Genomic DNA, 72,089 nt, shown 5'->3' on the forward strand with positions numbered 1-72,089 from the left:
AAACATCATCATCCCTCAATAACTTCAAGCGAAGACTGGGGGTCAGCCTGATGAAGCAAACTACTCAGTAATCTCCTCCATATAGCCTAACTCTCACATACTCACAATAACTTAAAGCGAAGACTGGGGGTCAGCCTGATGAAGCAAACTACTCAGTAATCTCCTCCATATAGCCTAACTCTCACATACTCACAATAACTTAAAGCGAAGACTGGGGGTCAGCCTGATGAAGCAAACTACTCAGTAATCTCCTCCATATAGCCTAACTCTCACATACTCACAATAACTTAAAGCGAAGACTGGGGGTCAGCCTGATGAAGCAAACTACTCAGTAATCTCCTCCATATAGCCTAACTTTCACACACTCACATGCACACTTACACACACACATTTAAACAAAACAAAAAAATGTTTGTGATTACTGATCAGTTAATTTATACATTTATAATGAATAGTTTTGTTATCTGTTTTAACTAACTGTTTTTATGTTTGTACTTATTGGGCTTCCAACCACACCTACACACCGTGTTGTTGTTGTTGTTGTTGTTTTTATCTGTATTGTTGTTAATCACTTGTTTTCTTTGGTGCAATAAATTAAACTCATTTAAACTAAACAGTCTCCTCCATCTCCATTGTTTTCACACAAACTGCTTTGATAAAAAACGTTCCAATCTTTCACGACATGTCTCATACTAAACTAAGTTATTTTTGCCTTTTTGAAAATCTTCCGACCATCATCAGTTTGTGTGCACAGCTTGATTTGATTGGCGCAATGCGTGAAATTTGATTTAATTGGTCACTGACTAGACAACGATGAGCATTTTTTTCTGGCTCAGAGTTGCAAAATTTCCATGCCGTCATGATCTTCTATTATGAACAGCCTACAAAATTGTACTCTATAACGGATGGTTTTAATAAGGTAGCGAAGTACAATACTTAATTCAGAACATACTTAAGTAAAAGTAAAATTACTGACTTTGAACAAAAAAAAAAGTACCAGTACTCCAAAAGCTACTCAATTACAGTAACAAGATTATTTGTAATTTGTTACTTCCACCCCTGCATACATGGCCTCCAATTTCTCCTAAATACAAGTAAAACTAAATGCATGCTCTTCAACCGATCGCTGCCTGCACCTGCCCGCCTGTCCAACATCACTACTCTGGACGGCTCTGACTTAGAATACGTGTACAACTACAAAATACCTAGGTGTCTGGTTAGACTGTAAACTCTCCTTCCAGACCCACATCAAACATCTCCAATCCAAAGTTAAATATAGAATTGGCTTCCTATTTCGCAACAAAGCATCCTTCACTCATGCTGCCAAACATACCCTTGTAAAACTGACCATCCTACCAATCCTCGACTTCGATGTCATTTACAAAATAGCCTCCAATACCCTACTCAACAATTTGGATGCAGTCTATCACAGTGCCACCTGTTTTGTCACCAAAGCCCCATATACTACCCACCATTGCGACCTGTACGCTCTCGTTGGCTGGCCCTCACTTCATACTTGTCGCCAAACCCACTGGCTCCATGTCATCTACAAGACCCTGCTAGGGCAAGTCCCCCCTTATCTCAGCTTGCTGGTCACCATAGCAGCACCCACCTGTAGCACAGCAGGTATATCTCTCTGGTCACCCCCAAAACCAATTATCTCTTTGGCCGCCTCTCCTTCCAGTTCTCTGCTGCCAATGACTGGAACGAACTACAAAAATCTCTGAAACTGGAAACACTTAACTCCCTCACTAGCTTTAAGCACCAGCTGTCAGAGCAGCTCACAGATTATTGCACCTGTACATAGCCCACCTATAATTTAGCCCAAACAACTACCTCTTTCCCTACTGTATTTATTTTATTTTATTTATTTATTTTGCTCCTTTGCACCCCATTATTTTTATTTCTACTTTGCACATTCTTCCACTGCAAATCTACCATTCCAGTGTTTTACTTGCTATATTGTATTTACTTTGCCACCATGGCCTTTTTTTGCCTTTACCTCCCTTATCTCACCTCATTTGCTCACATTGTATATAGACTTGTTTCTACTGTATTATTGACTGTATGTTTGTTTTACTCCATGTGTAACTCTGTGTTGTTGTATGTGTCGAACTGCTTTGCTTTATCTTGGCCAGGTCACAATTGCCTACCTGGTTAAATGAAGGTGAAATAAAAAGAAATAAAATCAAAATACAGGCCCAAATCAAGGCCTCATAGCCTCAGATGGGAATGTGGCTCTGCAGACGTGCACGGCCAGTCTAGTCAGACTCTCTCTTCACTTGACTTTAAAGTGGATACATTTTACATCATCATGATGATGTGGCTGGTGACACTTTGCTTCTTGAATGTCCAATATCTTGAAAACTTGACTGCTGACATGCAACACATTTTGGGACTCTATCAACAGTGGACTAATGAAAAAAATGCTAAAAGATAATTTTGAGTTCCCCTTTAACACATAACACCCCCCCATTGAAAGTGTTTTTTAGTCCAGGACTAGGCTTAATATCTGTCTGGGAAACTGCCCCAAAGTGATAATTACTTCTTTCTATCTAAATTCACAATTTACAGCCATAGGAATCAGGAAGGAAGCCACTGTGTCATACTTTATAATTTATTTTTGATCCAGGTTTAGTCCTATAATTTATGTGACATAACTCCGGCGGAATGTCCTCTGAGAAGTGTCTTAGGGAATATAGAAAAATAGGCTTGCTGTTGGTGGAATTTGCGATACAAAGACATTTTTACAGAAAGCAGATGTACAACACCATAACGCCTAATGGGAGGTATAGACTATGTAGAGAGAGACCCTTCTACACAACGTGTGAGTTATTAGGCCATATCCTGTCTGTCGCCTCTTTCGGGCAGACTCTTGTTTCCTGTCTATATGAAATGTCTTCAAAATAAATGCCCTTTCAAGATAAATGTGGATTACATGAGTTCTCTATAAATACTTGTTTTCTAATACTGATCAGATTTTAGGCTCATATTGGTTACAATTTTTGTTCATCTTTAGTAAAATGGTTATTTATTTAATCTCAAGCACTGCAGTTGTTCGATGTGATATAATGAGAAAACAGGAGAGGCTGTTTAGGCCTTTGAGGGAACAAATTGCTAACAAGACAATGTTACTGCACAAGACAATGTTACTGCCATTCCTGGCTCCCTGGGTCATGATAACTCTCTTTGTAGCAGGCTCAAAGAAGAAACAGGGAATGTATGATTCAGCAACATCATCTATTTGAAGTGAAATTACTTTTAAGTTCATCCAAGATACTTTCAGTCCAATATACTCACTCAGTTTTGCAGAGATAATAATCTCTGTTGATTCATGAGAAATGCATACAGTACCAGTCAAACGTTTGGACACATCTACTCATTCCAGTGTTTTTCTTTATTTTTTTGTGTTTTCTACATTGCAGAATAATAGTGAAGGCATTACATTATGAAATAACACAAATGGAATCATGTAGTAACCAGAAAAGTGTTAAACAAATCTAAATATATGTTCTATTCTTCTAAGTAGTCAACCTTTGCCTTTATGACAGCTTGGCACACTCTTGGAATTCTCTCAACCAGCTTCACCTGGAATGCTTTTCCAACCGCCTTGAAGCAGTTCCCACATATGCTGAGCACGTGTGGGCTGCTTTTCCTTCACTCTACAGTCCAACTCATCCCAAACCATCTCAATTTGGTTGAGGTCGGGTGATTGTGGAGGCCAGGTCATCTGATGCAGCACTCCATCACACTCCTTCTTGGTCAAATAGCCCTTACACTGCCTGGAGGTGTGTTGGGTCATTGTGCTGTTGAAAAATAAATAATAGTCCCACTAAGCGCAAACCAGATGGGATGGCGTATTGCTGCAGAATGCTGTGGTAGCCATGCTGGTTAAGTGTTCCATGAATTATTTGAGCTGTTCTTGCCATAATATGGACTTGGTCTATTACCAAATAGGGCTATCTTCTGTGTACCACCCCTACCTTGTCACAACACTACTGATTGGCTCAAACACATTAAGAATGAAAGAAATTCCACAAATTAACTACTAACAAGGCACACCTGTTAATTGAAATGCATTCCAAGTGACTACCCCATGAAGCTGGTTGAGAGAATGCCGAGAGTGTGCAAAGCTGTCATCAAGGAAATGGTGGCTACTTTGAAGAATATCAAATATATATTTAGATTTGTTTAACACTTTTTTTGGTTACTACATGATTCCATATGTGTTATTTCATAGTTTTGATGTCTTTACTATTATTCTACAATGTAGAAAATAGTAAAAATAAAGAAAAACCCTTCAATGATTAGGTGTGTCAACTTTTGACTTGTACTGTATATATACTGTATGTACTGTATATAAATGTTTCTTTCTTTCTTTCTACAGAAAAAACAAATTGCAACATGAAATGTTTTCATTACCATATAGGGATTGGTAAAAACCTGTCTCGGACGACTAAAAAAATAGAAGCAAGAAAGCAAAGAATTCTGGGCATTTGGCTATCCTTCAACTCAGTTTCCTCTCCCACTCGCACTGTTTTCCCTCTCTCTCTTCTCTCTTTCCTTCTTTCCTTCTTTCTCTGAACTTTCCCTCTCTCACTCCCACTCTCCTGTCACATCTGGTGGGGATCTGGATCTGAACTGACCAGGGCCGGCCCTGGGAGTGACTGTGTAGTTACTGTGGCTCCTCTCTATCCTGCTATGGGACTGTCTCTGGCTGGACTGGAAACCAGACTGCTTTGCCTCTGTATCTGTCTCTGCTAACCTCCCTCTGTCAGAGAAGGTAAAGAATGCATGTATACTGGATATCTTCTGTAATATTTGAGTATGTATTTATGCATGCACGCTTGTTACTTTATAGGTTAGGCTCTTGTTAGATAATGCTACGGTGGAATATGATTGTCAGTTCCATAGTCACTCTTTCATTGCACTTTGAACATGTGGACCAGAGCTTTAAATAGATGCTCTGTATATAATGTAAGATATTAATTTGATCACCCTGTTGCAGGAAAACTGCAATGGTGCAATTTTAAACGTATAGCATATTTGAGGTTTAAAAAGGCTTCTGAAGTTTGTTATATCTACTTTGAAATGTCAGACTTGATTTTCCCTAATGAAAAATGTGTCAACCCATACAAAAATTTCCATTAATTATAATCCACATAATAGTTCACATTTCCTGTTGCTGCAGAATGATGTTCCTGCTGTAGCAAACTGGCTCAAGTTATATGGCTCTCATGTGGACAGAGTCTAATGTTCGTAATGCATTATGGGCTGACTATGAATTGATAATGTGCCACCAATCATATAGCAATATAGTAGTGAATGACTGGACTGTTTATAGACTGAGTGGCAGAGTGCCAACCATTATCTTAGCGAATAATAGTAAGCTGTGCAAGTGCACAGCTGTCCAGATGTGTACGAGCTTTTACAGACTATCACATAAAACATATACAAATATTATATAGCTGAGATTCTGATTCAATGTTCAATGGTTTTGAGCGTGTAAACCAATAATTTAGGTTGGTGTGAGAATGTGATCAGTCGGTTTATGAGTAGCATAGTGCATGTGGGGTTTAATGGATTCCTGCTATATGCGTTGTGCATTTGTTATTGCCAGAGTGGGTGGTATGTGTGCACATATTTGTGTGGGGGATACAGCACCATACTCAGGGTCACATGTTTTTCTCATCTGATGTGAACATAGACACTTGGCTGGTGTTTAGACACACTGTGATCCCCCTGGTTCACACACACACACACACACACACACGCACACACGCACACACACACACACACACACACACACACACACACACACACACACACACACACACACACACACACACACACACACACACACACACACACACACACACACACACACACACACACACACACTATGCGCTCTCTGGTAGATGAATGTTTTTTAAAGGTTAGCCAGGAGAGCAGAGTGCCTGTTTGGAACATGTCCATCAGCACAAGAGAAGGCAACTTAACTACACTGCATACCAGCACCGCAATGTCTTTATTGTACAAAAAAACAACAACAGACTTTGTGTATATTTCACTCAACTATATGGAAAATAGTCAACCTGAATTGGACAAGACATTTTAATAAAAGAGAACATGGATGCTGGGTGCTGTAGGTCAACCCATAAAATCAACACAAGGTATGAGAGAACAGATTTGAAAAATAAGCCAAACAGGAACAGAATGTCTAACAATCCTCAGTCCTTGCAGGTGGTCAGGAATGGCCAGCCCTGCTCAGCACTCCAGGGTTGGTTGTTGGGGCATTGGAACTAAAATTTAAGATGTTTTTTATTGTCACAGATACTACACTTCGTGTCCTCCTTCGCCTAACCACCGCCGGGAGGCCTGCTGTTCTGACAATGTGAGCAACATGAGCTACCTTCTGTAGTACACATCCTTTTAAGGCAACATAAAAAAATGTGTCCCTCTTATTAATTGTGATATGTTATCTATGGGCACTGATTACACAATATCTACTTAATTTATCCATGCTTTGATGCAATACACTGTTATTATTAAACTGTTTTCCAGACCTATCTGACCATCTGTGGTACAGGGCAGCTCAGGTAGGTCAGGTAGCTGAAGAAGTGAGACGACCAGGCACCACCAGCAGACATGGCCAGGACATCTCTGCTGCAGGGCCTGACTGTGTTGCTCCTGGCCTGGGCTCTGGTGCACTGCCAAGCCCCTCTGGAGCCCCAGGAGGAAGAGGAAGAGGACGATCCCATGGAGGAGACAGAGATAGAGACCTTCCTGGTCCCGGCTGTGGCAAAGGTGGAGCCGGTGGTGTGTCCTGGCGAGTGTAGCTGTACAGAGGAGGGAGCAGTGGACTGTGCTGGGGTTGACCTCATGGACTTTCCTAGTGAGCTGTCTGAGAGCACGCGCATTCTCTCGCTGCAGGTGGGTCATACACACCCAACACCCACATTCTCTTCCTACAGGTGGGTAATCACACATCCATTAGACCTGTGGGGAGGGTTTAACATACGGCCTGCCAGTTCGATCCAGTCTGTGAGGGGGTCCAGGTCATTCCAGGTTTTTTCTTTCTGTTTACTATTTTTTACATTGTAGAATAATAGTGAAGACATCAAATCTATGAAATAACACATATAGAATCATTTAGTAACCAAAAATGTGTAAATATATTTGAGATTCTTCAAAGTAGTCACCCTTTGCCTTGATGACAGCTTTGCACACTCTTGGCAATCTCTCAACCAGCTTCATGAGGTAATCACCTGGAATGCATTTCAATTAACAGGTGTGCCTTGTTAAAAGTTATATTGTGGAATTTCTTTCCTTCTTAATGCTTTTGAGCCTATCAGTTGTGTTGTGACGAGGTAGAGGTGGTATACAGAAGAGACCCCTATGTGGTAAAAGACGTTTTACATGCCCCCAACTGATTGTGTTATTTGTTTGTTTATCTGTGTTATTTGTGACTTATTTTTTTACTCATTTTGTAAATAATGTTGCCGCTACCGTCTCTTATGACCGAAAATAACTTCTAGACATCAGGACTGCGATTACTCACCACGGACCTAGCAGAATCCTTTTTCTTCTTTCACGACTCTGACGGCTTCCTCGGGAACAGGCCCCGAGCCCGGTGATCTGCATGAAGAGGAGGCTGAGAAAAAGAGGCCAGAGAGTGTGCTGCCTGCTGAGAAGTGGAAGGCGATCGAATAAACCCCAACTTCCCTCAGTCCTGCTAGCAAATGTGCAATCTTTGGACAATAACATCGCAGAGTTACGGTTAAGATTAAACTACCAACGGGACATTAAAAACTGTAACATCTTATGCTTCACGGAGTCGTGGCTGAACGACGACAACATCAATGTACAGCTGGCTGGTTATACGATGTACCAGCAGGATAGAACAGCAGCGTCTGGTAAGACAAGGGGCGGCGGTCTATGTATTCTTGTAAACAACAGCTGATGCACAATATCTAAGGAAGTCTCGTGCTATTACTCGCCTGAGGTTGAGTTTCTTATGATAAGCTGTAGATCACACTACCTACCTAGAGTGTTTTCATCTGTATTCTTTGTAGCTATTTACATACCACCACAGTCAGAGGCTGGCACTAAGATAGCATTGAATGAGCTGTATTCCGCCATAAGCAAACAAGAAAACGCTCACCCAGATTTGGCGCTCCTCCTGTACTCCCTGTTCACCCACGACTGCGTGGCCACGCACGCCTCCAACTCAATCATCAAGTTTGCGGACGACACAACAGTGGTAGGCTTGATTACCAACAACGACGAGACGGCCTACAGGGAGGAGGTGAGGGCCCTCGGAGTGTGGTGTCAGGAAAATAACCTCACACTCAACGTCAACAAAACTAAGGAGATGATTGTGGACTTCAGGAAACAGCAGAGGGAACACCCCCCTATCCATATCGATGGAACTGTAGTGGAGAGGGTAGTAAGTTTTAAGTTCCTCGGCGTACACATCACAGACAAACTGAATTGGTCCACCCACACAGACAGCATCGTGAAGAAGGCGCAGCAGCGCCTCTTCAACCTCAGGAGGCTGAAGAAATTCGGCTTGTCACCAAAAGCACTCTCAAACTTCTACAGATGCACAATCCAGAGCATCCTGTCGGGCTGTATCACCGCCTGGTACGGCAACTGCTCCGCCCACAACCGTAAGGCTCTCCAGAGGGTAGTGAGGTCTGCACAGCGCATCAACGGGGGCAAACTACACCTACACCACCCGATGTCACAGGAAGGCCATAAAGATCATCAAGGACAACAAACACCCGAGCCACTGCCTGTTCACCCCGCTATCATCCAGAAGGCGAGGTCAGTACAGGTGCATCAAAGCTGGGACCGAGAGACTGAAAAGCAGCTTCTATCTCAAGGCCATCAGACTGTTAAACAGCCACCACTAACATTGAGTGGCTGCTGCCAACACACTGACTCAACTCCAGCCACTTTAATAATGGGAATTGATGGGAAATGATGTAAAATATATCACTAGCCACTTTAAACAATGCTACCTAATATAATGTTTACATACCCTACATTATTAATCTCATACGTATATGTATATACTGTACTCTATATCATCTACTGCATCTTTATGTAATACATGTATCACTAGCCACTTTAACTATGCCACTTTGCCATCTCATATGTATATACTGTACTCAATACCATCTACTGTATCTTGCCTATGCCGCTCTGTACCATCACTCATTCATATATCTTTATGTACATATTCTTTATCCCCTTACACTTGTGTCTATAAGGTAGTAGTTTTGGAATTGTTAGCTAGATTACTTGTTGGTTATTACTGCATTGTCGGAACTAGAAGCACAAGCATTTCGCTACACTCGCATTAACATCTGCTAACCATGTGTATGTGACAAATACAATTTGATTTGATTTGATTTATTAGCCGGGTACTTTAATGCAGGGAAACTTAAATCAGTTTGAACAAATTTTAAATGTGCTACCAGAGGGAAAATAACTCTGGACCACCTATACTCCACACACAGAGACGCATACAAAGCTCTCCCTCGCCCTCCATTTGGCAAATCTGACCATAATTCCATCCTCCTGATTCCTGCTTACAAGCAAAAATGTACAGGACTAAGATCTAGTCGTACTAAACCGGCTCTGAGGCTCGTCGGATGTGGCAGGGTCTGCAAACCGTTACAGGCTACAAAGGGAAACACAACCGAGAACTGCCCAGTGACAACAGCCTAAAAGACGAGCTGAACTACTTCTATGTTCACTTCGAGGCAAATAACACTGAAACATGCATGAGAGCACCAGCTGTACCGGAAGACTGTGTCATCACGCTCTCCATAGCCGATGTGAGTAAGACCTTTAGACAGGTCAACATTCACAAGGCCGCAGGGCCAGACGGATTACCAGGATGTGTACTGCGAGCATGCGCTGACCAACTAGCAAGTGTCTTCACTGACATTTTCAACCTCTCCCTGTCCGAGTCTGTAATACCAACATGTTTTAAGCAGACCACCATAGTGCCTGTGCCCAAGAACACTAAGGTAACCTGCCTAAATGATTACCGACCTGTAGCACTCACATCTGTAGCCATGAAGTGCTTTGAAAGACTGGTCATGGCTCATCAACACCATCATCATCAACACCATCATCCCAGAAACCCTAGACCCACTCCATTTTGCATACCACCCCAACAGATCCACAGATGATGCAGTCTCTATTGCAGACTCCTGAACATCTAGGCAAATGGCTACCCAGACTATTTGCATTGCCCCCTCCCCCCTCCCCCCTTCCACTCTCCACACCACTGCCACTCTCTGTTGTCATCTATGCATAGTGACTTTAATTAGCTCTACCTGCATGTACATACTACCTCAACTAACCTGTGCCCCTGCACATTGACTCTGTACCGGCACCCACCTACAGTTAGTCCATCATTACTTTAAAACACGAAGGTTAGTCAATCTGGAAAATGTCAAGAACTTTGAAGGTTTCAAGTGTGATCTCAAAATCCATTAAGCGCTATGATGAAAATGGCTGTCATGACCACCACAGGAAAGGAAGACCCAGAGTTACATCTGCTGCACCGTATACGTTCATTAGAGTTAATTGCACCTCAGATTGCAGCCCAAATAAATGCTTCACAGAGCTCAAGTAACAGACACATCTCAACATCAACTGTTCAGAAGAGACTGTGGGAATCAGGCCATCATGGTCGAATTGCAGCAAATAAACCACTTCTAAAGGACACCAATAAGAAGAAGAGACTTGCTTGGGCCAAGAAACAAGTGCAATGGATATTAGACCAGTGGAAATCTGTTCTTTTGTCCTTTGGTGAGACACAGAGTAGGTGAACAAATGATCTCCGCATGTGTGGTTCCCACCATGAAGCATGGAGGAGATGTGATGGTGTGGGGGTGCTTTGATGGTGACACTGTCTGTGATTTATTTAGAATTCCAGGCACACTTAATCAGCATGGCAACCACAGCATTCTGCAGTGATACGCCATCCCAGCTGGTTTGGGCTTAGTGGGACTGTCATTTGTTTTTCAACAGGACAATGACCCAAAACAAAACTCCAGGCTGTGTAAGGGCTATTTGACCAAGAAGGAGAGTGATGGAGTGCTGCATCAGATGACCTGGCCTCCACAATCACCCGACCTCAACCCAATTGAGATGAGTTGGACCGCAGAGTGAAGGAAAAGCAGCCCACAAGTGCTCAGCATATGTGGGAACTGCTTCAAGGCGGTTGGAAAAACATTCCTTATGAAGCTGTTTGAGAGAATGCCAAGAGTGTGCAAAGCTGTCATAAAGGCAAAGGATGGCTACGTTGAAGAATCTCAAATATAAAATATATTTCGATTTGTTTAACTCTTTTTTGCTTACTACATGATTCCATATGTGTTAGTTCATAGTTGTGATGTCTTCATTCGTCTACAATGTAGAAAATAGTAAGAATTAAGAAAAAACGTTGAATGAGCAGGTGTGTCCGAAATTTTGACTGATACTGTATATATACTGTATGTACTGTATATTACATTTTCTTTCTTTCTTTCTTTCTTTTTTTCTACAGAACAAAACTAAATGTAACATGAAATGTTTTCTAAAATACATTTTGGTTTGTTTAATACTTTTTTGGTTAGTACATGATTCCATATGTGTTATTTCATAGAATGATGTCTTCACCATTATTCTACAGTGTAGAAAATAGTAAAAAATAAAGACAAACCCTTGAATGAGTAGGTGTATCCAAACTTTTGACTGGTACTGTACTTGAAACTGTATAGAAATGATAATGGAGCTGTATTCATACAGTTTCTTCACTGTGTCCAGCTCGTTAATAATCACCCAAATGAAAGCTAGATAGTCAGGGAGCATCGAAAAATCCAAAAACTATGGATAGAGGACTATTTTTTGAAAATTGTGATGGCAAGGAAATACAACACATTTTCAGTGAGGCCCTCCGGACTTTGTTGAAGATTGTGACTCCCGGGGCGAAATGTGTTTGACACCCCTGCATTAGTCACATATCAGTCAGTTAGCACGAGTGAATTGGACATTGACAGACACACCCAATGTCTGATAGATCTTACCACAAGTGGGTCACACACACCTAAAACCTGATAGATCTTCCTTCATAGGACTGATGTAAGGTTTTAAAAGCATTAGTGAATGCTCTCCAAGGTGGAAGTCAAATTAGTCTATGTCAATCAATAATGAATGAATGAGGCATTGCTGTTCTGGCAAATAATATTTATGTCTCCTCTATGCCTCCGCTTTGTCTTAGAACAACCGGATAGAAATATTAACTGTTGAGGACCTGGCACGTCTGCAGCAACTGGAAACACTAAATCTGCAAAACAACCGTCTGACCACACAAGGTAAGAACTAGACAGAGAGAGAGCAAAGTAAAAACTAGACAGAGTGAGAGCAAGCTAAACACCAGACATGGAGAGAGAGAGAGAAAGCAAGGTAAAAACTAGACAGAGACGGGAGAGAGAGAGAGCAATGTAAAAACTAGACAGAGACGGGAGAGAGAGAGAGAGCAATGTAAAAACTAGACAGAGAGCAAGGTAAAAAGTAGACAGAGCCGGGAGAGAGAGAGCAAGGTAATAACTAGACAGAGACGGGAGAGAGAGAGAGCAATGTAAAAACTAGACAGAGACGGGAGAGAGAGAGCAATGTAAAAACTAGACAGAGAGCAAGGTAAAACGTAGACAGAGCCGGGAGAGAGAGAGCAAGGTAAAAACTAGACAGAGAACAAGGTAAAAAACTAGACAGAGCCGGGAGAGAGAGAGAGCAAGGTAATAACTAGACAGAGACGGGAGAGAGAGAGAGCAATGTAAAAACTAGACAGAGACGGGAGAGAGAGAGCAAGGTAAAAACTAGACAGAGAACAAGGTAAAAAACTAGACAGAGCCGGGAGAGAGAGAGCAAGGTAATAACTAGACAGAGAGCAAGGTAAAAAGTAGACAGAGCCGGGAGAGAGAGAGCAAGGTAAAAACTAGACAGAGAACAAGGTAAAAAACTAGACAGAGCCGGGAGAGAGAGAGCAAGGTAATAACTAGACAGAGAGCAAGGTAAAAACTAGACAGAGCCGGGAGAGAGAGAGCAACGTAAAAACTACACGGAGATGGGAGAGAGAGAGCAAGGTAAATACTAGACAGAGACGGGAGATAGAGAGCAAGGTAAAAACTAGACAGAGCCGGGAGAGAGAGAGCAAGGTAAAAACTAGACAGAGACGGGAGAGAGAGAGCAAGGTAATAACTAGACAGAGAGCAAGGTAAAAAGTAGACAGAGCTGGGAGAGAGAGAGCAAGGTAAAAACTAGACAGAGAACAAGGTAAAAAACTAGACAGAGCCGGGAGAGAGAGAGCAAGGTAATAACTAGACAGAGAGCAAGGTAAAAACTAGACAGAGCCGGGAGAGAGAGAGCAACGTAAAAACTACACGGAGATGGGAGAGAGAGAGCAAGGTAAATACTAGACAGAGACGGGAGATAGAGAGCAAGGTAAAAACTAGACAGAGCCGGGAGAGAGAGAGCAAGGTAAAAACTAGACTGAGACGGGAGAGAGAGAGCAAGGTAAAAACTAGACAGAGCCGGGAGAGAGAGAGCAAGGTAAAAACTAGACAGAGACGGGAGAGAGAGAGAGCAAGGTAAATACTAGACAGAGAGAAATAGAGAGCAAGGTAAAAAACTAGACAGAGACGGGAGAGAGAGAGCAAGGTAAAAACTAGACAGAGATGGGAGAGAGAGAGCAAGGTAAAAACTAGACAGAGACGGGAGAGAGAGAGAGCAAGGTAAAAACTACACGGAGACGGGAGAGAGAGAGCAAGGTAAAAACTAGACAGAGACGGGAGAGAGAGCAAGGTAAAAACTAGACAGAGACGGGAGAGAGAGAGCAAGGTAAAAACTAGACAGAGACGGGAGAGAGAGAGAGCAAGGTAAATACTAGACAGAGAGAAATAGAGAGCAATGTAAAAACTAGACAGAGACGGGAGAGAGAGAGAGAGCAAGGTAAAAACTAGACGGAGACGGGAGAGAGAGAGCAAGGTAAAAACTAGACAGAGACGGGAGAGAGAGAGCAAGGTAAAAACTAGACGGAGACGAGAGAGAGAGAGAGCAAGGTAAATACTAGACAGAGACAGGAGAGAGAGCAAGGTAAAAACTAGACATAGACGGGAGAGAGAGAGCAAGGTAAATACTAGACAGAGAGCAAGGTAAATACTAGAAAGAGACAGGAGAGAGAGAGCAAGGTAAAAACTAGAGAGAGACGTGAGAGAGAGCAAGATCCATACTAGACAGAGACGGGAGAGAGAGAGCAAGGTAAAAACTAGACAGAGCCGGGAGAGAGAGAGCAAGGTAAATACTAGACAGAGCCGGGAGAGAGAGAGTAAGGTAAAAACTAGACAGAGAGAGAAATAGAGAGCAAGGTAAAAACTAGACAGAGACGGGAGAGAGAGAGCAAGGTAAAAACTAGACAGAGAGAGAAATAGAGAGCAAGGTAAAAAACTAGACAGAGCCGGGAGAGAGAGAGTAAGGTAAAAACTAGACAGAGAGAGAAATAGAGAGCAAGGTAAAAACTAGACAGAGACGGGAGAGAGAGAGCAAGGTAAAAACTAGACAGAGACGGGAGAGAGAGAGCAAGGTAAAAACTAGACAGAGCCGGGAGAGAGAGAGAGCAAGGTAAAAACTAAACAGAGATGGGAGAGAGAGAGAGCAAGGTAAAAACTAGACAGAGATGGGAGAGAGAGAGAGCAAGGTAAAAACTAGACATAGACGGGAGAGAGAGAGAGCAAGGTAAAAACTAGACGGAGATGGGAGAGAGAGAGCAAGGTAAATACTAGACATAGACGGGAGAGAGAGAGAGCAAGGTAAAAACTAGACGGAGATGGGAGAGAGAGAGCAAGGTAAATACTAGACAGAGACGGGAGAGAGAGAGCAAGGTAAAAACTAGACAGAGACGGGAGAGAGAGCAAGGTAAATACTAGACAGAGACAGGAGAGAGAGCAAGGTAAAAACTAGACAGAGACGGGAGAGAGAGAGCAAGGTAAATACTAGACAGAGAGCAAGGTAAATACTAGACAGAGACGGGAGAGAGAGGGCAAGGTAAAAACTAGAGAGAGACGTGAGAGAGAGAGCAAGATAAATACTAGACAGAGACGGGAGAGAGAGAGCAAGGTAAAAACTAGAGAGAGATGGGAGAGAGAGAGCAAGATAAATACTAGACAGAGACGGGAGAGTGAGAGCAAGGTAAAAACTAGACGGAGACGGGAGAGAGAGAGCAAGGTAAATACTAGACAGAGACGGGAGAGAGAGAGCAAGGTAAAAACTAGCCAGAGACAGGAGAGAGAGAGCAAGGTAAAAACTAGACAGAGACGGGAGAGAGAGAGAGAGCAAGGTAAAAACTAGACAGAGCCGGGAGAGAGAGAGCAAGGTAAAAACTAGACAGAGCCGGGAGAGAGAGAGAGAGAGCAAGGTAAAAACTAGACAGAGCCGGGAGAGAGAGAGCAACGTAAAAACTACACGGAGATGGGAGAGAGAGAGCAAGGTAAATACTAGACAGAGACGGGAGATAGAGAGCAAGGTAAAAACTAGACAGAGCCGGGAGAGAGAGAGCAAGGTAAAAACTAGACAGAGACGGGAGAGAGAGAGCAAGGTAATAACTAGACAGAGAGCAAGGTAAAAAGTAGACAGAGCTGGGAGAGAGAGAGCAAGGTAAAAACTAGACAGAGAACAAGGTAAAAAACTAGACAGAGCCGGGAGAGAGAGAGCAAGGTAATAACTAGACAGAGAGCAAGGTAAAAACTAGACAGAGCCGGGAGAGAGAGAGCAACGTAAAAACTACACGGAGATGGGAGAGAGAGAGCAAGGTAAATACTAGACAGAGACGGGAGATAGAGAGCAAGGTAAAAACTAGACAGAGCCGGGAGAGAGAGAGCAAGGTAAAAACTAGACTGAGACGGGAGAGAGAGAGCAAGGTAAAAACTAGACAGAGCCGGGAGAGAGAGAGCAAGGTAAAAACTAGACAGAGACGGGAGAGAGAGAGAGCAAGGTAAATACTAGACAGAGAGAAATAGAGAGCAAGGTAAAAAACTAGACAGAGACGGGAGAGAGAGAGCAAGGTAAAAACTAGACAGAGATGGGAGAGAGAGAGCAAGGTAAAAACTAGACAGAGACGGGAGAGAGAGAGAGCAAGGTAAAAACTACACGGAGACGGGAGAGAGAGAGCAAGGTAAAAACTAGACAGAGACGGGAGAGAGAGAGCAAGGTAAAAACTAGACAGAGACGGGAGAGAGAGAGCAAGGTAAAAACTAGACAGAGACGGGAGAGAGAGAGAGCAAGGTAAATACTAGACAGAGAGAAATAGAGAGCAATGTAAAAACTAGACAGAGACGGGAGAGAGAGAGAGAGCAAGGTAAAAACTAGACGGAGACGGGAGAGAGAGAGCAAGGTAAAAACTAGACAGAGACGGGAGAGAGAGAGCAAGGTAAAAACTAGACGGAGACGAGAGAGAGAGAGAGCAAGGTAAATACTAGACAGAGACAGGAGAGAGAGCAAGGTAAAAACTAGACATAGACGGGAGAGAGAGAGCAAGGTAAATACTAGACAGAGAGCAAGGTAAATACTAGAAAGAGACGGGAGAGAGAGAGCAAGGTAAAAACTAGAGAGAGACGTGAGAGAGAGCAAGATCCATACTAGACAGAGACGGGAGAGAGAGAGCAAGGTAAAAACTAGACAGAGCCGGGAGAGAGAGAGCAAGGTAAATACTAGACAGAGCCGGGAGAGAGAGAGTAAGGTAAAAACTAGACAGAGAGAGAAATAGAGAGCAAGGTAAAAACTAGACAGAGACGGGAGAGAGAGAGCAAGGTAAAAACTAGACAGAGAGAGAAATAGAGAGCAAGGTAAAAAACTAGACAGAGCCGGGAGAGAGAGAGTAAGGTAAAAACTAGACAGAGAGAGAAATAGAGAGCAAGGTAAAAACTAGACAGAGACGGGAGAGAGAGAGCAAGGTAAAAACTAGACAGAGACGGGAGAGAGAGAGCAAGGTAAAAACTAGACAGAGCCGGGAGAGAGAGAGAGCAAGGTAAAAACTAAACAGAGATGGGAGAGAGAGAGAGCAAGGTAAAAACTAGACAGAGATGGGAGAGAGAGAGAGCAAGGTAAAAACTAGACATAGACGGGAGAGAGAGAGAGCAAGGTAAAAACTAGACGGAGATGGGAGAGAGAGAGCAAGGTAAATACTAGACATAGACGGGAGAGAGAGAGAGCAAGGTAAAAACTAGACGGAGATGGGAGAGAGAGAGCAAGGTAAAAACTAGACAGAGACGGGAGAGAGAGCAAGGTAAATACTAGACAGAGACAGGAGAGAGAGCAAGGTAAAAACTAGACAGAGACGGGAGAGAGAGAGCAAGGTAAATACTAGACAGAGAGCAAGGTAAATACTAGACAGAGACGGGAGAGAGAGGGCAAGGTAAAAACTAGAGAGAGACGTGAGAGAGAGAGCAAGATAAATACTAGACAGAGACGGGAGAGTGAGAGCAAGGTAAAAACTAGACGGAGACGGGAGAGAGAGAGCAAGGTAAATACTAGACAGAGACGGGAGAGAGAGAGCAAGGTAAAAACTAGCCAGAGACAGGAGAGAGAGAGCAAGGTAAAAACTAGACAGAGACGGGAGAGAGAGAGAGAGCAAGGTAAAAACTAGACAGAGCCGGGAGAGAGAGAGCAAGGTAAAAACTAGACAGAGCCGGGAGAGAGAGAGAGAGCAAGGTAAAAACTAGACAGAGCCGGGAGAGAGAGAGAGAGCAAGGTAAAAACTAGACAGAGACAGGAGGGAGAGAGCAAGGTAAAAACTAGACAGAGACGGGAGAGAGAGAGAGAGAGCAAGGTAAAAACTAGACGGAGACGGGAGAGAGAGAGCAAGGTAAATACTAGACAGAGACGGGAGAGAGAGAGCAAGGTAAAAACTAGAGAGAGACGTGAGAGAGAGAGCAAGATAAATACTAGACAGAGACGGGAGAGTGAGAGCAAGGTAAAAACTAGACAGAGCCGGGAGAGAGAGAGCAAGGTAAATACTAGACAGAGAGAGAAATAGAGAGCAAGGTAAAAACTAGACAGAGACGAGAGAGAGAGAGCAACGTAAAAATTAGACAGAGACGGGAGAGAGAGAGCAAGGTAAAAACTAGACAGAGACGGGAGAGAGAGCAAGGTAAAAACTAGACAGAGACTGGAGAGAGAGAGGAAGGTAAAAAACTAGACAGAGATGGGAGAGAGAGAGCAAGGTAAAAACTAGACAGAGATGGGAGAGAGAGAGAGCAACGTAAAAACTACACGGAGACGGGAGAGTGAGAGCAAGATAAATACTAGACATAGACGGGAGAGAGAGAGAGCAAGGTAAAAACTAGACGGAGACGGGAGAGAGATTGCAAGGTAAATACTAGACAGAGACGGGAGAGAGAGAGCAAGGTAAAAACTAGACAGAGACTGGAGAGAGAGAGCAAGGTAAAAACTAGACAGACGGGAGAGAGAGAGCAACGTAAAAACTAGACAGAGACGGGAGAGAGAGAGCAAGATAAATACTAGACAGAGACGGGAGAGTGAGAGCAAGGTAAAAACTAGACAGAGACGGGAGAGAGAGAGCAAGGTAAATACTAGACAGAGACGGGAGATAGAGAGCAAGGTAAATACTAGACAGAGACGGGAGATAGAGAGCAAGGTAAATACTAGACAGAGACGGGAGAGAGAGAGAGCAAGGTAAAAACTAGACGGAGACGGGAGAGAGATTGCAAGGTAAATACTAGACAGAGACGGGAGAGAGAGAGCAAGGTAAAAACTAGACAGAGACTGGAGAGAGAGAGCAAGGTAAAAACTAGACAGAGACGGGAGAGAGAGAGCAACGTAAAAACTAGACAGAGACGGGAGAGAGAGAGCAAGATAAATACTAGACAGAGACGGGAGAGTGAGAGCAAGGTAAAAACTAGACAGAGACGGGAGAGAGAGAGCAAGGTAAATACTAGACAGAGACGGGAGATAGAGAGCAAGGTAAATACTAGACAGAGACGGGAGATAGAGAGCAAGGTAAATACTAGACAGAGACGGGAGATAGAGAGCAAGGTAAATACTAGACAGAGATGGGAGAGAGAGAGCAAGGTAAATATTAGACAGAGACGGGAGATAGAGAGCAAGGTAAAAACTAGACTGAACCGGGAGAGAGAGAGCAAGGTAAAAACTAGACATAGCCGGGAGAGAGAGAGCAAGGTAAAAACTAGAGAGAGAGAGGCCCTAAACAGAAAGTACACAGTGGCAGAATACCTGTCCACTGGGACTGACCCAAACTTAAGGAAAGCTTTGACTATGAGCATAGCCTTGCTATTGAGAAAGGCCGCCGTAGACAGACCAGGCTCTCAAGAGAAGACAGGCTATGTGCACACTGCCCACAAAATGAGGTGGAAACTGAGCTGCACTTCCTAACCTCCTGTCCAACGTATGATCATATTAGAGACACATATTTCCCTCAGATTACACAGATCCACAAAGAATTCGAAAACAAATCCAATTTTGATAAACTCCCATATCTACTGGGGGAAATTCCACAGTGTGCCATCACAGATTTGTGACCTGTTGCCACAAGAAAAGGGCAACCAGTGAAGAACAAACACCATTGTAAATACAACCCATATTTATGCTTATTTATTTTCCCTTGTGTTCTTTAACCATTTGTTCATTCTTACAACACTGTATATATATATATGTATAATATGACATTTGTAATGTCTTTATTGTTTTGAAATTTCTGTATGTGTAATGTTTACTGTTAATTTTTATTGTTTATTTCACTTTTGTATATTATCTACCTCACTTGCTTTGGCAATGTTAACACATGTTTCCCTTGCCAATAAAGCCCCTTGAATTGAATTGAATTGAGAGAGCAAGGTAAAAACTAGACAGAGAGAGAGAGCAAGGTAAAAACTAGTCAGACTGGAAGAGAATCAAGAGGCAAACAGCTAATTAAGTTTACTATGGGAGCAAGAGACAGACAGACAGACAGACAGACAGACAGACAGACAGACAGACAGACAGACAGACAGACAGACAGACAGACAGACAGACAGACAGACAGACAGACAGACAGACAGACAGACAGACAGACAGACAGACAGACAGACAGACAGACAGACAGACAGACAGACAGACAGACAGACAGACAGACAGACAGACAGACAGACAGACGACAGACAGACAGACAGACAGACAGACAGACAGACAGACAGACAGACAGACAGACAGACAGACAGACAGACAGACAGACAGACAGACAGACAGACAGACAGACAGACAGACAGACAGACAGACAGACAGACAGACAGACAGACAGACAGACAGACAGACAGACAGACAGACAGACAGACAGACAGACAGACAGACAGACGACAGACAGACAGACAGACAGACAGACAGACAGACAGACAGACAGACAGACAGACAGACAGACAGACAGACAGACAGACAGACAGACAGACAGACAGACAGACAGACAGACAGACAGACAGACAGACAGACAGACAGACAGACAGACAGACAGACAGATAGATAGATAGATAGATAGTCTGAAAGTAGCCAAGGGAGAAAGAGACAGACAGACGTTAGTCTGACCATGTGTAACTGTAGACCGTCCCCTCGCCCATACCCGGGCGCGAACCAGGGACCCTCTGCATGCATCAAACAGCAGTCACCCACGAAGCATTGTTACCAGCGCTCCACAAAAGCCATGGCCCTTGCAGAGCAAGGGGAACAACTACTTCAAGGTCTCAGAGCAAAGTGATGTCACCGATTGAACCGCTATTTAGCGCGCACCACAGCTAACTAAAGCTAGCCGTTTCACATCCTTTACACATGCAAGATAACCAGACACAGAGACTAAGAGAGAAAGAATCAAATGAAAACAACAAATGAATGACATCAGGGGACGGATATCTGAAAGTAGCTAGTGGAGATACAGACATTATGTATGGTTGGACATTTCTTTATTTGTTGACAACAAACTGTGAGAACTCTGTTTGTGTCTATTATTATTGTCTTGTTCTTTCTGTCTTTCTCTGTCTGGGTCCATGTGGAATCGCAGCCTCTGGCAGACTGTCGGGTTTACAGACTGGGCTCCAGTTCTTCTAGATCCACCCCATTTATAATATATGCTTAGCTGGAATTATGATTAACATATGTGTGTTATTTTCTCTTATTTGCTGTCCAGCTTTTTTCACTTAAGCAAAGCAGTCCGATCTTTATCTTCTGTGTTGTATATGCTTTTAAGCTTGGGTTGAAGGCTGAATAACATGTTCTATATTCATGTTCCATTTAGTTTGCGTGTGTGTTTATGTGTGTGTGTGTGCATGTGTGTGTGTTTTCAGGCCTTGAAGATGAAGGGTTTACAGTGCTGGAACAGCTGACCTACTTGTACTTGGCCAATAACAAGGTGCGTCATTATAAACACAGTCGTAAACACAGACCTTCGCCTTCAGAAAAAACAAGTCACTATTCTTCTCTCACTGTTACAGAACTTGAATCTGGTTCATTTGGGCCGATGTAAACATTCTTCAGTTCGTTTTCACGGTCACACTTTATTTGAATAGTCCGGATTTCCCATCTGTAGATGCTCTACAGATGGTCATACTATCAACAAACTATCTGCTGATAAGTAACTGCTTGCTAAGGTTAGGGTTAGGATTAGGATAAGGGTTAGGGTAAAGGTAAAGACTGGGGCTAGGGTTAGGATTAGAATAAGGGTTAGGGTAAAGGTAAAGACTGGGGCTAGGGTTAGGTTTAGAATAAGGGTTAGGGTAAAGGTAAAGACTGGGGTTAGGGTTAGGATTAGGATAAGGGTTAGGGTAAAGGTAAAGACTGGGGCTAGGGTTAGGATTAGAATAAGGGTTAGGGTAAAGGTAAAGACTGGGGCTAGGGTTAGGATTAGGATAAGGGTTAGGGTAAAGGTAAAGACTGGGGCTAGGGTTAGGTTTAGAATAAGGGTTAGGGTAAAGGTAAAGACTGGGGTTAGGATTAGGATAAGGGTTAGGGTAAAGGTAAAGACTGGGGTTAGGGTTAGGATTAGGATAAGGGTTAGGGTAAAGGTAAAGACTGGGGGCTAGGGTTAGGATTAGGATAAGGGTTAGGGTAAAGGTAAAGACTGGGGCTAGGGTTAGGTTTAGGATAAGGGTTAGGGTAAAGGTAAAGACTGGGGCTAGGGTTAGGATTAGAATAAGGGTTAGGGTAAAGGTAAAGACTGGGGCTAGGGTTAGGATTAGAATAAGGGTTAGGGTAAAGGTAAAGACTGGGGCTAGGGTTAGGATTAGAATAAGGGTTAGGGTAAAGGTAAAGACTGGGGCTAGGGTTAGGGTTAGGATTAGAATAAGGGTTAGGGTAAAGGTAAAGACTGGGGCTAGGGTTAGGTTTAGGATAAGGGTTAGGGTAAAGGTAAAGACTGGGGCTAGGGTTAGGATTAGAATAAGGGTTAGGGTAAAGGTAAAGACTGGGGCTAGGGTTAGGATTAGAATAAGGGTTAGGGTAAAGGTAAAGACTGGGGCTAGGGTTAGGATTAGAATAAGGGTTAGGGTAAAGGTAAAGACTGGGGCTAGGGTTAGGATTAGGATAAGGGTTAGGGTAAAGGTAAAGACTGGGGCTAGGGTTAGGATTAGGATAAGGGTTAGGGTAAGGGTAAAGACTGGGGTTAGGTTTAGAATAAGGGTTAGGGTAAAGGTAAAGACTGGGGCTAGGGTTAGGATTAGGATAAGGGTTAGGGTAAAGGTAAAGACTGGGGTTAGGGTTAGGATTAGGATAAGGGTTAGGGTAAAGGTAAAGACTGGGGCTAGGGTTAGGTTTAGGATAAGGGTTAGGGTAAAGGTAAAGACTGGGGCTAGGGTTAGGATTAGAATAAGGGTTAGGGTAAAGGTAAAGACTGGGGCTAGGGTTAGGTTTAGGATAAGGGTTAGGGTAAAGGTAAAGACTGGGGCTAGGGTTAGGATTAGAATAAGGGTTAGGGTAAAGGTAAAGACTGGGGCTAGGGTTAGGATTAGAATAAGGGTTAGGGTAAAGGTAAAGACTGGGGCTAGGGTTAGGATTAGAATAAGGGTTAGGGTAAAGGTAAAGACTGGGGCTAGGGTTAGGATTAGGATAAGGGTTAGGGTAAAGGTAAAGACTGGGGTTAGGGTTAGGATTAGGATAAGGGTTAGGGTAAGGGTAAAGACTGGGGTTAGGTTTAGAATAAGGGTTAGGGTGAAGGTAAAGACTGGGGCTAGGGTTAGGATTAGGATAAGGGTTAGGGTAAAGGTAAAGACTGGGGTTAGGGTTAGGATTAGGATAAGGGTTAGGGTAAAGGTAAAGACTGGGGCTAGGGTTAGGATTAGAATAAGGGTTAGGGTAAAGGTAAAGACTGGGGCTAGGGTTAGGTTTAGAATAAGGGTTAGGGTAAAGGTAAAGACTGGGGTTAGGGTTAGGATTAGGATAAGGGTTAGGGTAAAGGTAAAGACTGGGGCTAGGGTTAGGATTAGAATAAGGGTTAGGGTAAAGACTGGGGCTAGGGTTAGGGTTAGGTTTAGGATAAGGGTTAGGGTAAAGGTAAAGACTGGGGCTAGGGTTAGGTTTAGAATAAGGGTTAGGGTAAAGGCAAAGACTGGGGCTAGGGTTAGGATTAGAATAAGGGTTAGGGTAAAGGTAAAGACTGGGGCTAGGGTTAGGATTAGGATAAGGGTTAGGGTAAAGGTAAAGACTGGGGCTAGGGTTAGGATTAGGATAAGGGTTAGGGTAAAGGTAAAGACTGGGGCTAGGGTTAGGATTAGGATAAGGGTTAGGGTTAGTAGATAGTCTGTAGAGCATCTACAGATGGATTAGGATAAGGTTTAGAGTTAGGATTAGGATAAGGGTTAGGATTAGTAGATAGTCTTTAGAGCCTCTACATATGAACTATCCAATTAAAGTTTTACCGTTTTCACTTGTGGTAATCATACATAATCAGAACTCCCAGGAGAGAGTAGCACACAGTATAGTGTGCTGTGCTCATTAAAAGTGCTGCTAGGGTCACCATGGAGCTCTCTGAAACCATCTTCACACCTCCACTTGGTTCTACTCCTATAGGAATCATAATAAGAAAAAAAACAGTTTTAAAGTTTTATTTTGAGCAATACAAACCATACTGAGTGAGCTTGGATGATCTCCAGGTTGAGACAACCAAAGTCCTACATCCACAAGAATTCAGCAATACAAACCATACTGAGTGAGCTTGGATGCTCTCCAGGTTGAGACAACCAAAGTCCTACATCCACAAGAATTCAGCAATACAAACCATACTGAGTGAGCTTGGATGATCTCCAGGTTGAGACAACCAAAGTCCTACATACACAAGAATTCAGCAATACAAACCATACTGAGTGTGCTTGGATGATCTCCAGGTTGAGACAACCAAAGTCCTACATCCACAAGAATTCAGCAATACAAACCATACTGAGTGAGCTTGGATGATCTCCAGGTTGAGACAACCAAAGTCCTACATCCACAAGAATTCAGCAATACAAACCATCCATACTGAGTGAGCTTGGATGATCTCCAGGTTGAGACAACCAAAGTCCTACATCCACAAGAATTCAGCAATACAAACCATACTGAGTGAGCTTGGATGATCTCCAGGTTGAGACAACCAAAGTCCTACATCCACAAGAATTCAGCAATACAAACCATACTGAGTGAGCTTGGATGATCTCCAGGTTGAGACAACCAAAGTCCTACATACACAAGAATTCAGCAATACAAACCATACTGAGTGAGCTTGGATGATCTCCAGGTTGAGACAACCAAAGTCCTACATCCACAAGAATTCAGCAATACAAACCATACTGAGTGAGCTTGGATGATCTCCAGGTTGAGACAACCAAAGTCCTACATCCACAAGAATTCAGCAATACAAACCATCCATACTGAGTGAGCTTGGATGATCTCCAGGTTGAGACAACCAAAGTCCTACATACACAAGAATTCAGCAATACAAACCATACTGAGTGAGCTTGGATGATCTCCAGGTTGAGACAACCAAAGTCCTACATCCACAAGAATTCAGCAATACAAACCATACTGAGTGAGCTTGGATGATCTCCAGGTTGAGACAACCAAAGTCCTACATCCACAAGAATTCAGCAATACAAACCATCCATACTGAGTGAGCTTGGATGATCTCCAGGTTGAGACAACCAAAGTCCTACATCCACAAGAATTCAGCAATACAAATATGTAATGACTCAGGCTAGAGCCATAACACAATATCTCCCTCCAAAGAGTAATTGCTTTCTGAACAAAACCGCAAAATAACCAAATGGCTGAAATACCCGTTCAAAAATGGAATTTGAAACTCATGCTTTTGTTGGTTCTAGAATTAACATTTTCCTTTCCCTTCCATACTTGAATCTTCCACCCAGGATCTCCTATTCTTAGTGTGTCAAAGTACAATTCTGTGTGAAATGTCTAATATATTATTTTATGTTGTGATGCTGTATGTTTGCCAGCAGTGCTGCTGTTGCCAGAAGGAAAGGTGGCAGACAGTCAACCAGGCGATATCCATTCTCTTCTCACCCAGTGTGTGCCCGCTTATGGTTTTAATCACTTCCAGTGTATCCATGCCAGCTGGTCAGATCTAAAATGTCGCTGTGGCATACAGTCATTTTTGACTGTGCGAGAGAGGGGTGAGGGAGAGAGAGAGTGAGGGGGAGAGGGAGGGAGAGAGAGCGAGAAAGGGAGAGAAAGGGAGAGGGGGAGGTGGAGAGATGGAGAAAGGGAGAGAAAGGGAGAGGGGGAGGTGGAGAGATGGAGAAAGGGAGAGAAACAGAAAGAAAGGGGATTTTAAAGTGCTCACTAAGCCTAAAAGAAACCCATGTTTCTTTAATCCATAAAAGCATGTTGATAGGGGAGCAGATATAAAGCCATGTAACACTAACGTTAAGCTTGCTACTACTGTAGCAGTTACTCCTATTTCTGTATTCTCTCTCTGTTACTACATTTCTAATAGTTGATCAAATATTCAGAGGAGTGACTGAAAGGAGTTTTACCTTGTTTTAGATGAGGGGAGAGTAAAGCCTGCCACAGTCATACAGTGCATTCGGAAAGTATTCAGACCCCTCCACATTTTGTTACGTTATTTTAAATAGATTAAATCTTTTTTTCCCCCTAATCAATCTACACACAATACCCCATTATGACAAAGCAAAAACAGGTTTTTAGACATTTTTGCACATTTATATATAAAAAAAATATATATTACATTTACAAGTATTCAGACTCTTTCCTCAGTATTTTGTTGAAGCACCTTTGGCAGCGATTACAGCCTCGAGTCTTCTTGCGTATGACGCTACAAGCATGGCACACCTGTATTCGGGGAGTTTCCCCCATTATTTTCTGCAGATCCTCTCAAGCTCTGTCAAGTTGGATGGGGAGCGTCGCTGCACAGCTATTTTCAAGTCTTTCCAGAGATATTCGATTGGGTTCAAGTCCTGACTAGGTCTGGGTTTTCATCAAGGATCTCTCTGTACTTTGTTCCATTCATCTTTCCCTCAATCCCGACTAGTCTCCCAGTCCTTGGCGCTGAAAAACATCCCCACAGCATGATGCTGCCACTACCATGCTTCACCATACGGATGCTGCCAGGTTTCTTCCAGACGTGACGCTTGGCATTCAGGCCAAAGAGTTCAATCTTGGTTTCATCAGACCAGAGAATCTGGTTTCTCATGGTCTGAGAGTCTTTAGGTGCCTTTTGGCAAACTCCAAGCGGGCTGTCATGTGCCTTTTACTGAGGAGTGGCTTCCATCTGGAAACTCTACCATAAAGGCCTGATTGTTGGAGTGCTGCAGAGATGGTTGTCCTTCTGGAAGGTTCTCCCATCTCCACAGAGGAACTCTGGAGCTTAGTCAGAGTGACCATTGGGTTCTTGGTCACCTCCCTGACCAATGCCCTTCTCCCTGTATTGCTCAGTTTGGTCGGGCAGCCAGCTCTAGGAAGAGTCTTGGTGGTTTCAAACTTCTTCCATTTAAGAATGACGGCTGCCACTGTGTTCTTGGGGACCTTCAATTCTGCAGAAATGTTTTGGTACCCTTCCCCAGATCTGTGCCTCGACACAATCCTGACTTGGAGCTCTATGGACAGTTCCTTCAACCTAATTACTTGTTTTTTCTCTGACATGCACTGTCAACTGTGGGACCTTATATAGACAGGTGTGTGCCTAAGGAGATGATTGTGGACTTCAGGAAACAGCAGAGGGAACACCCCCCTATCCACATCGATGGAACAGTAGTGGAGAGGGTAGCAAGTTTTAAGTTCCTTGGCATACACATCACAGACAAACTGAATTGGTCCACCCACACAGACAGCATCGTGAAGAAGGCGCAGCAGTGCCTCTTCAACCTCAGGAGGCTGAAGAAATTTGACTTGTCACCAAAAGCACTCACAAACTTCTACAGATGCACAATCGAGAGCATCCTGGCGGGCTGTATCACCGCCTGGTACGGCAACTGCTCCGCCCACAACCGTAAGGCTCTCCAGAGGGTAGTGAGGTCTGCACAACGCATCACCGGGGGCAAACTACCTGCCCTCCAGGACACCTACACCACCCGATGTTACAGGAAGGCCATAAAGATCATCAAGGACAACAACCACCCGAGCCACTGCCTGTTCACCCCGCTATCATCCAGAAGGCGAGGTCAGTACAGGTGCATCAAAGCTGGGACCGAGAGACTGAAAAACAGCTTCTATCTCAAGGCCATCAGACTGTTAAACAGCCACCACTAACATTGAGTGGCTGCTGCCAACACACTGACTCAACTCTAGCCACTTTAATAATGGGAATTGATGGGAAATGATGTAAAATATATCACTAGCCACTTTAAACAATGCTACCTAATATAATGTTTACATACCCTACATTATTCATCTCATATGTATACGTATATACTGTACTCTATATCATCTACTGCATCTTTATGTAATACATGTATCACTAGCCACTTTAACTATGCCACTTTGTTTACATCTCATATGTATATACTGTACTCGATACCATCTACTGTATCTTGCCTATGCCGCTCTGTACCATCACTCATTCATATATCTTTATGTACATATTCTTTATCGCCTTACACTTGTGTGTATAAGACAGTAGTTTTGGAATTGTTAGTATGATGCAGCCACCAGTATGCTTGAAAATATTGAGAGTGGTTCTCAGTAATTTGTTACATTGGATTTGCCCCAAATATAACACTTTGTATTCAGGACAAAAAGTGAATTGCTTTACCACATTTTTTGCAGTATTTCATTCGTGGCTTGTTGCAAACAGGATGCATGTTTTGGATTTTTTTTTATTCTGTACAGGCTTCCTTCTTTTCACTCTGTCAATTAGGTTATTATTGTGGAGCAATTGCAATGTTGTTGATCCGTCCTCAATGTTCTCCTATCTCAGCCATTAAACTCTAACTGTTTTAAAGTCACCACTGGCCTCATGGTGAAATCCCTGAGCGGTTTCCTTCTTCTCCGGCAACTGAGTTAGGAAGGACGCCTGTATCTTTGTGGTGACTGGGTGTATTGATACACAATCTAAAGTGTAACTAATAACTTCATCATGATCAAAGGGATATTCAATGTTTGCTTTAAAAAAAAACATCTACCAATAGGTGCGTTGGAAAACCTGGTCTTTGTGGTTGAATCTGTGTTTGAAAGTCAATGCTCTCCTGAGGGACCTTACACATAATTGTATGTGTGGTGTACAGAGATGAGGTAGTCATTTAAAAATCATGCTAAACACTGTTATTGCACACAGAGTGAGTCCATGGAACTTATTATGTGACTTGTTCAGCGCATTCTTACTTCTGAACATATTTAGGCTTGCCATAACAAAGGGGTTGAATACTTTCCAGCTTTACATTATTAATGAATTTGTAAAAATGTCAAAAAACACTATTTCACTTTGACATTATGGGGTATTGTGTGTCGGCCAGTGAAAAACAATCTCAATTTAATCCATTTTAAATTCAGGCTGGTACACAGCAAAATGTGGAAGAAGTAAAGTGGTGTGAATACTTTCTGAAGGAATGTAAATTAACCCTTACTGCCAGTGGTCAGTACAACAGTAGAAAAGAAATGAAGAGAGTATCTCTCTCTCTCTCTCTCTCTCTCTCTCTCTCTCTTCCTGTCTTTTTCCCTCCCAGCTCACCACAGCACCCAGACACCTGCCTCCCTCACTGGTCAGTGCTGATTTTGCCGCAAATTCACTCACAAAGATCTACCCGTACACATTTGGCCAGAAGCCAGGACTGAAGTAAGTGTCTGTCTGTCTGTCTGTCTGTCTGTCTGTGTGTCTGTGTGTCTGTGTGTGTGTGTGTGTGTGTGTAGGTTGGTGGGAGGTTTTGTGTAGGAGGATTACATTCTCACAGTAGATTACATTACATTCTCACAGTAGAAAGGTTTTATTCAACTATTACAGACTACAAAGGGAAGCACAGCCGAGAGATGCCCAGTGACACGATCCTACCAGATGAGCTAAATTGCACGCTTCGAGGCAAGTAACACTGAAACATGCATGAGAGCACCAGCTGTTCCGGACGACTGTGTGATCACGCTCTCCGCAGCCGTTGTGAGTAAGACCTTTAAACAGGTCAACATTCACAAGGCCGCAGGGCCAGACGGATTACCAGGACGTGTACTCCGAGCATGCGCTGACCAACTGGCAAGTGTACTGACATTTTCAACCTCTCCCTGTCTGAGTCTGTAATACCAACATGTTTCAAGCAGACCACCATAGTCCCTGTGCCCAAGAACACTAAGGTAACCTGCCTAAATGACTACCGACCGTAGCACTCACGTCTGTAGCCATGAAGTGCTTTAAAAGGCTGGTCATGGGTCACATCATCACCAATATCCCACTCCAATTTGCATATCGCCCCAACAGATCCACAGATGATGCAATCTCTATTGCACTCCACACTGCCCTTTCACACCTGGACAAAAGGAACACCTATGTGAGAATGCTAGTCATTGACCATAGCTTAGCATTCAACACCATAGTGCCCTCAAAGCTCATCACTAAACTAAGGACCCGGGGACTAAACACCTCCCTCTGCAACTGGATCCTGGAATTCCTGACGTGCCGCCCCCAGATGGTAAGGGTATGTAACAACACATCCGACACGCGCATCCTTAACCCAGGGACCCCTCAGGGGTGCGTGCTCAGTCCCCTCCTGTACTCCTTGTTCATTCATGACTGCACGGCCAGGCATGACTCCAACACCATCATTAAGTTTGCTGATGACACAACAGTGGTAGGCCTGATCATCAACAACGACGAGACAGCATATAGGGAGGTCAGAGACCTGGCCGTGTGGGGCCAGAAAAACAACCTCTCCCTCAACATGATCAAGACTAAGGAGATGATTGTGGACTACAGGAAAAGGAGGACCGAGCATGCCACCATTCTTATCGACGGAGCTGTAGTGGAGCAGGTTGAGAGCTTCAAGTTCCTTGGTGTCCACATCACCAACAAACTAACATTGTCCAAGCACACCAAGACAGTCGTGAAGAGGGCACGACAAAACCTATTCCCCCTCAGGAGACTAAAACGATTTGGCAATGGTCCTCAGATCCTCAAAAGGTTCTACAGCTGCACCATCGAGAGCATCCTGGTTGCATTGACACATTTTTTGGGGACAATTTTTAAGGTCTTCCTCTGACACCGTCTGGGATAGAGGTCCCGGATGGCAGGAAGCTTGATGTACTGGGCTGTACGCACTACTCTCTGTAGTGCCTTGAGGATGGACGCCGAGCAGTTGTCATACCAGGCAGTGATGCAACCACTGGTTGTCAAAGACTCCAGCCACCCTAGTCATAGACTGTTCTCTCTGCTACTGCACGACAAGCGGTACGGAAGCGTTAAGTCTAGGTCCAAGAGGCTTCTAAACAGCTTCTACCCCCAAGCCATAAGACTACTGAACATCTAAACAAATGGCTACCCAGACTACTTGCATTGTCCCCCACCCCCTTTTATGTTGCTGCTACTCTCAGTTATTATCTATGCATAAGTCACTTTAATAACTCTGCCCATATGTATATATTACCTCATTTACCTGGACTAACTGTTGCCCCCGCACATTGACTCTGTACCGGTACCCCCTGTATATTGTCTCGCCATTGTTATTTTACTGCTCCCCGTTAATTATTTGTTACTTTATTTCTTATTTTTTACGTATTTTTCTTAAAACTGCATTGTTGTGTAAGGGCTTGTAAGTAAGCATTTAACTGTACGGCCTATACCTGTTGTATTCGGCGCATGTGACAAATACAATTTGATTTGATGTTGCTATAGGTGTTATATTGTTATATTGCCTTTAATTACCTTGCTTCTTTCATAGCATAACAAATTTAACCACTAATAACATGCTTTCTCCCCTGTGTCCTAACTCCACCCCAGGTCAGTGTATCTCCATAACAACAAACTGACAGATGCAGGGCTACCAGAGAACATGTTTAACGGTTCTGACAGCCTAGAGGTTCTCATCATGTCCAGTAACTTCCTCCGCTACGTCCCTAGGAACCTGCCCTCTGCTCTCTACCGCCTACATCTAAAGGTATTGTATGTACAGAGTACCTGACCTTACACAATTAAGACGCGTCAGAACAGCACACTCCACATACATACAGCCAAGCATTTGAGGCTCTTTCTCAATTTCCCCGATTACTCATGTTCTCTCCTCCCGTCTTCTCCACACCTTCCATGTTAGTGGGAATTGAGGAGGGGGATTAAAGGAGAAGAGGAAACAAAAACATTGAAAAGTGTCTGTGATAATCATAAGTGATGATGATTGTGTGTGTCTTCTTGGTATAACAGAACAACATGCTGGAGAAGATCCCATCAGGGGTGTTTGATAGCCTGACCCAGCTCAGAGAGCTCTACCTACAGAACAACCTGCTTAGCAACGAAGGCATGGACAACGAGACCTTCAGGTACTGTAGTACCATTTACTGTCAATGTGTATGATACTCAGACTTACAGACAAACACAAAAACACAACAGAGAGCCATTAAGTCCACCTGAGCAAAGTCTTCTTCTACGATTCAATATATCCGAGGACACCTATTACATTATTACTGAGGGTATTGATGAAAAGCAAAGACCTATAGACTTTACAACACACGTCAATGTAAAGCTGGCACAATGACACTGCAAAATGAAACAGGCAGGGGAATCATACTGTAATGAAACAGGCAGGGACAATGATACTGTAATGAAACAGGCAGGGGAATCATTCTGTAATGAAACAGGCAGGGACAATGATACTGTAATGAAACAGGGAGGGACAATGATACTGTAATGAAACAGGCAGGGACAATGATACTGTAATGAAACAGGGAGGGACAATGATACTGTAATGAAACAGGGAGGGACAATCATACTGTAATGAAACAGGGAGGGACAATGATACTGTAATGAAACAGGGAGGGACAATGATACTGTAATGAAACAGGCAGGGACAATGGAGAGAGAGAGAGAGAGAGAGAGAGAGAGAGAGAGAGAGAGAGAGAGAGAAAGGAGAGAGAGAGAGAGAGAGCGGAGGAGAGAGAGAGGAGAGAGGAGGAGAGAGAGAGAGAGGGAGATAGAGAGAGAGAGAGATTAGAGAGGGAGAGAGGGAGAGGGAGAGGAGAGAGAGAGAGGGAGAGAGAGAGGAGGAGAGAGAGAGAGAGAGAGAGAGAGAGAGAGAGGAGAGATTCGAGGGAGAGAGAGAGAGAGAGGAGAGAGAGAGAGAGAAGAGAGAGAGAGAGAGAGAGAGAGAGGAGAGAGAGAGAGAGAGAGAGAGAGAGGGGGAGAGAGAGGAGAGAGAGACGAGAGAAGAGAGAGAGAGAGAGAGAGGAGAGAGAGAGAGAGAGAGAGAGAGAGAGAGAGGAGAGAGAGAGAGAGCGAGAGAGAGAGAGAGAGAGAGAGAGAGAGAGAGAGAGAGAGAGAGAGAGAGAGAGAGAGAGAGAGAGAGAGAGGAGAGAGAGAGAGAGAGAGAGAGAGACTCTAAAGAAAGTTGGAAAACACTAAACAACAACACAAAGATTTATCTATCCAAAATGGAGATGTATGGGTAAACCAATTCTCCAATCTTTTTGGCTCTATAAAAAAGAATAAAGAGCAAAAACATATACATGATCAAATACAGATCTTAGAATCAACTATTAAACACTCCGTGTACAACGTAGAACACCAATAATGCAAGCAGAGCAGAATTAGGCGATACCCACTAATGATCAAAATCCAGAAAAGAACCATTAAATTATACAACCACCTAAAAGGAAGCGATTCCCAAACCTTCCATAACAAAGCCATCACCTACAGAGAGATGAACCTGGAGAAGAGTCCCCTAAGCAAGCGGGTCCTGGGGCTCTGTTCACAAACACAAACACACCCTACAGAGCCCCAGGACAGCAGCACAATTAGACCCAACCAAATCATGAGAAAACAAAAAAGATAATTACTTGACACATTGGAAAGAATTAACAAAAAAACAGAGCTAACTAGAATACTATTTGGCCCTACACAGAGAGTACACAGCCGGCAGAATACCTGACCACTGTGACTGACCCAAAATTAAGGAAAGCTTTGACTATGTACAGACTCAGTGAGCATAGCCTTTCTATTGAGAAAGGCCGCCGTAGGCAGACATGGCTCTCAAGAGAAGACAGGCTATGTGCTCACTGCCCACAAAATGAGGTGGAAACTGAGCTGCACTTCCTAACCTCCTGCCCAATGTATGACCATATTAGAGAGACATATTTCCCTCAGATTACACAGATCCACAAAGAATTCGAAAACAAATCCAATTTTGATAAACTCCCATATCTACTGGGTGAAATTCCACAGTGTGCCATCACAGCAGCAAGATTTGTGACCTGTTGCCACGAGATAAAGGGCAACCAGTGAAGAACAAACACCATTGTAAATACAACCCATATTTATGCATATTTATTTTATCTTGTGTCCTTTAACCATTTGTACATTGTTAAAACACTGTATATATATATATAATATGACATTTGTAATGTCTTTATTGTTTTGAAACCTCTGTATGTGTAATGTTTACTGTTCATTTTTATAGTTTATTTCACTTTATATATTCACTTTGTATGTTATCTACCTCACTTGCTTTGGCAATGTTAACACATGTTTCCCATGCCAATAAAGCCCTTGAATTGAATTGAATTGAATTGATTGGGGAGAGAGAGAGATGGGGAGAGAGAGAGAGATGGAGAGAGAGAGAGAGAGAGAGAGAGAGAGGGAGAGAGAGAGGCCAATGGTGAGATATTAGGTTTAGCTGGTACGTGAGATTCGTCTATTCATGGAAAGATGAACTTTCAAGATAAAGTGATAACCTAACCTCTTCTCTATCAAAGATAACATCACCCTCTCTTCTCCCCTCTCAGCCAGTTGACCAAGCTGGAGTATCTGGACCTGTCCAACAACAACCTGAGTGTGGTTCCTCAGGGTCTGCCTCGAGGTCTGATACTGCTACACCTAGAGAAGAACAACATCCGCAGTATCCCTGGCGATGCCCTCATAGCCTGCCGTAACCTGGAGTACCTACTGCTGCACAACAATCAGCTACGCTCCCGCTCCATACACCAAGCTGCATTCCATGTATGCCTACAGCATTGCTGAATACTTGGGTTACTTAAGTCCCCCATATGGCCCTATTGCCCCACTTTTGTTGAATAGAAAAATATATATTTCTACTATGTATTTGAGCTTGTGTCTTCATAAGTGAGTACAACTATTTGAACAAAGAAAGGTGAGTACCAGACCTTTCTAAAACTATGCAACATGGCCATTTATTGTTAATGGCCATCTCATGAAAAATAATTATGTTTGGGTATGTCTATTTAGACGGAAATCTAAATGTTGCCTTTTTTATTCAACTGGTTAAATCTTATACTGTGGATAGATACACCGCCACAGGTGTATCTAGCTCAAAGGACCATGAAAAATATGATAGATGGCTATATAGCTTGATCTGATGGTTAGTTTGGTCAGGTTGAACCACCACAGAGTGTCGGGCACAATTGTTGTGATGTTATGATTATCATCATTTGTGTATATGTTAAATGATTTATGAGAAATGTGAAATGTGCAATGATATGTGCTTACAATAATGTTAAATTGTTCACAAAAATAGTTTTCTCTTCTCCCCAGGGCTTGAAGAAGCTACACACCCTCCACATGTACAACAACCAGCTGGAGCGTGTCCCCAGGGGTCTACCCCGCCGAGCCAAGACCCTTATGCTGCTTCACAACGGCATCAACGAGATTGGACGCAATGACCTGGTGATGCTTTACACCCTGACCGAGCTCAACCTCAGCTACAACCGCCTCATTAGCCCCAAGCTGCACCGAGAAGGTACACCTGTTAATCCTACGTGGAACATAAGGCTTTCACCTATATACAGTGCATTCGGAAAGTATTCAGAACCCTTGATTATTTTCAGGTCTCTCCAGAGTTGTTTGATCGGGTTCAAGTCCGGGCTCTGGCAGGGCCACTCAAGGACATTCAGAGATTGTGTTGACTTAACTTTGGGTGTAGGGTCGTTGTCCTGTTGGATGGTAAACCTTTGCCCTAGTCTGAGGTCTGAAGCAGGTTTTCATCAAGGATCTCTCTGTACTTTGCTCCGTTCGATCCAAACTAGTCCCCCAGTCCCTGCCGCTGAAAAACATCCCCACAGCATGATACTGCCACCACCATGTCTGGTTTCCTCCAGATGTGACGCTTGGCATTCAGGCCAAAGAGTTCAATCTTGGTTTCATCAGACCAGAGAATCTTGTTTCTCATGGTCTGAGGCCTTTAGTGTGCCTTTTGGCAAACTCCAAGTGTGCTGTTATGTGCCTTTTACTGAGGAGTGGCTTCCACCTGGCCACTGTACCATCAAGGCCTGATTGGTGGAGTGCTGCAGAGATGGTTGTCCTCCTGGAAGGTTCTCCCATCTCCACAGAGGAACTCTGGAGCTCTGTCAGAGTGACTATTGGGTACTTGAACACCTCGATGACCAAGGCCGGGCAGCCAGCTCTAGGAAGAGTCTTGGTGGTTGCAAACTTCTTCCATTTAAGAATGATGGAGACCACTGTGTTCTTGGGAACCTTCAGTGCTGCAGACATGTTTTGGTACCCTTCCCAGATCTGTGCCTCGACACAATCCTATCTCGGAGCTCTACAGACAATTTTTTGACCTCATGGCTTGGTTTTTTGGTTTTTGCTCTGGCATGCACTGTCAACTGTGGGGCCTTATATAGACAGGTGTGTGCCTTTCTAAATCATATCCAATCAATTGAATTTACCACAGGTGGACTCCAAGTTGTAGAAACATCTAAAGGTTGATATATGGAAACAGGATGCACCTGAGCTCAATTTCAAGTCTCATAGCAAAGGATCTGAATACTTACGTAAAAAGGAATTTCAGTTTTTTATTTGTAATACATTTGCTTACATTTCTAAAAAACAGTTTTACTTTGTAATTATGGGGTATTGTGTGTAGATTGATGAATCTATTATTCAATAAGGCTGTAACGTAACAAAATGTGGAAAATGTCAAGGGGTCTGAATACTTTCCGAATGCACTGTATATGTATATTTCTTTGTGTTTTGTTACATGCTGTACAGAAATTGTCTATGTGAATACTATATGTCTAATGTTAGATGACTCTTGCACAATGTACTGTTTGTCATGTTTGTCATGTTCTGTATGTCTGTCTACATGAATATCAGAATGTATACTGGAATGCATTATGAAACAGAAATGGATTAAAATGATGATAAATATCATCTGATATTTCAGCTCAGATGATATAAACAGTTGAAGTCGGAAGTTTACATACACCTTAGCCAAATACATTTAAACTCAGTTTTGCACAATTCCTGACATTTAATCCTAGTACAAATGTCCTGTCTTAGGTCAGTTAGGATCACCACTTTATTTTAAGGAAATGAAATGTCAGAATAATGGTAGAGGGAATGATTTATTTCAGCTTTTATTTCTTTCATCACATTCTCAGTGGGTCAGAAGTTTACATACACTCAATTAGTATTTGGTAGCATGACTTTAAATTGTTTAACTTGGGTCAAACGTTTCGGGTAGCCTTCCACAAGCTTCCCACAATAAGTACGGTGAATTATGGCCCATTCCTCCTGACAGAGCAGTTGTAACTGAGTCAGGTTTATAGGCCTCCTTGCTCGCACACGCTTTTTCAGTTCTGCCCACAAATTTTCTATGGGATTGAGGTCAGGGCTTTGTGATGGCCACTCCAATAACTTGACTTTGTTGTCCTCAAGCCATTTTGCCACAACTTTGGAAGTATGCTTGGGGTCATTGTTCATTTGGAAGACCATTTGCGACCAAGCTTTAACTTCCTGACTGATGTCTTGAGATGTTGCTTCAATATGTCCTCATAATTTTCCCTCATCATGATGCCATCTATTTTGTGAAGTGCACCAGTCCCTCCTGCAGCAAAGCACCTCCACAACATGATGCTGCCACCCCCGTGCTTCACGGTTGGGATGGTGTTCTTCGGCTTGCAAGCCTCCCCCTTTTTCCTCCAAACATAACAATGGTCATTATGACCTAACAGTTTTATTTTTGTTTCATCAGACCAGAGGACATTTCTCCAAAAAGTACAATCTTTGTCCCCATGTGCAGTTGCAAACCATAGTATGGCTTTTTTATGGCCATTTTGGAGCAGTGGCTTCTTTCTTGCTGAGCGGCCTTTCGGTTTATGTCGATATAGGACTCGTTTTACTGTGGATATAAATACTTTTGTACCTGTTTCCTCTAGCATCTTCACAAGGTCCTTTGCTGTTGTTCTGGGATTGATTTGCGCTTTTCGCACCAAAGTATGTTCATCTCTAGGAGACAGAACGCGTCTTCTTCCTGAGCGGTATGACAGCTGCGTGGTCCCATGGTGTTTATACTTGCGTAGTATTGTTTGTACAGATTAACGTGGTACCTTCAGGCATTTGGAAATTGCCCATGATGTCAAGCAAAGAGGCACTGAGTTTGAAGGTAGGCCTTGAAAAATAGTTACACCTCCAATTGACTCAAATGATGTCAATTAGGCTATCAGAAGCTTCTAAATCCATGACATAATTTTCTGGAATTTTCCAAGCTATTTAAAGGCACAGTCAACTTAGTGTATGTAAACTTCTGATCCACGGGAATTGTGGTATTGTGGTATTGTGGTATTGTGGTAATTGTGGATACAGTTAATTATAAGTGAAATAATCTGTCTGTAAACAATTGTTGGAAAAATTACTTGTTTCATGCACAAAGTAGATGTCCTAACCGACTTGCCAAAACTATAATTTGTTAACAACTAATTTGTTGAGTGGTTGAAAAACAAGTTTTAATGAATCCAACCTAAGTGTATGTAAACTTCCGACTTCAACTGTAACCGCAGTGGTTAAATATCTCTATTGTGACATATTCTAATGAAACCGCGTTGATCGTCCAGCTTTCAGGAAGCTGCGTCTGCTGGAGACCTTGGACCTGTCAGGGAATGCCCTTCACTCCCTGCCCCTGGGGCTTCCCCGCTCCCTGCAGGTACTCCGGGTGAAGGACAACCAGCTGACCTCCATACCAGAGGGGGCGCTGCAGGGCATGTCCAAGCTCAGGGAGATCCACCTCAACCACAACCAGCTCAAACTCAACTCCATCTACCAGGGAGCCTGGATGGAGCTCAGAGCTCTGACGGTGAGACCGGGTGATTGGTGTGTGTGAGGTGGAGGGGAGAGGGGAGAAGTAGAGAGGAAGAGGATGTATGTTGACCCCCCCAATACACACCTCACCATTACAATCTGTCTGATCCCCTCAACCACTTCTTTCCTCTCAGTTTACTGAACCTACAGGTTTTCTGTGTGATAAAGCTGGCTGCTGGCTCTGACCTTCAGTTGTTGGAACTGTTGGTAGTTGGTTAGCACTCTGATGGTGTAGAAGGGACCAATAAATACAAGGTGATTGATTTGATTGATGTGTTTGTCCAGACGTTGGACCTGTCCAGTAACCAGCTGTCCCATGTCCCCTCTGACCTGCCTGAGTCTCTGGAGTACCTGTACCTTCAGTCCAATCGTATTAGCACTGTCCCTGCCACCGCCTTCGAGGGCACCCCCAACATCAAGGGCATCTTCCTACGGTGAGAGACTAAACACTAATGCATGCACACACACACCGACACAACTAGAAACACACTCGCACCTGAACCTATTTCTCAGTTCAAACCCACAGCTCATGTTCAGTAAGTTCAAGTCCCATTATCAAATGCGAGTGTCAATCAAACTCTCTCAAATCACCATATATATATATATATATATATATATACACACACACACACACACACACACACACTTTACTATGTTTTTTAGATAACAATAATTAAACCGTCATTCAACTCCTGACCCCTTCCATTAACTCTGAGGCCCAGTGTTCTCCTTTCCACTCCACTGTTCCATCCGTTCTGTTGCATTGTTTCTGAATGAGACATTTCTGGCCTTCTACTCAGCTCAAATCATCACCATTCATCCTCTACTGGGAGTGTGTGACTAAGTCCTGTTGATTAATGCCAGCTGTAAGACAGAGCCACATAGCCCCTAGTCTATTGAGTCCCAAGCTTCATCCAATGGCACCCTATTCCCAATATAGTGCACTACTTTTGAAACGAGCCCTACTCAAATGTAGTGTACTGTACATGGAATTAGCATGCCATTTGGGACGCAGACCCAGGGCTCTGATGGATATTTGGTTGATGGTTCCCTCATCATCCTTACGTGTGGTTATTTTCTGTTTGGACCTGATCTATGTTGCGCTGTGCTGAGGAGACTTATGTAACGGACACAGAGAAGGAGGGAGCTGCTGACGGAACAAGTTGTCCTTCTCTGCTTTACCTCTGTGTTGACTGTACTCATTAAAATCTCCTACACATATACGCAATGTAAAGTACCCATCAGATGGTTGTTTTGTCATTTATCTACTTTCCTAAACTCTCCTAATTATCTGGTTGGGGTATGAAATTCTCTTAGTTTCCTTCCTTCTGTCCTCTTCGGACTTCTTCCTTGTCTGTGGGCGGGGTTGGGTCCCAAAAGTCCTAAACCATTAACATCCTTGTCTCCTCATCTGCTTGCTACCACTGGTCTGAATAGATACTGGTGTATGTAGCTAGCCAGGTTAGTATCAGTTTCCATCTTATTACTTTACCTCTTAGACCACTAATCATTTCAGGACATTTTGGCCAGTGGTCAGTTTGGAAAGTAAATAATCTAAGATTGGTGGGACGCTGGCCTGAGGGTTTGTCTGGTTGGTTTAGAGACAGCTGTTTTTTTCAGCAGGAGTCTGACTGACTGCTCTAGGCTGTTTTATCAGCTCAAGGACTTTACAGGCCCTGACCTCATCCAGCCCACTCTGTCCTCCAGCCTGTTGGTCTCTTCATGCTGTGGGGTCAGCCTCAGCAGCTGCTGAAGTATCACAGCAGTTAGAAGCGCTTGTTTTTCCTCTAAATCCCTCCACAGCTGTGGGAGCTGCTGGCCTGAGCCAATTTACAGCGGATGGAATGCTGCATGGGTTCAGTGGGGGGGGGGGGGGGTTGGAGTCATTAAAACTCATTTTTTAATCACTCCACAAATGTCTTGTTAAAAAACTATAGTTTTGGCAAGTCGGTTAGGACATCTACTTTGAGCATTACACAAGTAATTTTTCCGGCAATTGTTTACAGACAGATTATTTAATTTATAATTCATTGTATCACAATTCCAGTGGGTCAGAAGTTTACATACACTAAGTTGACTGTGCCTTTAAACAGCTTGGAAAATTCCTGATAATGATGTCATGGCTTTAGAAGCTTCTGATAGGCTAATTGACAGTCATTTTAGTCAATTGGAGGTGTAACTGTGAATGTATTTCAAGGCCTACCTTCAAACGCAGTGCCTCTTTGTTTGACATCATGGGAAAATTGAAAGAAATTAGCCAAAAAAATTCATCCTTGGGAGCAATTTCCAAACGCCTGAAGGTACCACGTTCATCTGTACAAACAATAGTACGCATGTATGAACACCATGGGACCACGCAGCCGTCATACAGCTCAGGAAGGAGACGCGTTCTGTCTCCTAGATATGAACGTACTTTGGTGCGAAAAGTGCAAATCAATCCCAGAACAACAGCAAAAGGACCTTGTGAAGATGCTAGAGGACACAGGTACAAAAGTATCTATAGCCACAGTAAAACGAGTCCTATATCAACATAAGCTGAAAGGCCGCTCAGCAAGGAAGAAGCCACTGTTCCAAAACCTCCATAAAGAAGCCAGACTATGGTTTGCAACTGCACATGGGGACAAAGATTGTACTTTTTGGAGAAATGTCCTCTGGTCTGATGAAACAAAAATAGAACTGTTTGGCCATAATGACCATCATTATGTTAGGAGGAAAAAGGGGGAGGCTTGCAAGCTTAAGAATACTATCCCAACCGTGAAGCACGGGGATAGCAGCATCATGTTGTGGGGGTGCTTTGCTGCAGGAGGGACTGGTGCACCTCACAAAATAGATGGCATCATGATGAGGGAAAATTATGTGGATATATTGAAGCAACATCTCAAGACATCAGTTTTGCGACCAAGTTAAAGCTTGGTCGCAAATGGGTCTTCCAAATGGACAATGACCCCAAGCATACTTCCAAAGTTGTGGCAAAATGGCTTAAGGACAACAAAGTCAAGGTTTTGGAGTGGACATCACAAAGCCCTGCCCTCAATCCCATAGAAAATGTGTGGGTAGAACTGAAAAAGTGTGTGCGAGCAAGGAGGCCTACAAACCTGACTCAGTTACACCAGCTCTGTCAGGAGGAATGGGCCAAAATTCTCCCAACTTATTGTGGGAGGCTTGTGGAAGGCTACCTAAAACGTTTGACCCAAGTTAAACAATTTAAAGTCAATGCTACCAAATACTAATTGAGTGTATGTAAACTTCTGACCCACTGGGAATGTGATGAAAGAAATAAAAGCTGAAATAAATATATTTCTCTCTACTATTATTCTGACATTTCACATACTTAAAATAAAGTGGGGATCCTAACTGACCTAAAGACAGGGATTTTTTACTTGGATTAAATGTCAGGAATTGTGAAAAACTGTAAACAGTTTTGGCTAAGGTGTATGCAAACTTCCGACTTCAACTGTAAATATGTGTGTGCGCGTGTGTGTGTAGGTGTGAGTGTCTGGGACAGATCATGAGTGTATTATAAACTAAGATGGATCCACTTCACTGACACTCAAGACATTGGCTTGATTGGGATAACATGGTGTCATATACCCTTGATACAGTACAGGGAGTATCAGAGTTGACTCATAGACAGAACAGCAGACAGACAATCTGATTGGCTAAGACCACATACTGTGCTTATTTACTTACTGAATCTCAACACCTGATTTGTTTACACCACATGTTGTGCCGGTCCTTATGGACAATGTCCATATTGGATTGGTTCTCATAATATGCTCGTTCAGATTCTAAACACAACGTCCTATCGGTTAGCAGCTCTTGCTGTGCTGGTTTACACATCAAACTCCAGCATCTGCTCAGTCATCATCACATAATATTGAGAAATTCAGCACCTGATTCCTTTTGTTATGATTAGTTGCTAGTTGTATAGGATTAAAGTCTAGGATCAGATCCTCCAGGCCATATAATCGTATTCATGATCTAATGATGAAGAAAAAAAAGACAAAAAGACAAAACGGATCCTATATGCCCTCCTACTATGAGACAGTTTGTGAATATGGGCCCTGACCCCCACAGACCTTTGCTCTGTCCCCCTCTCAGGTTCAACCGTCTGTCAGCCCACTCTGTGAAGGAGAACTCCTTCAAACACCTGACCAACCTGCGGGTGCTAGACATTGGCCACTTGAGTCACTCCGACCCCTCTGGCTCCCTCGGACCCCCCTTCGGACAAGAGGAAGAGGAGGAGGAAGAGATCGAGATAGAGGAAGTGGGAGAGGGATTTGCTTAATAAGTTTAGCCCATGGACACAAGCTGCTTGAATGATCGGAACCAAATGGTGCAGTTGTTTGGGATGCCATCCCAGTCCTGTTATTTTCAACGTACAGAAACATTTATTTTTGCAGTAGATCAGACTCAATTCAAAAATGTAAATTAAACTATGAATGGAAGGGGAACGTGGTATTTTGTCCCATTGCATATAGTCGTGAATTGCAGATGCACATATCTCTGGTGCAGGATACTAGATGAAATTGTATTTTTGTTTGTTGTATTATTTTTCTGGCCTTTGCTTGTCTATGTCTACGGTCGATTTTTGTTCATCCCAAATTGCACCCTATTCACTATTGTTTGCACTACATTTGACTAGGGCCTATAGGGCTCTGGTCAAAAGTACTGCACTATATAGGGAATAGTGTGCCAATTGGGACACCGCTTGTCTCACCACCAGGTTAGTGTAACCAGAAAGAAAGAGACAGTCAGACCTCATATGTTGATCATGCTGTATGAGTCCCATCTCTGAACTTTATTGTGTGCTAGCTGTGTCACCATACAAAGGAGATTATGTTGAGATTTGAAGTTATTGTCATCAGTTCTGAGCCTGTATTCATACAGATGTAGGATCTTAATTTGATCACCCTGTTGCAGGAGCACTTTCCTGCAATGCAGGAAATGTAAATTGTGTACTGTAGTGTATTTGAGGTTTAAAAAGGTTTCGGGAGTTTGTAATTCTCACTTTGAAATTTCAGACTTGATTTTCCATTGCAAAAGAATGTATCAACTCCACATAATAATTCACATTTCCTGTTGCTGCAGGATTATTTTCCTGCTGTAGCAAACTGGCTCAAAATGAAGATCCTACATCTGTACAGTAAAGAGTCTCAGACTAGGAGTACTGATCTTGGATCAGATCCCCGCTCTTATTCATTATGGTCTAAAAGGCTAAACTGATCCTATATCAGCACTCCTACTCTGAGATGCTTTGTGGATACTGGCTCTGGCTGTGATTGTGTGTCATGGCCTGGTAAGACAGTCTGGCTTTATGTCATTCTGTTATTCTTATATCATCGTTAATATGCCACAGAAGTTCCGTGACTGTGTCACAATCTCCTCCCTCACTCAGCCTACCAGGAGCTTGATCCATGCTGCTAATCTAATGCCTTGCTTTAATCCAGTCTTGTTTTACAATGATAACGATTGCAAATATTTGTATATGGTTTCTGAAAAACTCATGCTATTAAATTAATCTCGTTGCTATGAACCAATGCTTTTCTACGTATTGCACCTTCGGATTTATGCGTAGGGATTTCACACAGCAATTCATTATTTGAAAAATGATTAAATATTTGAAGTATTTTCCTTTACATCGATGGAAAAATAAAAATAAACTTCCTGCATGAACAGTTTTCTGAGCACAACCCAATATTAAGCGTGAAATGTACAGTACCAGTCAAAAGTTTGACACACCTACGCATTCAATGTTTTTTCTTAATTTGTAGAATAATAATTATTTGTAGAATAATAATTATTTGTAGAATAATAATTATTTGTAGAATAATAATTATTTGTAGAATAATAATTATTTGTAGAATAATAGTGAAGACATCAAAACTATGAAATAACACATATTATTTGTAGAATAATAGTGAAGACATCAAAACTATGAAATACTATGAAATAACACATATGGAATCATGTAGTAACCCAAAAAGTGTTAAACATATAAAAATAGATTTTATATTTGAGATTCTTCAATTAAGCCACCCTTTGCCTTGATGACAGCTTTGAACACTCTTGGCATTCTCTCAACCAGCTTCATGAGGTAGTCACCTGGAATGCATTTCAATTAACAGTTGTGCCTTTTGAAGAGATAATTTGTGGAATTTCTTTCCTTCTTAATGTGTTTCAGTTGTGTTGTGACAAGGTAGGGGTGGTATACAGAACCCCTATTTGGTAAAAGACCAAGTCCATATTATGGCAAGAACACCTCAAATACACAAAGAGAAATGACAGTCCATCATTACTTTAAGACATGAAGGTCAGTCAATGCAGGAAATTTCAAGAACTTTGAAAGTTTATTCAATTGCAGTTGCAAAAACCATCAAGCACTATGATAAAACTGGGTCTCATGAGGAAAGGAAGACCCAGAATTACCTCTGCTGCAGAGGATAAGTTCATTAGAGTTACCAGCCTCAGAAATTGCAGCCCAAATAAATGCTTCACAGAGTTCAAGTAACAGACACGTCTCAACATCAACTGTTCAGAGGAGTCTACGTGAATCAGGCCTTCATGGTCGAATTGCTACAAAGAAACCACTACTAAAGGACACCAATACGAAGAAGACTTGCTTGGGCCAAGAAACACGAGCAATGGACATTAGACCAGTGGAAATCTGTCCTTTGGTCTGATGAGTCCAAATTTGAGATTTATGGTTCCAACCGCCGTGTCTTTGTGAGACGCAGAGTACGTGAACGGATGATTTACGCATGTGTGGTTCCGACCATAAAGCATGGAGGAGGAGGTGTGATGGTGTGGGGGTGCTTTGCTGGTGACAATGTTTGTGATTTATTTAAAATTCAAGGCACACTTAACCAGCATGGCTACCACAGCATTCTGCAGCAATAGGCCATCCCATCTGGTTTGCACTTAGTGAGACTGTCATTTGTTTTTCAACAGGACAATGACCCAAAACAAACCTCCAGGCTGTGTAAGGGCTATTTGACCAGGAAGTGTGATGGAGTACTGCATCAGATGACCTGGCCTCCACAATCACCCAACCTCAACCCAATTGAGATAGTTTGGGATGAGTTTGACCGCGGAGTGAAGGAAAAGCAGCCAACAAGGGCTCTGTTGGCTGAAATTCCACAAATGAACTCTCAACAAGGCACAACTGTTAATTGAAATGCATTCCAGGTGACTACCTCATGAAGCTGGTTGAGAGAATGCCAAGAGTGTGCAAAGCTGTCATCAAGGCAAAGGGTGGCTACTTTGAAGAATGTAAAATATAAAATGTATTTTGATTTGTTTCGCACTTTTGGTTACTTCATGATTCCATATGTGTCATTTCATAGTTTTGATGTCTTCACAAAATTCTACAATGTAGAAAATAGTAACAAGAAAATAAAACCCTTGAATGAGTAGATGTGTCCAAACTTTTGACTGCTACTGTATATAAAATTCCTTTTATATTTATAAATAAACTATTTTTTTAGATGTCAGCATATTAACTTAAAACATTGAGCAAATTTAAATCCTCATATAGATAGAAACAGAGACAATCCAGAACAAATGTTGTGATTTTGGTTTTGAACAACGTTCAAACAGTTTCACAAGAATTTTCACGTTTAAGTAATCCAACTATTCATTTAGTCTGCTTCCAAAATGGCACTCTACATACAGTTGAAGTTTACATACACCTTAGCCAAATACATTTTAACTCAGTTTTTCACAATTCCTGACATTTAAAAATTCCCTGTCTTAGGTCAGTCCCTGTCTTAGGTCAAGTACATACACTCAATTAGTATTTGGCAGCATTGACTTTAAATGGTTTAACTTGGGTCAAATGTTTCAGGGAGCCTTCCACAAGCTTTCCACAATAAGTTGTGTGAAATTTGGCCCATTCCTCCTGACAGAGCTAGTGTAACTGAATGAGGTTTGTAGGCCTCCTTGCTCGCACACTCTTTTTCAGTTCTACCCACAAATTTTCAATGGGATTGTCGTCAGAGCTTTGTGATGTCCACTCCAATACCTTGACTTTGTTGTCCTTAAGCTATTTTGCCACAACTTTGGAAGTATGCTTGGGGTCATTGTCCATTTGGAAGACCCATTTGCGACCAAACTTTGACTGATGTCTTGAGATGTTGCTTCAATATATCCACATCATTTTCCCTCATCATCATGCCATCTATTTTGTGAGGTGCACCAGTCCCTCCTGCAGAAAAGCACCCTCACAACATGATGCTGCCACCCCTATGCTTCACGGTTGTGATGGTGTTTTTTGGCTTGCAAGCCTCTCCTTTTTCCTCCTAACATAATGATGGTCATTATGGCCAAACAGTTTTATTTTTGTTTCATCAGACCAGAGGACGTTTCCCCAAAAGTACAATCTTTGTCTCCATATGCAGTTGCAAACTGTAGTCTGGCTTTCTTATGGCGGTTTTGGAGCAGTGGCTTCTTCCTTGCTGAGCGGCCTTTCAGGTTGTGTCGATATAGGACTCGTTTTACTGTGGCTATAGATACTTTGGTACCTGTTTCCTCCAGCATCTTCACAAGGTCCGTTGTCCGTTGCTGCATTTTTCGCACCAAAGTACGTTAATCTCTAGGAGACAGAACCCCTCCTTCCTGAGGGTGTGAAGGCTGCGTGGTCCCATGGTGTTTATACTTGCGTACTGTTGTTTGTACAGATTAACGTGGTACCTTCAGGCATTTGGAAATTGCTCCCAAGGATGTACCAGATTTGTGGAGGTCTACAATTTATTTTATTTTATTTTATGATTTTGATCATAATGTCAAGCAAAGAGGTACTGAGTTTGAAGGTAGGCCTTGAAATACATCCACAGTTACACCTCCAATTGACTCAATTAGCGTGTCAATTGGTGTCAATTGGTGCCAATTAGCCTATCAGAAGCTTCTAAATCCATGACATAATTTTCTGGAATTTTCCAAGCTATTTAAAGGCACAGTCAATTTAGTGTATGTAAACTGACCCACTGGAATTGTGATACAGTGAATTATAAGTTAAATAATCTGTCTGTTAACAATTGTTTGAACATTTACTTGTGTCATGCACAAAGTAGATTTCCTAACCGACTTGCCTAACCGACTATAGTTTGTTAACAAGATATTTGTGGAGTGGTTGAAAAAAGAGTTTTAATGATTCCAACCTAAGTGTATGTAAACTTCCGACTTCAACTGTATCCTATGGGACCCTGGTCAAAAATGGTGTACTATATGGCAGAACAGTAAATCAAATAACATAGGTCTGCCTCCGGTCTGCCTGTCTGCCCAGCAGGGAAATCTATCCTCCTGCTATTTACCCTTTATCCAACTCTACTACTACATTCAATCTAAAAGAGAGCAAAATAAATAGCCGGGATGTAGGGAGGCAGGAAAGTCATTGAGAACATAACAGGGTAATAAAACAGAATATAGATAAACCACTGTGAGTGAGGTGGAGATACATTTCACCAAAAATGCCTGACATTTACTTCTCCCCGAGACAAATCCAATATTTTACTCAGTGGGTAAAATTGCCTCATTCACTTGGGCCAGTTTGATCTTCCTTGTCAAAGCAGTTTGGAGAGACGTAATAATTTTCTATTGAATTACACCATCATTGATCTCTCTAAGAAGTGTGGATATACTGTATGTTCAGGACTGGGCTGATGGAATGTAAAGGCGTCGTCCCTCAACACACCGTGAACAGCAGAGACTTACTCAATTGGTGTGCTAATCCTAGAGTGATGAGAAACATGCGAGCAGAGCAAAATCCTGAGCCCAATGCTGCACGACACACTCATTAGAATGTCACAGCCTCTTAGTTCCATAGTTCCTATGATTCCACAGTTCTATATTCCAGTTCTATATTCCAGTTCCATATTCCAAACAACATCCTCTGTGATGACAGGCCAACGGATGCTCTACGAAGTTTCTGTAACCCAGATGTAACCCAGATGTTGCGCTTGTTTTTTTCAAGACTGCCAGTTATAGAAGGGCTGAGTTAGTTCTAGGAAATATATATAATGGAAGGAAACACATGATAATCTACTGTGGTTGTGTGTGACATAAGAGGCCAGCATTGACATAATTGTAATTGATGGCCACTTTGCACAGAATATGATGACTACCATTTAGTACGAAACAACAGGTAACCCAACCAACCAACTAATTCACAGTGGTGGAAAAAGTACCCAATTGTCATACTTGAGTAAAAGTAAAAATACATCAATAGAAAATGACTCAAGTGAAAAGTAAATGTAATTGATCAAATAAACGTAAATATTAAAAGTAAAAGTATAAAACAATATATTAAGCAAACCAGTCAGCATATTTTTCTTGTTTTTTATTTATTTACGGATAGCCATGGGCACACTCCAACACTCAGACATCATTTACAAACAAAGCATGTGTTAAGTGAGTCTACCAGATAAGAGGCTGTAGGGATGACCAGGGATGTTCTTTTAAAAAGTGTGTGAATTAGACAATTTTATTGCCCTGCTATGCATTCAAAATGTAATGAGTACTTTTGGGTGTCAGGGAAAATGTATGGAGTAAGTACATCATTTTCTTTAGGAATGTAGTGAAGTAAAAGTTGTCCAAAATATAAATAGCAAAGTAAAGTACAGATACCCCAAAAAACTACTTAAGCAGTACCTTTAAGTATTTTTACTTAAGTACTTTACACCACTTTTAATGAATCATGTCTCGTGTAAGCATCACCTCTATTCACATGTCATTTAAACGTAATATCTTCCAAAAAAGAAAAAAAGTGAAATGGACAAAGCTTTAAAAATAATGTAACCTTTGTATATCAGTGCACAAAAAGATTGAGAAGCTTTCATCTATAGGGTAACATCAATGGTATTTCATGATCAGTAGCAAACCTTGAAAAGTCCTCTTTCCGCCACTCAGCACCACCGGCTTTGTTAAGGCAAAAAATAAATACTAAATAAAAATAAATAAAAGAGAAGAAGAAAATGAAAGAAGGGCAATTTTTTGAAAGATCAATGTCTCTCAGATTAGACTTTAGCCAGCAGATCCGACCCCCTTGCTTACAGCTGCACCAGGGTTGGTCAGCATTGCTGTGTGAAAAAAGACACTTCGGAGCCGCCATGACATATGGCTTGGAAAACGTACCTCAATCCAGGGTTGAGAAATGCATTATACTCCGAATTGTCCCATTATCCCAACTGTTACGCTGAGAAGATTGAATGACTGCTTAAACTTAGCAGTTGTTCAATCTTATCGGTGTAACAGTTTGGATAATGGGACAATTATTGAGGTACGTTTTCCGAGCCATATCTTGCGCCAGCTCCACGGTGTCAATGTACACAGGAATGCTGTCTGACCCTAGTGTAGCTGTAAGCAAGCGGGTTGGATCTGCTGGCTAATTAGACTTCTGACATCTTGTCGTCCTCTCTTTTTTCTGCTCGGTTTCATGACAAAGAGAGCTGTCTGATTCACTTATTTTATGTTGCAGACAGTGACAGTAGCGAGAGCCACAAAACTTACTCATATGGCCCATTTGCGCTCTTTAGCAGAAATGTTGCTCAGGACGACAATAAAATGATCAATAAATAAATATAAAATTGAAATATCAAAGACAATATCTACGTACCTCAAGCAATGCAAATAGTATTACAAGTATGTACACATTTCTAAGAGTCGAGAAAGTTCTTCCACCTTGCAGAGTGTTCACAGGCCCACACACATACAGTAAGTGCACACAGACTGAGCATTTCCTGCTATGCAGCTATGGGATGTACAGGTATGTACATGTGTGTACAGATGGTCTGGAAAGTGAACAGTGTGTATAGGTGATATGGAAAGTGAACAGCATATACAGAACGTCCTCCCTTTGGCCATAAAAATCCACTGTCACGGTGCTTCAGTGTTGAGTCTTTGAAGGAATCCTGGAAAATAACTATTTCCCAGTACATCACTGTCAGGTTTCAGAGAAGCCTGTACTGCCCCCATCCCGGTGCTCCCTACCTACATCCACCATCCATGAAAGCACAGGACAAAGTCTTGTCACAAATCTCACATTTCTCACAAACAAAACAGAAAATGAAAATGAGTGACTCGATCAGTCAACAATAACAATAAAAAATAAGATGGGATCCATCATTGCTCTCTCTGTTCATCTGTTCATTCATCTTCACCTCTATAAGTTCCAGTGGCGTTGGCCTTTCATTCCGACGTACTGAACCACGAGACTTAGTTGAAAAAGAACTCCTCCAACTGGTGATGGACTGTGGAGCTTTCCACATCAGTCCTGCTGGGATGAGTGGTGGTGATGTGAGTTGAGGTATGGGACCTATACGTTAGTTTCCAGGCCATTCATGTCAATGGCACAGTGGTCCTTATCCTTCTTCAGCTGCCTGGGAGGCACAGGGGGCTTTTTCCTCTCCGGAGGGGGCGGGGGCCGCACCCCTTCCTCCAACTGCATGAGGCGGGCAACATCAGGGGGGAAGGCGTCTGGTTTGACCCCTGAGCACTGGGGAGGTGGCTGGTAGCTACCGTTGTTGTTCTCACAGTTCATGTGCTGCTGGACGTTTATCATGGGCTTGGTCTCACAGATCAGAGGCACCTAGGAGAGAGGGGGGGGGAGAGACGGAGAGAGAAAGAAGGAGCAATGGAAATAGAGGGAGAGAGAGAGAGAAAGAGAGGGAGAGAGAGAGAGAGAGCAAGAGACAGGTAGGATGGGGAGAGATTGAAAGAAAGCGAGAGAGAGAGGGAGAAAGGGAAAGGGTGAGAGGAAGATGGATTAAGGTACAGATGGGAAAAAATGTAGAGGCATATAGATAGACATTATCAGTCAAATGTTTCCAGACATACCTCATAGAAAACATAGTGAGTGAGTCTCTAGCTGATCAATTTGTGTTGAAAAAGAATGTACATCATGATAAGCCCACCACAATCTATTTTTGTAAAGGAAAAAGGTTTGCAAGGTTTTCAACTAGAAAACAACAAGAACCTTGGCCTTGTCAAAATGTCTCCCTGAATTCAAAATGAAAAAATTAACTGTTTTTTTTTAACATAAAAAAAATCATGATTCCTGATAAATCAGTAAAGTCAGATATTCACACTATTGTTGTTGACAGACTACAGTCATGTCGCTCTGAGCTCTGAGCCATAGCATTAACATCCAGCAGAGTGGGACAATTGGATATAGCAGCCAGGTTACTCAGTGTGTCTTGCCCTCAGCTCTCTTCCTGGGGAAGCTGAATTTGACAGGAGTTGGACTCTGTGGGGAACTAGCTAAGTTCCATGATGGCAACTGGTATAGTAACACTAATGAGCCAAGCCAAGCTGAGCCGTACTGTGCTGGCTATTGTTGCTGGAACCATGCTGGAAAATACAATATCCGAAGCACAGTACGCCTCGGCATGACAGTGCCAACAGCCTCAGCACAGTAGGTCTCGGTTCAGCACAATACGGCTCTGCTCAGCACAGGGCGGCTTGGCTCAGCACAATACGGCTCTGCTCAGCACAGGGCGGCTTGGCTCAGCACACTTGTGTGAAAAGGATATAAGACAGACAGATACTCACACCATCTCCTTCCTTGATAAAGTCTTTTCTGCAGATATGGGCCATGATACCTGTGGCCAATGCATCCCCCATAACATTCACCATGGTCCGGAATCTGTCTCTGGAAGCAGGAGAGGAGCAGGAAAGACAGGTTTAGAATAAGAGGAGTGTGTGTGTGACCAGAAGTCCCCAAAAGAATATTAAGCAAACAAAAAGTTGACCAACTGAGGACATTTTGTTAGTCCAACTAACTACCCAATGTTTATTGACTTGATTATTCACGTCATTATTAGCTTCGCTAAGTGGTATAGTCGTTGTGCGTTCTTAATGGACATTGTTAATGAAGTCGTAAGATGTCTAGCTTATGCTAACAAGCTAGCAAGAAATTGCATAGCAACAGCATCAACTTTCGGTAGACAGGCGAGGCGCTAGTACACTCAACTGAAAAGGAACTAAAAGTATATAGTATATACTCATTGAGTATGTAGTATACAGTATGTTAGTATGGGTATTCGAACACAGCTCAAGATTTGCTACATAAGACCGAATTGAGCCAGTCAGTCAGATGTTTCCACATGACCATAATTAGGTAGCATCTGAACAATGCTACACAAACAAACTCTCTCTCACACCACTTCAGAAATAATCATTGATGCATCCCACGCACACAAAATGTCACATAACATGGAATGGGAAAACAATTATAAGACTGACAGTCGAGGAAGTGGATCCCATATGGTACTCACAATGCCCAATCCACTGCAATGATGAGAGTGATGTCATCAGTTGGCAACCCAACAGATGTTAGCACGATCACCATAGTGACCAGACCAGCCTGTGGAATTCCTGCAGCACCGATGCTGGCTGCTGTGGCAGTGATGCTGGAAGACAGAGGGAGGTGGGATAAACACCATTATACAATACTCTATACAATAACTGATGTAACATAAAGAGTTCACTACTAGTTTCTCCATACTTAACCACACCACTTAGCCATGGCTCCTCCAGTTTTATCTATACGATCATACCACCATAAATGCATGCCCAATACAGTGCTTCTAAGCAGGATCCTCACCTGGATAATGGAAAAGAGCCCATATCTATAAGTTCATATTGTACTTTGTTACTTATTGTCAAGGTGGCATAATGTTGCCATATTTTGCATTGCCTGACATTAACCATAATATTTGAATGAACCGTTGTTACATTTGAAGCACATAGAAAGTAGCCCTTTGAAATACAAGCACGAAGGGAATAAACTGCATCTTCCTGTCTAAAGCTACTTAACATACGAGACACATAGTCTCCATTTTGAAAGCAGGTTGTCTTTATGTGTGACATAATATTAGTGGGAATCATCAACTGCTTTCCTGGTTGGTACTGTGGTACTGTTGAAGTAAAGTTTTACGATTTCAAAGGGATTAGCGCTATTTTCTGATTCACATTGAAATTATGAAACACACTTAAAGATAACCAAGACAATCCTGCTTTGAAAATGGAGTCTGTGTGAGTTGTGCATGTTATGTACTGTAGCTTTAGACAGGAAGATGGAGTTTAGTTCCTTCATGCTTTTAGCCTTGTTTGTTGTTTGTTGAAAATAGAGATGCAATTCCATCTACTATAATAGCATTAAGCTGGGGTCCCTATGGCAGGGAGGGGATTCAAGGCCAAAACACGACTGGGCTGAAAAACACAGGGACATTCTATTTTGATCCCCAATTACTTTGCACTATCCTGCTTTCCTCTGCCATCACTGAGCACTTTACTCTCTCTGTCCATCTCCCTCTTCCTCTTCCTCTCTCTCTCTATTTCTCTCTCTATTTCTTTCTCTCTCTCTCTCTCTCTCTCTCTCTCTCTCTCGCTCTCTCTCTCTCTCTCTCTCTCTCTCTCTCTCTCTTTCTCGCTCTCTCTGTCCATCTCTCTCTGTCTATCTCTCTGTCCATCTCTCTCTCTCTCTCTCTCTCTCTCTCTCTCTCTCTCTCTCTCTCTGTCCATCTCTCTCTCTCTCTCTCTCTCTCTCTCTCTGTCCATCTCTCTCTGTCTGTCTATCTCTCTCTCTGTCCATCTCTCTCTGTCTATCTCTCTGTCCATCTCCCTCTTCCTCTCTCTCTATTTCTCTCTCTCTCTCTCTCTCTCTCTCTCTCTCTCTCTCTCTCTCTCTCTCTCTCTCTCTCTCTCTCTTTCTGTCCATCGTTCTCTCTTTCTCTCTCTCTCTGTCCATCTCTCTCTCTCTGTCTGTCTTTCACCCCCCCTGCCCTCGGTGTATTTGGAACAGTAGTTCCTCACCCTTATCCCCCCCGTTCTTTCTACCCCTACCATGCTCTCTTTCACATCCAGTGTACTTTATGCATAGTCCATCTGTTCATCTAATTCAGGGATGGGCAACTCGCGTAGCGAGCAAAACATTTTTGAAACATGTGGCTTATATTAATGCCATTATACATTAGAGAACCGTGTACAGTGTGCCACTGTATTTTGCCTGGAAGAACATCTAAAAGTATATTCAGCTGATGATCACCCTTTAAAACCAATGTAGCATATCACCATCACCTCCCTGTCAGTAGGAGACACCCAGTATGCTATAGGCAAGGATAGGCAACTCCAGTCCTCGGAGGCCAGCTTAGAATGCAGTTAGTTTAATCAGCTGTGTTTGCTCGGGATGGGGGAAAAGTGTGACACAATTCCGGCACCCCAACTCCGGTCCCTTGGAGTTGCCCATCCCAAATATAGTTAATTTATGATGGTGACTGGAATCAGTGACTAACATTTTTATATTTCTCGTAACAGATAAATACTCTCCATGTGGGCTAACCGCAGACACCTGTTTGTTTCATTGTGTGTTGCTGGGCTGGAAACAAAAAGAGGACCCCTGTATTAAATGCATTCTTTTCAAATGTTATTTGTCACATACACATGGTTAGCAGATGTTAATGCGAGTGTAGCGAAATGCTTGTGCTTCTAGTTCCGACACTGCAGTAATATCTAACAAGTAATCCAACCTAACAATTTCACAACAACTACCTTATACACACAAGTGTAAAATAATGAATAAGTATATGTACATAAAAATATATGAATGAGTGATGGCTGAAAGGCATAGGCAAGATTTAGTAGATGGTATAGAGGACAGTATATACATATGAGATGAGTAATGTAGGGTATGTAAACATTATATAAAGTGGCATTGTTTAAAGTAGCTAGTGATACATTTATTACATCAATTTTTCCATTATTTAAGTGGCTAGAGTTGAGTCAGTATGTTGGCAGCAGCCACTCAATGTTAGTGATGGCTGTATAACAGTCTGATGGCCTTGAGATAGAAGCTGTGTTTCATTCTCTCGGTCCCCGCTTTGATGCACCTGTTCTGACCTCGCCTTCTGAGGGCCCTCACCTCCTCCCTGTAGGCCATCTCGTCGTTGTTGGTAATCAAGCCTACCACTGTAGTGTCGTCTGCAAACTTGATGATTGAGTTGGAGGCGTGCATGGCCACGCAGTCGTAGGTGAACAGAGAGTACAGGAGAGGGCTGAGAACACACCCTTGTGGGGCCCCAGTGTTGAGGATCAGCGGGGTGGAGATGTTGTTACCTACCCTCACCACTTGGGGCGACCCGTCAGGAAGTCCAGGACCCAGTTGCACAGGGCTGGGTCGAGACCCATGGTCTCGAGCTTAATGACGAGTTTGGAGGGTACTATGGTGTCAAATGCTGAGCTGTAGTCGATGAACATACCTTACATAGGTATTCCTCTTGTCCAGATGGGTTAGAGCAGTGTGCAGTGTGATTGCGATTGCGTTGTCTGTGGACCTTTTGGGGTGGTAAGCAAATTGGAGTGGGTCTAGGGTGTCAGGTAGGGTGGAGGTGATATGGTCCTTGACTAGTCTCTCAAAGCACTTCATGATGACGGAAGTGAGTGTTACGGGGCGGTAGTCATTTGCTCAGTTACCTTAGCTTTCTTGGGAATAGGAACAATGGTGGCCTTCTTGAAGCATGTGGGAACAGCAGACTGGGATAAGGATTGATTGAATATGTCTGTAAACACACCAGCCAGCTGGTCTGCGCATGCTCTGTGGACGCGGCTAGTGATGCCGTCTGGGCCAGCAGCCTTGCGAGAGTTAACATGTTTAAATGCTTTACTCACGTTGGCTGCAGTGAAGGAGAGCCCACAGGTTTTGGTAGCGGGCCATGTCAGTGGCACTGTATTGTCCTCAAAGCGAGCAAAGAAGTTGTTTAGTCTGTCTGGGAGAAAGACATCGTGGTCCGCGATGGTGCTGGTTTTTCTTTTGTAGTCCGTGATTGACTGTAGACCCTGCCACATGCCTCTCGTGCCGTTGAATTGCAACTCTACTTTGTCTCTATACTGACGCTTAGCTTGTTTGATTGCCTTGCGGAGGGAACAGCTACACTGTTTGTATTCGGGTCATGTTTCCGGTCACCTTGCCCTGATTAAAAGCAGTGGTTCGAGCTTTCAGTTTTGTGCGAAAGCTGCCATCAATCTACGGTTTCTGGTTGGGGAATGTTTTAATAGATGCTGTGTGTACATCACCGATGCACTTGCTTATAAACTCGCTCACCGAATCAGCGTATTCATCAATGGTGTTGTTCGACGCTTTGCGGAACATAACCCAGTCCACATGATCGAAGCAATCCTGGAGCATGGAATCCGATTGGTCGGACCAGAGTTGAACAGACCTGAGCGCGGTTGTTTCCTGTTTTAGTTTCTGCCTATTGGCTGGGAGCAACAAAATGGAGTCGTGGTCAGCTTTTCACAAAGGAGGGCAGGGGAGGGCCTTATATGCGTTGCGGAAGTTAGAATAACAATGATCCAGGGTTTTGCCAGCCCGGGTTGCGCAATCGATATGCTGATAGAATTTAGGGAGCCTTGTTTTCAAATGAGCCTTGTTAAAATCCCCAGCTCAATAAATGAAGCCTCAGGATATGTGGTTTCCAGTTTACATATAGTTGAATTACGTTCTTTCAGGGCCGTCAATGTGTCTGCTTGGGGTGGAATATACACGACTGTGATTATGATCGAAGATAACTTTCTTGGTAGACAATGCGGTCGGCATTTGATTGTGAGGAATTCTAAGTTAGGTGAACAAAAGGACTTGAGTTCTTGTATCTTGTTATGATCACGCCACTTCTGTGAGTTGCACTTTCTACGGCTTCCACTAGATGTCAACCATCTTTAGAAACTTGAATGAGGATTCTACTATGAAGCAGGGGCTCATGAGAGCTGTTTGAGTCAGTGGTCTGGCAGAGTTCCTTGATCTCATGACGCGCGCTCCCGACTGAGTTAGCTCTCGTTCCATGGCTTTTCTACAGACATAGCAATTCTCCGGTTGGAAGCTTATTGATGATTTATGTTAAAAACATCCTAAAGACTGCTAAAGACTGCTTCCATCACGTGGACTGGGAGATGTTTCGTATTGCGTCAGATAACAACATTGACGAATACGCTGATTCGGTGTGCGAGTTCATTAGAACGTGCGTTGAAGATGTCGTTCCCATAGCAACGATTAAAACATTCCCTAACCAGAAACCGTGGATTGATGGCAGCATTCGTGTGAAACTGAAAGCGCGAACCACTGCTTTTAATCAGGGCAAGGTGTCTGGTAACATGACCGAATACAAACAGTGCAGCTATTCCCTCCGCAAGGCTATCAAACAAGCTAAGCGCCAGTACAGAGACAAAGTAGAATCTCAATTCAACGGCTCAAACACAAGAGGCATGTGGCAGGGTCTACAGTCAATCACGGACTACAGGAAGAAATCCAGCCCAGTCACGGACCAGGATGTCTTGCTCCCAGGCAGACTAAATAACTTTTTTGCCCGCTTTGAGGACAATACTGTGCCACTGACACGGCCTGCAACGAAAACATGCGGTCTCTCCTTCACTGCAGCCGAGGTGAGTAAGACATTTAAACGTGTTAACCCTCGCAAGGCTGCAGGCCCAGACGGCATCCCCAGCCGCGCCCTCAGAGCATGCGCAGACCAGCTGGCCGGTGTGTTTACGGACATATTCAATCAATCCCTATACCAGTCTGCTATTCCCACATGCTTCAAGAGGGCCACCATTGTTCCTGTTCCCAAGAAAGCTAAGGTAACTGAGCTAAACGACTACCGCCCCGTAGCACTCACATCCGTCATCATGAAGTGCATTGAGAGACTAGTCAAGGACCATATCACCTCCACCCTACCTGACACCCTAGACCCACTCCAATGTGCTTACCGCTCAAATAGGTCCACAGTGGCCACGCACGCCTCCAACTCAATCATCAAGTTTGCGGACGACACAACAGTGGTAGGCTTGATTACCAACAACGACGAGACGGCCTACAGGGAGGAGGTGAGGGCCCTCGGAGTGTGGTGTCAGGAAAATAACCTCACACTCAACGTCAACAAAACTAAGGAGATGATTGTGGACTTCAGGAAACAGCAGAGGGAACACCCCCCTATCCACATCGATGGAACAGTAGTGGAGAGGGTAGCAAGTTTTAAGTTCCTTGGCATACACATCACAGACAAACTGAATTGGTCCACTCACACAGACAGCATCGTGAAGAAGGCGCAGCAGCGCCTCTTCAACCTCAGGAGGCTGAAGAAATTCGGCTTGTCACCAAAAGCACTCACAAACTTCTACAGATGCACAATCGAGAGCATCCTGGCGGGCTGTATCACCGCCTGGTATGGCAACTGCACCGCCCTCAACCGTAAGGCTCTCCAGAGGGTAGTGAGGTCTGCACAACGCATCACCGGGGGCAAACTACCTGCCCTCCAGGACACCTACACCACCCGATGCTACAGGAAGGCCATAAAGATCATCAAGGACATCAACCACCCGAGCCACTGCCTGTTCACCCCGCTGTCATCCAGAAGGCGAGGTCAGTACAGGTGCATCAAAGCTGGGACCGAGAGACTGAAAAACAGCTTCTATCTCAAGGCCATCAGACTGTTAAACAGCCACCACTAACATTGAGTGGCTGCTGCCAACACACTGTCAATGACACTGACTCAACTCCAGCCACTTTAATAATGGGAATTGATGGGAAATGATGTAAATATATCACTAGCCACTTTAAACAATGCTACCTTATATAATGTTACTTACCCTACATTATTCATCTCATATGCATACGTATATACTGCACTCTATATCATCTACTGCATCTTTATGTAATACATGTATCACTAGCCACTTTAACTATACCACTTTGTTTCCATACTCATCTCATATGTTATACTGTACTCGATATCATCTACTGTATCTTGCCTATGCTGCTCTGTACCATCACTCATTCATATATCCTTATGTACATATTCTTTATCCCCTTACACTGTGTATAAGACAGTAGTTTTTTTGGAATTGTTAGTTAGATTACTTGTTGGTTATTACTGCATTGTCGGAACTAGAAGCACAAGCATTTCGCTACACTCGCATTAACATCTGCTAACCATGTGTATGTGACAAATAAAATTGGATTTGATTTGATTTGATTCCATACATCGTTTGAAATGTTTCTACGACCTGTAACGGAACTTTCGAGTTTTTGTCTGGACGAAGTGCTTGCTCCTCATGAAGATGGATTACTGGGCTGAACACGATAACAACAAGTGGCTAAATGATGGGTTTTATGGAACTTTATGGAACAAATCAGTAATTTATTGTCAAACTGGGATTCCTGGGAGTGCCTTCTGATGAAGATCATCAAAGGTAAGTGAATATATATAGTGTTTTTTCTAGCTTCTGTTGACGCCAAAATGGCGGCTATTCCTCTGGCTGTTTTGGGTTCTCAGCACCGTTCTTAGATTATGCTTTTTAAAAAAAAGTTTTTTTGAAATCTGACACAGCGGTTGAATAGAGGATAAGTCTATCTTTAATTCTGTGAATAACACTTGCATCTTTTATCAATGTTTATTGTGAGTATTTCTGCAAAATCACCGGATGTTTTGGAATCAAAACATTACTGCACGTAACGCGCCAATGTAAACTGAGATTTTTGGATATAAATATGCACATTATCGAACAAAACCTACATGTATTGTGTAACATGATGTCCTATGAGTGTCATCTGACGCTGATCATCAAAGGTTAGTGATTCATTTTATCTATATTTCTGCTTTTCATGACTCCTATCTTTGGCTGGAAAATGGCCTTGTGTGTTTTTGTGACTTGACTCTGACCTAACATAATCATATGCTGTGCTTTAGCTGTAAAGCATTTTTGAAATCGATGGGTAGATTAAAAATATGTTTATCTTTCATTTGCTGTATTGGACTTGTTAATGTGTGAAAGTTACATATTTGAAAAAAATATTTTTGAATTTCGCGCACTGCCTTTTCAGCGGAATGTTGTCACCCTAGAAAGGCTTAAAGGGTTCTGTAAAAGATAGCCTATACTATAAAAGCTGTCAATTTCTCCCTGTTACCTGATGGTAATGATCTGTCCAAAGTCCAGCTCGTAGTTATTGACCTGGGCGATGAAGATGGCAGCCACGGCCTCGTAGAGTGCCGTCCCGTCCATGTTGATGGTGGCACCCACGGGGAGCACGAAGCGGATAATGCGTCGGTCGATGTGGTTGTTCTCCAGGAGGCACTTGAAGGTGATAGGCAGCGTTGCAGAGCTGGGGAGAAATAGAGAGACAGAGGAGGACAACATTAGAGCTGGGGAGAGATGGAGGAAGACAACACCGAGTTGAAGGTGGCAGAGCTGTGGAGAGATATAGGAAGACATCATTGAGCTAAAGATGAGGGCAGTGTGGCAGAGCTGTAGAGAGATATAGGAAGACATCATAGAGCTAAAGATGAGGGCAGTGTGGCAGAGCTGTGGAGAGAAATAGGAAGACATCATAGAGCTAAAGATGAGGGCAGTGTGGCAGAGCTGTGGAGAGATATAGGAAGACATCATAGAGCTAAAGATGAGTGCAGTGTGGCAGAGCTGTAGAGAGATATAGGAAGACATCATAGAGCTAAAGATGAGGGCAGTGTGGCAGAGCTGTAGAGAGATACAGTATAGGAAGACATCATAGAGCTATAGATGAGGGCAGTGTGGCAGAGCTGTGGAGAGATATAGGAAGACATCATAGAGCTAAAGATGAGGGCAGTGTGGCAGAGCTGTGGAGAGATATAGGAAGACATCATAGAGCTAAAGATGAGGGCAGTGTGGCAGAGCTGTGGAGAGATATAGGAAGCCATCATAGAGCTAAAGATGAGGGCAGTGTGGCAGAGCTGTGGAGAGATATAGGAAGACATCATAGAGCTAAAGATGAGGGCAGTGTGGCAGAGCTGTGGAGAGATATAGGAAGACATCATAGAGCTAAAGATGAGGGCAGTGTGGCAGAGCTGTGGAGAGATATAGGAAGACATCATAGAGCTAAAGATGAGGGCAGTGTGGCAGAGCTGTGGAGAGATATAGGAAGACATCATAGAGCTAAAGATGAGGGCAGTGTGGCAGAGCTGTGGAGAGATATAGGAAGACATCATAGAGCTAAAGATGAGGGCAGTGTAGCAGAGCTGTAGAGAGATATAGGAAGACATCATAGAGCTAAAGATGAGGGCAGTGTGGCAGAGCTGTGGAGTGATATAGGAAGACATCATAGAGCTAAAGATGAGGGCAGTGTGGCAGATCTTTGGAGAGCTGGAGGAGGATGACACATCAAAGGTAAACAGGAAATTAAGTCATGAGGCAGGTTATTTGTGCATTTTATTGCCATATGACATAACCACCAGTTCTTTTTATTTCAATATATAAAGAGATGTATACTTCATTATGTTAAAAGAGCTTAGAAGAGCAAACAATTACTATGAACCTTTATTCTGCTTTGTGGAGAACAGATGGTGCATTTACAGCAGCTGTTAAGTTTCATGATTAACTCCAAAATAACCCCCTTGTGAAAATTAGGAAACATGCAGAATTACTTCTCCATAAATGTCCAGTCTCAGAGCACAGAGCAAGTTGAGATGTAATGTTTGTAATGTTTGTTTCTTCTTTGGATGTCTGTCTCCTCAGTGGACAGACATGAAGGTTACACACGCACTCACAAAACACACACACACACACACACACAGTCTTCCGCAGCCAAACTTTTGGGGACATACAGTTCAGTCCCATTCAAAATCCTATTTGCCCTAAACCTAACGCTAACGCTAACCCTAACCTGTACCCTTACCCTAACCTTAACCCTAACCCTAACCTTAACCTTAACCCTAACCTTGGCGAACAGCCCACACCTACAGTTGAAGTCAGAAGTTTACATACATTTGGGTTGGAGTCATGAAAACTATTTTTTCAACCACTCCAAATTTCTTGTTAACAAACTAAACTAAATTTCACTTATAATTCACCGTATCACAATTCCAGTGGGTCAGAAGTTTACAGACTCTCAGTTGACTGTGCCATTAAACAGCTTGGAAAATTCCAGAAAATGATGTCATGGCTTTAGAAGCTTCTGATAGGCTAATTGACATCATTTGAATCAATTGGAGGTGTGCCTGTGGATGTATTTCAAGGCCTACCTTAAAATTCAGTGCCTCTTTGCTTGAAATCATAGGAAAATCAAAAGAAATCAGCCAAGACCTCAGAAAAAAAATTGTAGACCTCCTTACTTCATTTTCTCAGGCTGTCTTCAGATACAGTGCCTTGCGAAAGTATTCGGCCCCCTTGAACTTTGCGACCTTTTGCCACATTTCAGGCTTCAAACATAAAGATATAAAACTGTATTTTTTTGTGAAGAATCAACAACAAGTGGGACACAATCATGAAGTGGAACGACATTTATTGGATATTTCAAACTTTTTTAACAAATCAAAAACTGAAAAATTGGGCGTGCAAAATGATTCAGCCCCCTTAAGTTAATACTTTGTAGCGCCACCTTTTGCTGCGATTACAGCTGTAAGTCGCTTGGGGTATGTCTCTATCAGTTTTGCACATCGAGAGACTGATATTTTTTCCCATTCCTCCTTGCAAAACAGCTCGAGCTCAGTGAGGTTGGATGGAGAGCATTTGTGAACAGCAGTTTTCAGTTCTTTCCACAGATTCTCGATTGGATTCAGGTCTGGACTTTGACTTGGCCATTCTAACACCTGGATATGTTTATTTTTGAACCATTCCATTGTAGATTTTGCTTTATGTTTTGGATCATTGTCTTGTTGGAAGACAAATCTCCGTCCCAATCTCAGGTCTTTTGCAGAATCCATCAGGTTTTCTTCCAGAATGGTCCTGTATTTGGCTCCATCCATCTTCCCATCAATTTTAACCATCTTCCCTGTCCCTACTGAAGAAAAGCAGGCCCAAACCATGATGCTGCCACCACCATGTTTGACAGTGGGGATGGTGTGTTTAGGGTGATGAGCTGTGTTGCTTTTACGCCAAACATAAGGTTTTGCATTGTTGCCAAAAAGTTCAATTTTGGTTTCATCTGACCAGAGCACCTTCTTCCACATGTTTGGTGTGTCTCCCAGGTGGCTTGTGGCAAACAACACTTTTTATGGATATCTTTAAGAAATGGCTTTCTTCTTGCCACTCTTCCATAAAGGCCAGATTTGTGCAATATACGACTGATTGTTGTCCTATGGACAGAGTCTCCCACCTCAGCTGTAGATCTCTGCAGTTCATCCAGAGTGATCATGGGCCTCTTGGCTGCATCTCTGATCAGTCTTCTCCTTGTATGAGCTGAAAGTTTAGAGGGACGGCCAGGTCTTGGTAGATTTGCAGTGGTCTGATACTCCTTCCATTTCAATATTATCGCTTGCACAGTGCTCATTGGGATGTTTAAAGCTTGGGAAATCTTTTTGTATCCAAATCCGGCTTTAAACTTCTTCACAACAGTATCTCGGACCTGCCTGGTGTGTTCCTTGTTCTTCATGATGCTGTCTGCGCTTTTAACGGACCTCTGAGACTATCACAGTGCAGGTGCATTTATACGGAGACTTGATTACACACAGGTGGATTGTATTTATCATCATTAGTCATTTAGGTCAACATTGGATCATTCAGAGATCCTCACTGAACTTCTGGAGAGAGTTTGCTGCACTGAAAGTAAAGGGGCTGAATAATTTTGCACGCCCAATTTTTCAGTTTTTGATTTGTTAAAAAAGTTTGAAATATCCAATAAATGTCCTTCCACTTCATGATTGTGTCCCACTTGTTGTTGATTCTTCACAAAAAAATACAGTTTTATATCTTTATGTTTGACGCCTGAAATGTGGCAAAAGGTCGCAAAGTTCAAGGGGGCCGAATACTTTCGCAAGGCACTGTATTTCTATAGTGTTATTGACTGTACATTTGTTTATCCCATGTGCAACTCTGTGTTGTTGTTTTTGTCGCACTTTTTTGCTTTATCTTGGCCAGGTCGCAGTTGTAAATGAGAACTTGTTCTCAACTGGCCTACCTGGTTAAATAAAGGTAAAATGTATATATTTTTTAAAGTCTGGTCCATCCTTGGGAGCAATTTCCAAACGCCTGAAGGTACCACGTTCATCTGCACAAACAATAGTACGCAAGTATAAACACCATGGGACCATGCAGCCATCATACCCCTCAGGAAGGAGACGCGTTCTATCTCCTATAGATGAAGGTACTTTGGTGCGAAATGTGCAAATCAACACCAGAACAACAGCAAAGGACCTTGAAGATGAAGATGCTAGAGGAAACAGGTACAAAAGTATCTACATTCATAATAAAAACAAGTCCAATATCGACAAAACCTGAAAGGCCGCTCAGCAAGGATGAAGCCACTGCTCCAAAACCGCAATACAAAAGCCAGACTATGGTTTGCAACTGCACATGGGGACAAAGATCGTACTTTTTGGAGAAATGTCCTTTGGTCTGATGAAACAAAAATAGAACTGTTTGGCCATAATGACCATTGTCATATTTGGAGGAAAAGGGGGATGCTTGCAAGCCGAAGAACACCATCCCAGCCGTGAAGCACGGGGGTGGCAGCATTAAGTTGTTGGGGTGCTTTGCTGCAGGCGGGACTAGTGCACTTCACAAAATAGATGGCCTCATGAGGATGGAAAATGATGTGGATATTTTGAAGCAACATCTCAAGACATCAGTCAGGAAGTTAAAGCTTGGTCCCAAATGGGTCTTCCAAATGGACAATGACCTCAAGCATACTTCCAAAGTTGTGACAAAATGGCTCAAGGACAACAAAGTCAAGGTATTGGAGAGGCCATCACAAAGCCCTGACTTCAATGCTATAGAACATTTGTGCGCAGATCTGAAAAAGCGTGTGCGAGCAAGGAAGCCTACAAACCTGACTCAGTTACACCAGCTCTGTCAGGAGGAATGGGCCAAATTCATCCAATTTATTGTGGGAAGCTTGTGGAAGGCTATCTGAAATGTTTAACCCAAGTTAAACAATTTAAAGTCAATGCTACCAAATACTAATTGAGTGTATGTTAACTTCTGACCCACTGGGAATGTGATGAAAGGAATAAAAGCTCAAATAAATATTTCTCTCTACTATTATTCTGTCATTTCACATTCTTAAAATACAGTGGTGATCCTAACTGACCTAAGACAGGGATTTCTTACTAGGATTAAATGTCAGGAATTGTGAAAAACTGAGTTTAAATGTATTTGGCTAAGGTGTATGTAAACTTACGACTTCAACTGTATTCTTAACCCTTTCCCGATTCTGGGTCCGTATCCCTATCCCCACATCCTATCCCTGCCCTCCACCTTCATACCTTTCCCAGACCCTCTGTTCCTATCCCTCCAACAGATACAGAACCTCAGATTATACCCCTCATCAGCACCTTCTCAGACATTAACAGAATCCTTCATTCCAGACTTAAAGCCCCATTCACCCAAACACAATATACATTTCCCCCACTCCAGGAATTCAGACCAATATCAGCATTCCGCAGAAAACTCAACCTAAGGGATCTCTTAGTCTATGCAAAATGTTCCAATAAACCCAGTCCTACACTACCTTTTGAACAACAGTACTATAGACAACTCCCACTCATTCAAAATCCACATGCAAAAACCTCCAGTCCTATCCCACAACTCATGACCATTCAGAGCACTAACATTGTTCTTGCCATAACATGCACATTATGCCACAAGATTAATATAGAAATAACCAGTCACACAGTCTTGACATGCCTCAAACAGCACCTCTACACAATTGAAAAAAACAAACATATTACAAACACACCTGGTAAAACACTTTCAAAACCACCCTACAACCTCCCTCCGCATCACCAGTCTGGAGATGAAAGCCTCCTGGACCATAAGCCATAGAAGAGCAGCTGTATCCAGTTGGATAGCAAAACTTAAGACCTTGGCTCCACTTGTTATGAATGGTAAAGAGCATTGACTGTGGGAGTTAGTGAGGGCCTAATTAAGAGAGCCAGAGGGGCCACCGACACGAGGAGGAAGTTCAATTAAAAATAATGTATTTATTTGCTCTCTGCCTTTCATGTTCTCTCACCCTCTCCAGACCGGTCGGATGTACAATATAGAAACAGGGCAGAAAGTTGAAATAGGCCCGTGCAACCCATGGTTTGATGCCAGCATAAACAGAAACCTTCTTAAACCTAACCCTCACCTTAACCCTCGGCAGGTAGCCTAGTGGTTAGAGTGTTGGACTAGTAACCGAACGGTTGCAAGATTGAATCCCTGAGCTGAGAAGGTAAAAATCTGTTGTTCTGCCCCTGAACAAGGCAGTTAACCCACTGTTCTTAGTCCGTCATTGAAAGTAAGAATCTGTTCATAACTGACTTGCCTAGTAAAATAAAGGTAAAAAAACTAACCCACTATCCCTAAACCCCCTAGAAATAGCATTTGACCTTGTGTGGACAAACAAAATGTCCCCAATTGGTCAAGTCTTTTTTGGTTTACTATTCTTGTGGGTAATTCTGGTCCCCACAAGTATATTTAAACACACACACACACACACACACACATATACACACACACACACACACACACACACACACACACACACACACACACACACACACACACACACACACACACACACACACACACACACACACACACACACACACACACAGCTCCCGTTTCCTCCAACACTCACCTCTCACCTCACCTCCCTTCTACCTGTCCTTAATAAAGAGATACTCTTTTTTTTGACACCACACTCCAAAAAGCAAGTCCTGCTGTCTCTACTTGAGTGACTGCATAACTTCTTCTTTTTATAATAAACATTAATGTGTTGAAAATTCCAAATTGTTTGCATAGTCAACTTACACACAGATCTGACACACACACCTACCATACCAGACATGCCACCATGGGGTCTTTTCACAGTCCCCAGGTCCAGAACAAATTTAAGAAAGCATGCAGGACTATATAGAGCCTTTATTACATGAAACTCCCTTCCATCTCATATCGCTCAAATGAACAGCAAACCTGGTTTCAAAAGCAGATAAAACAACACCTCACGGCACAATGCCTCTCCCCTATTTAAACTAGATATTTTGTGTGTATGTATTGTTATGTAGGCTATGTGTGCTGTTTTTAAATGTCCTTGAGCTGTTCTTGTCTATTAATGTTCTGTATTATGTCATGTTTCATGTTTCATCCTAATAAAAACCAAATACCTCCTTTCACCCCCCTCTTCTCCCCTCCTTCCTCTTCCATCCATCCTCTCACCCCCTTCCTCTCACTTCCGTTCTCTCCCCTCCCTCTCCCCTCCCCTCCTCTCGCATCTCACCTCCCTCCTCCCTCCTCTCACCTCTCACCTCCCACCTCCCACCTCCCTCTCCCTCTCCCCCCCCTCCCCCTCCTCCCACATCTCACATCCCTCCTCTCCTCTCCTCCCTCCTCCATATTCTCTCCTCCCTCCTCTCATCCCCCTCCTTTCACCTCCCTCCTCCCTCCTTCCTACTCTCTCTTCCCTCCTCTCCCCCCCCTCTTCTCTCCTCATCTTCCTCCTCACCCCCTCATCCCTCCTCTCACCTCCCTCCTCCCTCCTCTCATCTCCCTCCTCACTCTTGTCTTCTCCCTGCTCTCGCCTTCCTCCTCTCACCTCCCTCATCTCACCTACCTCTCCTCTCTCCTCCCTCCTCTCACCTCCCTCCTCTCATCTCACTCCTCACTCCTGTCTTCTCCCTGCTCTCTCTTTCCTCCTCCCTCCCAGTCTGACAAGTGTTTCAACTCTGAAAACATACAATGTGTGGCATCTGAAATATCTGGGATTGTGTGTGTGGTATGTGTGTAATTAATTACATGAATAGGATCTTAACCTTGGAGTTAAACACATTATAGCCTCTAGCCTATTCATGAATGCTCCAAGGCATTTTACCTCATTGTCATGTCTTACAATGCTTTGATTAGCAGGCTCTTTATTTTTAAAGAAGGGCATATTTGAAGGCTGTTGCTAGGTTATCATAATGTGCCTATGAAATGTTAACACGGCAATGGGTACTGTACTTGACTGTTGTTCCGGTTTGGCGCCTTTCTTACATATGTTCTTAAGCCTTTCTTACATCAAACACTACAGGAACCCACCCCTTTGTGTCATAAAAGGAAGCTCTAGTATATACACTGGGAGAAAAAAAAGGGTGATTCAACTTACAATTGTAAGGCAACCAGCTGGAATAGGATTATATATAGCTGAACAAACATACATTCTCAAGTTGAATGTTAGGTTGAGTGAACATACACTGAGTGTACAAAACATTAAGGACACCTTCCTAATATTGAGTTGCACCCCCCTCTTTTGCCCTAAGAATAGCCTCAATTAGTCGGGGCATGGACTCTACAAGGTGTCGAAAGCATTCCACAGGGATGCTGGCCCATGTTGACTCCAATGCTTCCCACAGTTGTGTCAAGTTGGTTGGATGTCCTTTGGGTGGTGGACCATTCTTGATACACACGGGAAACTATTGAGCGTGAAAACCCCAGCAGCTTTGCAGTTCTCGACACAAACCGGTGCACCTGACACCTACTACCATACCCTGTTCAAAGACGGCTCCCGAGTGGCGCAGCGGTCTAAGGTACTGCATCTCAGTGCAAGAGGCGTCACTAATCCAGGCTCTATCCCATCCAGCCGTGATTGGGAGTCCCATAGGGACTAGGGGTAGACTGTCATTGTAAATAAGAACTTGTTCTTAACTGACTTACCTAGTTATATAAAAACATAAAAAGGCACTTAAATATTTTCCTCTTGCCCATTCACCCTCTAAATGGCATACATACACAATCCACGTCTCAATTGTCTCAAGGCTTATTAATCCTTCTTGAACTTGTGTCCTCCCCTTCTTCTACACTAATTGAAGTGGATTTAACAAGTGACATCAATAAGGGATCATAGCTTTCACCTGGTCAGTTCACCCTATCAAAGGGGGCTGAAGCTCCTGGTTTACATGCCACATCAAGCCTGCAAGTCACAAAGTGATGTGTAATTCCTATTGAGTGAGGATATCCAATGTTTTAATCACGCCAAACAGCATTGAGAATGATTGCCGGGGTAGGGAAGATCACTTATTGAGACTACCTAAATCAAATAAACTGGAACAGCCATATCAGTAATGGGTGCAATAAGTCCAATAACTAACAGTTTGTATTCATTTAGAAAAATGCTTATTATTTATGTTTGTGTAGCGTAAGATTAATCAACCAATCAATGTACATGCAAAAACACCGGTATTAAAACAAATCATTCTGAAAATCAACCTGGTATAGAGCATGCCTGGAAATATGGTAATGATGGCCATGGTTTTCAGTGGTTTTGAGCAAACGGGGATTTGTAATTTTACTTAACATGCTTCTTCAAATTCAACTCACTTCGAGCAGAGTTTGTTGAGTAAACAAACTAACATATATTAAGTTAAAATTATTGTATTTTTGAAGTCCACTCAACTCACAAAATAACACTGATTAAGCAATTAGTTAAGTTGGCTTTTTTACACCGCACATGCCCTGAGTCTGATGTCAATGTGTTGCTTAGCAGTACCACTTTCTCCTACTCACACCAAGACTAGAACCCAGGACCTCTGCCTCCCAAACACACACAATGACCATCCTGAAACAGTCTTAGCCAGTCACACCACCAAAAAGCTGGAGACATTTCAGGCTGAGGAGTGAGGTTATACATGCCCATCTGTTACATGTTCATGAGGAGGCTGCTTCCCCAGCAATGTGCCTTACCTGGAGGATGTTGCCAGGGCGATGAGAAGCGCCTGCAGGATTCCCCAGATGTAGACAAGGGGTTAGGGTAAGGGCTAAGGTTAGGTCTAGGATCAGAGTTAGGTTTGTTGTTGTTATTTAACTGGATGAGGTTTCCAGGGCGGTGAGCAGAGCCTGCAGGATTCCACTGATGCGCATGATGGGTTAAGTGTTAATGTTCGGGTCAGAGTTTTTGTTTACCTAGAGGATGTTGCCAGGGCGATGAGCAGGGCCTGCAGGATGCCCCTGATGTAGACGATAGGGCTCTTCTTGGTGATGAAGAAGTACATGGCTGGGAGGATGAAGAGCCCATGGAGGATCAGACCAAAGACCACCGTGACAGCGTAGAAACCCAGCTTCTTACCCATGGCCGACGGATCACTCATCTCCAGGATCTTACCGGCCACCAGGAACACGATGCCGAATGGGAAGTACCTAGTCAAGAAAGGAGGAGCAGGATCAGAGGTCATACACCCAGCCATACAGAATTTGTAACAAGGATCCTGGACACTATTCCGTGGACACTATTCCATATTTACTGCACTCATTTTGGCAGTAGCGCACTACGTAGAGAAATAGGTTGCCATTTCAGATGCAACCCTAGGGTGATGGGCTGTCTGTGATGAATGCAGGTAGAAATGTCTGTGATGTCTCCACATTTATATGTTACGGTTAGGACTTGGAGTTTTTCCTGATAAGGATCACTTTATATGGTCTGGAAAAACTCCATGTCCTAGTTGCTGTATAGTGTAGTCAAATCTTTACCAGATGACGATAGCAACAATCTTCAGGACAGCCTCGTTCAGGCTCTGGCAGAAGTTGACCAAGGCGCTGCCGTTAGGCCCCATCCTGCCCAGCATTATACCTGTCAAAATAAACAGCATGTCAGTGATGCAGGACAGGACGCTGCTCACATAGTACATATCACTAGACATCAACTGAGAAAAGTGCTAATTTCTGCCGACAGTGATTTAGGCCTTGCTTGACATCTGAACTTGGTCAAATACAAAAACAACAACGTAATGTAAGCAAAAGATTTCAGGGAATGTCACAAATAATAGCGATGAAGACAGAGTGGCTCAGTTGGTAGAGCATGGCGCTTATAATGCCAGGGTTGTGGGTTTGATTCCCAAGGTGGCCCAGTATGGATGAAAAACAAAGCATGAAAATCTATGCACTCCCTAAGTTGCTCTGCATAAGAGTGTCTGCTAAATGAATGAAATATAAAATAATGTGTGTGTTTGTTTATTACCCATAGTGGCTGAGAAGATGACGATTCCAAGGACGTTCATTCCGTCACTGGTTCCCGGTAAAGTTTTGAAGTATACGTCTGGGGGTGGAGTTAGGTCCAAGGAGAAGTTCTGGAGCTCTGTTCCGTTGTCGTCCTGGATACCGTATATGAGTGCTCGCCTTGTGGTGGACTCTGATAGGCTCTGACTCACTGTGGCCTTCGGCGTTTTCATAATGGGAACACTTCTCGTCCGGTACTGTTCATATGAAGTAGAGCAGAGAACAGGGACGATTAAAGATTATTCATGGTTTACTTCCTTAAATAGACGACAGAGAAAGAAACTTGAACTCAATAGAGGTTAAATAATCAACACACTGAGAACTGAATCCAATTTGAACACACAGAGCGTGA

At 43.0% G+C, this 72,089-nt stretch overlaps 1 protein-coding gene across 1 annotated transcript; it reads left to right on the forward strand.

Annotated features, from left to right (window-relative positions):
• The first annotated feature begins 4,538 nt into the window (after positions 1–4,538).
• Positions 4,539–44,315, forward strand: podn (podocan). The gene is made up of 13 exons (XM_020499460.2): positions 4,539–4,783; positions 6,334–6,394; positions 6,565–6,933; positions 12,287–12,380; positions 21,405–21,469; positions 29,223–29,332; positions 31,478–31,634; positions 31,895–32,010; positions 34,468–34,681; positions 35,234–35,438; positions 38,536–38,774; positions 39,065–39,213; positions 42,881–44,315. Exons 3-13 carry the CDS (start codon positions 6,649–6,651, stop codon positions 43,065–43,067), a joined length of 1,821 nt encoding a protein of 606 aa, XP_020355049.1. The 5' UTR covers positions 4,539–4,783; positions 6,334–6,394; positions 6,565–6,648; the 3' UTR covers positions 43,068–44,315.
• Positions 44,316–72,089: the final 27,774 nt, after the last annotated feature.

The sequence above is a fragment of the Oncorhynchus kisutch genome, linkage group LG13 (assembly GCF_002021735.2).
Source record: "Oncorhynchus kisutch isolate 150728-3 linkage group LG13, Okis_V2, whole genome shotgun sequence".
Classification (NCBI taxonomy): Eukaryota; Metazoa; Chordata; class Actinopteri; order Salmoniformes; family Salmonidae; genus Oncorhynchus; species Oncorhynchus kisutch.

Excerpts from the sequence above, each read along its gene's own strand:
- podn (XM_020499460.2), top strand. The coding sequence starts at position 6,649 with ATGGCCAGGACATCTCTGCTGCAGGGCCTGACTGTGTTGCTCCTGGCC. Across the intron at positions 31,635-31,894 it reads TCTACCGCCTACATCTAAAG|AACAACATGCTGGAGAAGAT; the intron begins GTATTGTATGTA and ends TTGGTATAACAG. Across the intron at positions 34,682-35,233 it reads TACACCAAGCTGCATTCCAT|GGCTTGAAGAAGCTACACAC; the intron begins GTATGCCTACAG and ends TCTTCTCCCCAG.